The 60,849-nt window shown below is 36.6% G+C and overlaps 5 protein-coding genes and 1 long non-coding RNA gene across 6 annotated transcripts; all 6 read right to left on the bottom strand.

Moving 5' to 3' along the window:
• Positions 1 to 1,051: 1,051 nt before the first annotated feature.
• On the bottom strand, positions 1,052 to 18,325 carry LOC121419878. The gene is made up of 8 exons (XM_041614342.1): positions 18,255 to 18,325; positions 15,180 to 15,315; positions 12,942 to 13,102; positions 8,497 to 8,730; positions 5,919 to 6,111; positions 3,012 to 3,202; positions 2,488 to 2,569; positions 1,052 to 1,129 (listed from the first exon to the last, which is right to left on the bottom strand). Exons 2-7 carry the CDS (start codon positions 15,272 to 15,274, stop codon positions 2,535 to 2,537), a joined length of 909 nt encoding a protein of 302 aa, XP_041470276.1. The 5' UTR covers positions 15,275 to 15,315; positions 18,255 to 18,325; the 3' UTR covers positions 1,052 to 1,129; positions 2,488 to 2,534.
• Positions 18,326 to 18,398: 73 nt separating this feature from the next.
• On the bottom strand, positions 18,399 to 24,914 carry LOC121420596. The gene is made up of 6 exons (XM_041615259.1): positions 24,776 to 24,914; positions 23,948 to 24,108; positions 23,293 to 23,342; positions 22,290 to 22,635; positions 18,905 to 18,933; positions 18,399 to 18,428 (listed from the first exon to the last, which is right to left on the bottom strand). The coding sequence occupies exons 1-6, from the start codon at positions 24,865 to 24,867 to the stop codon at positions 18,399 to 18,401; spliced, it is 708 nt and encodes a 235-aa protein (XP_041471193.1). The 5' UTR covers positions 24,868 to 24,914.
• A 1,280-nt stretch (positions 24,915 to 26,194) lies between these two features.
• LOC121419877 lies at positions 26,195 to 27,553 on the bottom strand. Its single transcript, XR_005970647.1, has 2 exons — positions 27,307 to 27,553; positions 26,195 to 26,361 (listed from the first exon to the last, which is right to left on the bottom strand). It is a non-coding gene; the product is annotated as an uncharacterized LOC121419877 (long non-coding RNA).
• Positions 27,554 to 27,987: 434 nt separating this feature from the next.
• On the bottom strand, positions 27,988 to 31,038 carry LOC121420595. Its single transcript, XM_041615258.1, has one exon. It carries the CDS (start codon positions 31,036 to 31,038, stop codon positions 27,988 to 27,990), a length of 3,051 nt encoding a protein of 1,016 aa, XP_041471192.1.
• Positions 31,039 to 31,106: 68 nt separating this feature from the next.
• Positions 31,107 to 34,959, bottom strand: LOC121420594. The gene is made up of 2 exons (XM_041615256.1): positions 34,552 to 34,959; positions 31,107 to 33,607 (listed from the first exon to the last, which is right to left on the bottom strand). Exon 2 carries the CDS (start codon positions 33,339 to 33,341, stop codon positions 31,107 to 31,109), a length of 2,235 nt encoding a protein of 744 aa, XP_041471190.1. The 5' UTR covers positions 33,342 to 33,607; positions 34,552 to 34,959.
• A 52-nt stretch (positions 34,960 to 35,011) lies between these two features.
• Positions 35,012 to 49,564, bottom strand: LOC121420593. The gene is made up of 9 exons (XM_041615255.1): positions 49,138 to 49,564; positions 46,323 to 46,351; positions 44,576 to 44,639; positions 43,062 to 43,197; positions 42,219 to 42,379; positions 40,958 to 41,007; positions 39,963 to 40,308; positions 36,616 to 36,644; positions 35,012 to 35,095 (listed from the first exon to the last, which is right to left on the bottom strand). The coding sequence occupies exons 1-9, from the start codon at positions 49,196 to 49,198 to the stop codon at positions 35,012 to 35,014; spliced, it is 960 nt and encodes a 319-aa protein (XP_041471189.1). The 5' UTR covers positions 49,199 to 49,564.
• Between the last annotated feature and the right edge of the window lie 11,285 nt (positions 49,565 to 60,849).

Below are 60,849 nucleotides of genomic sequence, written 5' to 3'. Positions count from 1 at the left end.
AACTGAACTTTGTGAAATCTTGAAATATACACTGAAAAATATTCACACTGAAGATCACCAACACAGATAAAAGCACGTGGGACAGTGTATTATTATTACTTTGAATGTCGTGCCCGACGCTTGACCCGAATCCTGTGCTTATTTGCTAATTTCTCAGCAATTACACAATTTCTTCCAGAATCCTTTGGCACATATTCTTTACTCATACAAACAGACACTTTGGTGGTTATTTCATTGGATTCTGTATGAACTCATTTTGATATCATTACCAAAACTGGCATTTACCTTTAAGCACTTTCTCCATAGACAGACTATCAGTCTAGATCAATATCTTAGACTCTCATCTACATGCATATAGGTGGACTAATAACATTGTTTTGGTATGCAATATTTGCATGTTCAATATCAGAAGAGTGCATTGCATAGTGCGCTGAAATTTTTTCAATTTCCAAATTAAGATTTTTTTTCAATTGTAGAGGAAAATGGCACCAACAATTATTCACTACTCAAGGCAACAGACGGAAACGTTCAAGTCTTCACTAGATTTTTTTGTGATTTCTCTATTTGGATCTTATTGGACCTAAATTGCTATGTTTGGGAAACTGTTATAATAATACATGATCTGAATGAAGATAAATCTGGAAAACTGCATCTAATAATAGGGAAATAAAATGGACTTCATCAATTCAAACTTGCAGAAAAAGACATACATGATATCTCTTTGTGATAGAAGAGAAGAAAACCAAATGAGTCATTGTAACGGCAGAAAAATCATCAAATTTTTCTGCGCATACACGTAAACCTCTGGAATCAAAATGCTTTTAACACAACATGACATCATATTGTTATATTGGATGACTTTTCTTCATTTGATACCAAAAATATTACTCTTGTTAAATCTAATATTAAAGCAAATCACTATTCAATCAATATTTGCTAACTCATGGAATACTTCTAGTATCGTGTTCTGAGCCATCCAACATTAATAATTTGCTTTTACCTCTTTCTCTGCAGACATTCATCTTGATTACATTAGTGCTTGTATCAGTTGATTTTCATAGTAGTGCCATCATAATCCATTCAGAACATAATCCCAGACCTTTGCCAAGCCTTCTCCACTCTGGGTAACCTGTCGTTCAAATAAAAAAAAATATATATTCAATACAACTGGCTTGACCCGTCTACATAAGAATGTCATAAGCATAACTACCGCAGCAACACCCATAATCAAAATGAAATATCAAACAGTAGTTTGATCTAGACAGAAAATTTACAAACTTGCAATAAGCTCTATGCAACAAGTATCTTTCAGATACATTGAAGGTTGACATTTGATCTTGATGTGGTAGAATGTTATGTGATTTGTACAATAAAAGCAATTTGAGTTTCACTGGATTTGATCTGAATTTGAAATTCTAATAAGCAAAATTGTCATAAAAGTTCATTCACCCGAACTTTATCAGACCTTGGCCAAGAGATTATTAATTGTACTAACACAGTATTGCTGATACTCCATGAACTTTATATCCTAGTTTCCTAGAAATTTAATGTCAAAATTATTTTTACAATTTAAAATCTTAATCTATGTGTCATTTTTTAATGCTGATATTAAAGCATACCCTGTGTTGACCCAACTGCTCTTTGACCTTTTCATGTCAAATGTCAAATACTCAGTGAGATAATATATTGTGTATCAAATGAATATCTTGTGAGATTTGATTCCAGTTATACATGTATCTCAAATACAAGAAATATGACCTTATCATGATCACATCACCATCATCATGGGGAAAATCAGTATAAATCTTGTTTCGACTAGGCAAGTAAGACAGAATGGAAGAATGAACTTCAAATATATGTCCTTAAATTCTAAATACGCACATGTATGCATGGGTATCGATCCGCTTGTGCTATCTATTCATTAGGGGGTTGGCGCTTTGTATTATTATACAAATAACAAATAGGCACGAGTGCGATGGTGCGAGATTTCGCATGAGGTGAAAGAAAGATGCTCTATGAGCGTCTCTTTCTTTCACCGAATGCGAAATCTCGCACCATTGCAAGAATAAGAATATTCGCTATTTGTGTGCCTCGGAATTTAGCAAAAATATAACAAAAAAAAAAGAGTTTTTCCTTGCAGTAATCTCCGAAAAGGGAAAAAATATTGAAAGCAAAAAAAACAAAATCCCACAAGCGCACATGACCTTGGGCAGCACTGCGCATTTAGCCAGTAGGCTTACACGCATATTGCACCTTCATTTTTACTGAGCGCAATAAATTAAATTGTATTGTGACGTCACCTCCTAAAGCCGTGCGACGGTACATTTTGGAAGGTACGTCTTGTGTGCGAGGATACAAATGTTTAACATTCAGCCTCCCATTTGCTCGAGTAAAACAAGCTAAGTAGGCGTTGTACAATTCCCCCCCCTCGATGAATACAAACTTTCTGCAGATCGACACCATTGACTGTATGTAAAGTGTCCGTACCTCACTTTCCTACGTGATGTGTGTGTGTGAAGTTTCTACCTAACTCCTCATTCTGATGTTGGCTTTGATGTTGCTGCTGAACCTGACAGGATAGTAAATATAATAAAGAGCGATCATTCTTATAGGTGTTAATAGCATGCAGGTCCATGTACATGTCCTAACCTACTTTAACAAGCTGAAGTAACCACTTGGTTATTGCCCGTACAAGAGCAAAATGTGATTAATAGCACAATGTTTATATAGCAGATGAGCATAATTTCTTTTGGTATGAAATCTTGCTTGAAAGGAGAAATCAATATGTAAAATGTTAGCATGTTAAAAATGAAATTTAATACATGTTCATTACTTCCTTTTCAAAGTACAGGTATTGAGAGCTAAAGAGTAGAATGTAAGTCATAGGTACTGTGAGCTTTTAAAAAAAATTGCATCTTATATCACTGTTCTTCCATAAACGAAATGACCAAACAAAAACAAAGAATAATTTTTTCACTCATGAACAGAGCTGAAAGATGACAAGTACTTACTACTGTTCATGATGCGTTCAGACAGACTTTCCATAAAATCTTCGCACCGATAAAGGCAACGTGTGATTTTCTCGAAAGTCAGTACTTCACTCGCCTCCTCTTCTGTTATGAGGAAACGGATGAACCGTTTCAATGAAGCAAGATACCTGAAGCCTGTTTCTGGAGCCATGTTCCAAAGCTTTGAGACTATCCTGTATGCACAAAAATACGAAATCAATATTTGCATGAACGTAACTAAGTCCATGTAGTAGCACATCATTTAGATAATCTGCTCTGAAGTATCAAATGAATATTTGTATGAACGTAACTAAGTCAATGTAGTAGCACATCATTTAGATAATCTGCTCTGAAGTATCAAAAGAATATTTGTATGAACGTAACTAAGTCCATGTAGTAGCACATCATTTAGATAATCTGCTCTGAAGTATCATATGAATATTTGTATGAACGTAACTAAGTCAATGTAGTAGCACATCATTTAGATAATCTGCTCTGAAGTATCAAAAGAATATTTGTATGAACGTAACTAAGTCCATGTAGTAGCACATCATTTAGATAATCTGCTCTGAAGTATCAAATGAATATTTGTATGAACGTAACTAAGTCAATGTAGTAGCACATCATTTAGATAATCTGCTCTGAAGTATCAAAAGAATATTTGTATGAACGTAACTAAGTCCATGTAGTAGCACATCATTTAGATAATCTGCTCTGAAGTATCATATGAATATTTGTATGAACGTAACTAAGTCAATGTAGTAGCACATCATTTAGATAATCTGCTCTGAAGTATCAAAAGAATATTTGTATGAATGTAACTAAGTCCATGTAGTAGCACATCATTTAGATAATCTGCTCTGAAGTAACTTATTAAGACATGATCACACACCGCCCGAGCATTGTTGGAGCGGTTGTGGAGCGGAGAGAAAAAATCATCATCGCTCGCTACCGTTCACCATTTTGATTGTTTTCGATATTTCCCCCAATTTTGAAAGCGAAATTCGACCCTCTTTCCCTACCGCTCCATGACCTCTCCACGACCGCTCCAATGACGCTCGGGCTGTGTGACCAGGCCTTAATTACTTGTATGAACATAACTAAGTCAACGTAGTGGGACACAATTGAGATAAATTTGTTTTGAAAAAGTTTTACTTCTACATGTATGTCTACCTAGGATTATTCCATCCAACTTTTAAACCTATCTAGGCCAGGGGGGGGGGGCCTTGGTGGCCCCCCCTCAACGAATCGCGCGATATTTTTGCCATGCAAAATTTTTTGACTGCGCCGCTCGCTGACTTTTTACTTTCAAGTCTCGCGCAACTTTTGGGTCCAAAATTGAGACCCCCGGGTACGCGGTTCCAAAAATTACGCAGCATTATGTAAGTGCATGTCAGACCAAGAATTGCTAAAAACATGGTTTTGTGTAAAAAGTGAATGCAAATTTTGTTTTCAACCAAAATTCATAAATGTATGATAATCTTTAGTTTGCTGGTCTAAATATAATTTATTTTATGCTTTTTATGATCACAGAAGAGTCCCCAACAAATTTCATTGAAAAAACAATGAAAAACAAAAGGTAAAAAAAACAAAGAAATAAAAAAAATGCAAAAAACAATACATAGGAAAATGATTTGATATTGCAATTTTTTTCATATACACTGGCTAAGAACACCAAAAATAGTTTCTGTACCATAAATTAGTACATTTGGAGCTTTGTTTGAGGAGTTAGAGGAAAAAGAATGATTTCGCATACAGTGATTCGCATGAAATAACTTACTATAGAAATGTGTAGATTAACCCTAAATAGACTGGGCTATTTCAACGCCTAAGAAGACTGGTGGGGGCTGATTCAGCCCCCCCTTATGATCTCGGCCGTCGATGGCGCGATCGCGACGAAAATTGGCACATGCGTTACCCATGGCATTATCTACATAACTATAACATCAAATTCTGCAAAAAATCTCATGTCTCATTAATTATGCTAATTTATGCGTAAAATCATAGTTTGCTCTAATTAATAAAATAATGCCCCTGAAATGCTTATTTTTGGTTCACATACTCTAGATAGGCATCTGATCCAATTTATTTTTAAAAAATTTCAACATCACATTTATTTTCTTATGTATTCTATTGTTTTCTAAGTTTCTTGTGTATTTCTTTGTTTTTCGACTTTTTTTGTTTTTTCAATGGAAATTGTCGGGGACTTTATTTTGACCATAAAAAAGATAAAAATAATTTTAAAAATAATGATTTATGAATTTTGGCTAAGAACACTATTTGCATTGGATTTGTACACAAATTAACGTAATTTTGGGTCTGCATGCACTTACGAAATGTTGCGTAATTTTGGAACCGCTTACCTGGGGGTCACAATTTTGGTCTCAAAAGTTGCGCGAGACTTGAAAGTAAAAAGTCAGAGAGCGACGAGGTCAGAAAATTTCGCGCAGCGGATTTATCGCGAAAACTGTCTTTTCAGGGTTAAGTCCCAGGCAACCCGCATGTCAATTTCCGGTGCGATCACGCAATCAACAGCCGAGATCTCAAGGGGGGCCTTCCAGGCCCCCCCGGCCATAATGAATTCCCAAAATACCCCGGCCTAGATAGGGTTAAAGCAATTAATCACTTATCTTGGGTGATGAGCCAAACTATCTCTTCCTCTGCAAGCTATTGGATGAATATCTAAAGCTTTGCTTTAGAGAGATAGTGTCATTCAATTAAACTGAAAAGTGATTTTTAGCCCATCACATTTACCAAGGTAAGGTTTCACAAAGCTGTAAAGTTATGCATGAATTTACCCATGACTTGAACATGTTCACAGGTGCCAAATCAGGTCAATCTAGTTATTGGTAAAAGTCATTCGTAACTCTCAAACAGCTTTAAGAAACACCCACCAGCAACGATACTTACTGATGAAGAACCTCCTTCTTGGTAACCAAATCTAATCCACCGGCCCACTTTAGCATCCTTTTTACTTTTTTTCCATTTTCTCTCGGGGCAGAGTCTGCTTTCTCTTCACTGCAGCCCGCTCTCTTTCTAATCATTCTAAGATGTTTCACAAATGCCCTGACGAGCTCTTCACCGTAGCTTTTATTTGATATCCCTGTGTATGGAAGATAAATGCAAAGTGAGTTGTTCTAGTTATTAAAGATAAATTCCAGTATTGGTAATGATCTCAAAATGAATTTTTACAGAATCTAATATAATGACCACCCAAGTGTCTGTTTGTATGAATAAAAAATATGTGCCAAAGGATTCTGGAAGAAATTGTGTAATTGCTGAGAAATAAGCAAAATGAGCGCGGATTCGGTCATTTCCGTCAGGTCTTTATTCCAGCAATAATAATACACTGTCCCACGTGTGCCTATCTGTGTTGGTGATCTTCAGTGTGAACATTTTTCCGCGTAGATTTCAAGATTTCACTAAGTTCAGTTTATGTAACGGTACCAGATCTAGATCCTCGATGATATACTGACAATTAAGCCTGGTTTTACAGACTTTCTCATGAAATCAGTGTTTACTGCAACTACTAGAATTTCTCTTTAATGAGCCAGCAGTTTTTAATAGGTCGAGATGCCGGTCAGATCTATTCACTGGGCCTGAAACGAAGCCTGGTGGGTGTTCACAGACCTGCCAACCTCTGGGAATGAAAACCTGTATTCTGTGATAAAAAAACTAGTTTTCCCCAAAAAAGTGTACACTCACTCATTGCAGCGCTCAAGCTGAATGCAAGCTAAAATGCGCACTGCTCTTGCAGATAAAAAACCCCATTGAAACATGTGTATATCTCACCCGGGTTTTAACAAAATGATTGAAAAAAAAGTTACCTGAAATTACATTGATCTAACAACCATATTTGTGCATGTTTTATGAAATAGAGACATATAGAGATGATTTTTCATAAATACGATTTTGTGAAAAAAGAGAAGAATTTACTAAAAAAATATTTAAAAAAAATGTACTGACGTATTTTGGTTGAAAAAAAACGTACTAAATATGCCTAAAACGTACTAAATATGCCTAAAACGTACTAAATATGCCTAAAACGTACTAAATATGCCTAAAACGTACTAAATATGCCTAAAACGTACTAAATATGCCTAAAACGTACTAAATATGCCTAAAACGTACTAAATATGCCTAAAACGTACTAAATATGCCTAAAACGTACTAAATATGCCTAAAACGTACTAAATATGCCTAAAACGTACTAAGTATGCCTAAAACGTACTGGTTGACAGGTCTGCATAAAGCTGTTCATAAGTTAAGAACAAGTATAAGAACTGGTGAACCTTTCTTACATGCTAGATAATCACCAATGAACATTGTCTGTTGAATATCGTTTACCACAAGATACATATAGAATCCTACGGGACACTAACTGCACGTGCTTTCCGCGTGTGTCTACCACTCTATGGAAATAACATTGGAAATTTCATGTTTTGTTAACAATTTTGTCATTCCTGAAAAAAGTTCCCACTTTTATCACTAGTTCCAATGATATAATGCTGATGATATATCATTTCCATTAAATAATTGAAATTTTTGCAAAGATGTTAATTACATTCGCGTTTTGGGGTCAAAAACATCCCTTTCATATCAAAAATAGGATGAAACTCAATGTAACATCCTACTTTATGTCACCACAAACGATTTCCCACTCTTCCAATTTCGCTTGATGGTATCGTACAGCTTAGTTCCCATGAGTCATTGTGCAGTTTTTTCTAAGCTTTACGATGATGTAAGAATGATGTTAATTTGTCAAACTTTGCATTCGCGTTTTAGCTTTAAATAAATCTGTGTCAGACCACAAGCCAATGGCAAAAGTTGTCATATTCGGGCTGGGCGCGTACTGTACCTAATATGCAGTGCAGCAGGCAGGAGCCACGGCAGCCGTGCCCTAGCCGGCTGGGCTGCGCTTGTGCGACTGTGCGTGCGCCGCTGAGCATTGGCGCGCGCAAGGGGTCCAAAAGGCGTAAAAGGACTTGATATGTGATCACCAGTCGGTCTTAAAGTCAATCTTCACTTACTAACAGCTGTATGAAACAGTCCCCAGAACAATGAAAGCCCCATATGTGATGAAGCCTGAAAGGCCTGAAATGGGACGTTATAAAAGCCTACAATCAGCCTGAAGGCTGGAATCCTTGTCATTCTCCAATCTGCATTTTTCATGAGTCCCTACATGCCGTATGCACTCATAAAAAAAATTGAGGAACTTTCATTATTACAAACTGACCCTATCCCCCCACCCCATCTGTTACAGCAACCAAACATTAGGGGGGTGTGGAGGGGGTGGAGGCTTAATAATAATGAATAATAGCATATTCACCCAGGTTAGTCACTTTAGTTCTGAAAACTGTTCTCAGAGTGGGTCCTGTTGTTATTACTAGATTTGGGCCCAAGGATGGCATGCAGAGATCTTGGATTCCCCTCCCCATCCCTGCTGTCCTCTCCATAACTCTCTTCCCCAAGCAACTAGGGTAAATACCTTTTTCCTCTTCCATCCAGTCTTCTTCAGATTCTTCCAATCCATCACTTCTGGTGCTGTATTGTTTTGTCATGTCCGCTTGCGTCCTGCGCTCTTCTGTCTCGTCTATTGTCCTGTCTGTATCTGTCTCATCTAATGTCTTGTCCTCTTCCGTCTCATCTAATGTCTTGTCCTCTTCCGACTCGTCTATTGTCTTGTCCTGTTCAATAGTGGCAGCTCTCTGGGCCTCTAATTCTGGTGAAAAAACAGGTAGAACTACATCAACATACTGTCACACTTTAAAATGAATGGTTTCATTAAGGAGAATAGTTGTTACAGAGGTGTTCTTTCTTTCTATTAAGTACCCAAAGATGTGTGCTTCATATAAAAATTATGGTTCTAGGACAATTACCCCCCGGACAACTACCCCTGGAAAATTACCCCCCGAGGACAATAACCCCACGGACAATTACCCCCCCCCTGAGGAAATTTCCCCCCAGACAATTACCCCCCGGACAACTACCCCCGGACAATTACCCCCCAGACAATTACCCCCAAGACAACTACCCCCAGACAATTAACCCCGGACAACCACCCCCCCACACACAAATACCCCCCGGAAAATTACCCCCCCGGACAACTACCCCTGGACAATTACCCCAAGAAAATCCCCCCCCCCCTTCTCTCCAGCATCAATGTTAGAATTAAGAGGGACTCATTGTAACTTTTGGACGGTGGCACATGGTTTCGAAATATTTCATATTTCATCTTACGTTAATAACTTTTTCTTTCCCTTTTATATTGCTCTTTCTCCTGTTCTCTCACTTTCTTCTTTCCTTTTTTTTTGTTGAGCGGCGCCTTTTGCATCATGAAAAATGGGGGGGGGGGGGCTTTTACCCGAAATTAAGTACCAAAATTACTAAATTGTAAACATTACGACATAATCAAATACAGTGTTTTTTCTATACAAATTGGCAATCATGATAGTATACAATTTGCAGGCCTACCAACCTGTAAACATACAAAATAGGAGTGATTCATTTACAAAATAGGAGTCACAGCATATTTCCCATAGATGACTGTACATAATATATGGACAAAAAAAAGGAGAATTTTCTTTCCCTATGATATAATGGATATTAAAAATTTCCAAAAAAGGAGTAACTCCTTTTAAAAAGGAGTAGTTGGCAGGCCTGAATTTGTTTAAGGTGCATTTTAAGGACAGTTTGTAAGAATTTATAAAGAAGTAGGCCTATGCAAACCAAATAATACGACCGAGCAGCGTGAACTGAAAATATTAATAGTTAGACCATAAAACGGACTTTTTACACAGCTCTTGAAAAATCAATTTGTAAATTTGAAAATAATAAAAGCTTGATATCCGAGATGAAATAATATCATAATATCAGCTTATATTGAGCAAGATATGAATCTCATCAAAAAGGCAATACAAGCGGGAAGCGTGAGCGAAAATTTTATTCTCTTTCTTCTATCTTCCCCCTTCTTTTTTTTTCTTTCTTTCTTTCTCCCCTTTTTTTTTGCTCCCTCAATTTTTTCAGAGGGGCAAACCAAATCTCAGGGAGGGGCACATGCCCCCCTGCCCCCCAGTATACTACGCCACTGCGAAGATTGCCAAAATGAATGATCTTATGCTATGGTGACATACAAATTATTACTGAATTCTGGGTTTCGTAAAGATTTGCACATGGCAGGGGCGAATCCAACTCTTGCCAATAGGGGGGGGGCCTGAAAATTTTTCACCCATATTTACCCAGATCGGCCGCTCAAAGTTGATTTCAATTTGTTTTTTGAAGGGGTTGTCCCAGTGGAGTAATGGTCTAAAAATTTTAAGGGGGCTCAATACAGCGTATCATGTAAAAATTAATAAGAAGTTGCGAGCGAAGCGAGCAAGCAAAATTTCAACATTTTTATCACAAAAATCAAAGTTTTTGTTAGATTTTGACATAACATTTTTCGAAAATGATAGGCCTACATTTCACCCTCATCCCTCTGCTTTTCTCTTTTTTTTCTTGATCGTGAAAAATAAGGCGGTGGGGGGGGCAAAACGCCGATGTCCTTACAGTCATTTCTACGCTTTATTCTTATAAAACAACATAAAAAGTGTAATTATCTTATAAGTTCTATTTAAATCATGCGAGCGCGAATAACTCATCACTTTCATACTTTGTAGTTGTTAAAATATTACATTTAATTGATTCATTGTAAGCGGTTTTGGCCTAATGGCGAAAACGCAGTACAAATAATAAGTAATAATAATATATATTTTAACAATTCTGGGCAATGTTTGTGAAGCTGAACAAGATACGTATGTAACTATATAGATAATTACTGCAAGCGCTAAGCGCGAGCAGAATTGTTTTCTGGCTTGATCGAAAAGGGACCTGTAAAGGAGTTTTTGCAGTTAGCCATTAAACCATACATATTTCAACTATTAAATGTGGGCGCGAAGTGCGAGCTGGATTTCTTGTGAAATTCTGACCTAAAAAATGACATTCTTAGCACTTTTTGTAATCATTAACAGTATAGGTATAAAACCAAACAATTGATGCGTACGCGAAGCACAAGCACAAAAAAATTGAGATTTCAGACCTAAAATTGGGACACTTTAATCATGTTTTATAAATCATGAAAAAGGATGGGTAATTTTTTTTTTCCTACAATAATTATGCGAGCGCAAAGCGCGACCAGAAACTATACAATTTTAGTACGTTTTGAATAAAGATAAAGCTGCGTATCTCAATACTGTGCGCATGTTTTGAAGTTAGACAAAATCTGGGCATTCTGATATTTTTATCATGAAAATCAATAATACGAGCGCAAAGGGCGAGCGGAAAATACTTGATATTCTGGTATGAAAATGGTTGATGTGGAAAGCACTAAATAAATGATGCGAGTGTGAAACGCGAGCTGATATTTTCATTATTATTTTGACCAAGGACCTGGATATTCTAGGTCTAAGGACATTTTGTCATCATATGAAACTAGTGACAACTTTCTTATTCCTCTTCCTAAGCGGGATATGAAACATATGAAACGGTGATACGGTTGATTTTCTTTCTGAAAAGGGACAATTTAGTCATTAAGAATTCATGAAATGTTTATTATATTTATTAATGTACCGGTAATAAGCCTAATGAGTCAGTGAAATGTGTTGACACTGAGGCCTGAAAACTGGATATTTTAAGCACTTTTGTAATCATGAATAGGATTTGTGAGTTGATATATTTTTAACACAAATGCAAGTGCAAATCGTGAGACAAAATTTTTGGTAAACTGTCATAAAAGGGGGTTTTAAGTAGTTTGTTATATAATTTGGCAAATCAAATTATGCGAGCGCATAGCGTAAGCTGCAAGTTATATTCACACCATAAAACGGACATTAAACAGAGCACTTAAAAAATCAGTTTGTAAATTAAACAAAATAATGAATAATGTCCTAGCTGAAATATACTTTGTAAATCGACTTCAAAACTTATTTTTTTAAGCTACATATCAGCCTACATGTATTTAGCAAGATATGTTCCTCATCAAACAGGCTATGTAAGAGCGAAGCGCGTGCGACAAATTTAATGAAGTGACATGAAATATGTTTTTTAATCATTTTCCAAGTCTTCCCCTGACCTTTTTTTTCACTCGTCTCCCTCATTTTATTTTACCTCTTCTTTTCCCTCCTTTCTTTCCCTTTCTTTTTTTCTTCCTTTCCCTTTTTTCTTCATTTTTTGCTCCGCCAATAGGGGTGAGGGGGGCCGATAGTATCTGCCTATGGATGGAGCTCACTTTTAAAGCTTTCATACGGTGTTCGTTTGATTCCTAGATATTTGAGAATGCCTTGAGTACTTCTTACGTCAAGCATACGGCCGACGTATGACTCTGTGCATTCCCTTTGTCTAGGGGGTGATTGTCCTGGTGGGGGGGGGGGGTAATTGTTCCAGTGGTAATTGTCTGGGGGGTAATTGTCCGAGGGGTAGTTGTCTGGGGGTAATTGTCCAGGGGGGGGGGTTAGTTGTCCGGGTGGGGGGGGGAGGTAGTTGTGCGGGGGTAATTGTCCTCGAGGGGTTATTGTCCTCAGGGGGTCATTGTCCGGGGGGTAATTGTCCGAGGGTAGTTGTCCGGGGGTAATTGTCCGGGGGGGGTAGTTGTGCGGGGGGTAATTGTCCTCGAGGGGTTATTGTCCTCAGGGGGTCATTGTCCGGGGTAGATGTCCCGGGGGTAATTGTCCGGGGGTAATTGTCCTCGGGGGGTAATTGTCCAGGGTAATTGTCCAGGGATAAATGTCCGGGATAAATGTCCAAGGGGTAGTTGTCCTAATTCCCAAATTTATATGAACATGAATTTCATAAATTTCTAACAAATTGAACTTATTGTGCTACATGATACCCCCTGGCTCTCCCCTGTAAAATAAGCATGAATCACTAAGTTCTTATATAACAAAACTGGGAACATACCTCTTGCTTTTGCAATCAGAGCCTTCATTATTTTTGAGCCACGCTTCTTGCCATGGATGTTCATGATATGATTATCAAGCCTCTGTACATTTGAAGGACAGAGAGGGCATTTTAAAAGTTTCCTTCTTCTTTTGCTGCCCTTTGATCTCAAAACTGGTGTCCTTGAGGAAGAAAAAGATGGACAAATTATATTAATCATAATACATATCATGGAAGGCAGTAGAAAGAATTACACGTATGAGATGCACTGGGAACAGTTTCAAAGGTAATAAAATGAAAACAAGGCAAAAGCGATTTTGTGTCTCACCCACATATGAAAATAACCAGAAATATCATGATTTGCGAGGGCATGCAACAGAATTGTATCGAAGTTTCAAAGTGAAATAACTGGGATGGAATAACACTTGTAATAAAAGCCTTGCATGTAAACTTTAATGTTGATCTGAAAATGACCTTTGACCTTATTATGTGACCTCCGACTACAGCATAAGATGCACGTCCCCTAAGTCCATCTACTATCGAAGTGTGGTTGAAACGTGAGTTATGGTTGCAGATTTAGGTGTCATAACAGAGTGTTGAGTGTAAACTTTAATGTTGACTTAAAAACAACCTTCGACCTTACCATGTGACCTCCGACTGCAGCATAAGATGCACGTCCCCTAAGTCCATCTACTATCCAAGTTTGGTTGAAAAGTGAGTTATGGTTGCAGATTTAGGTGTCATAACAGAGTGTTGAGTGTAAACTTTAATGTTGACCTAAAAACAACCTTTGACCTTACCATGTGACCTCCGACTGCAGCATAAGATGCACGTCCCCTAAGTCCATCTACTATCCAAGTTTGGTTGAAAAGTGACTTATGGTTGCGGATTTGGTTCAGTAAGAGAGTCTTGCATGTAAACTTTAACGTTGACCTGAAAATGACCTTTGACCTTACCGTGTGAACTCCGACTGCAGCATAACATGCCGGTCCCCCAAGCGAATCACGCTCTGTGTGGCAAAATCATTATTCATGAGCTAAGGGATAATTTGGGATTATGGCGTTGACAACAGCTGAGCAAATAGTATGGGGTTAAGAAAGACACTATGAAACAAAAAAAAGATGGTATGGGGTTAAGGAAATGCAGCAAAAAAACCATGAGCACACAACTGTACATGTATATCCGACCACATGTTTGAGCAGGGGCCAACTGCACGAGAGGGTCTTTCCAACGATCGGCCTCCATGTCACTCATCGTTTAAGATGATACGCTGTACGTGGGATATTTCTGAAATCAATGATATACAAATCAAAATGAGCTTTTAAATCAATTTTATGAGATTTTACATCATTGTATAAACAATGATTTCGTTGACTTTTAACGGATGAATAAAATATGTTTGCAGGTAATTTGTTTAAAATGCGTTTCACATGGCGAATCAAATTGGCGACACGATAGACGGTTCTTGCAAAGACCATTTCGTGGAATCAGCCCCAGGGCTCTAAATCACATCCTTTTTTTTAAACTCTCCCTCCCCCCAATAACAACTTACTCTCTGAGCATAATTTCTCGGTATTCATGTCTCTCTTGTACTGAAAGATCTGTATGCTTTCTTGTCATGTGACCTGAAAATGACCTTTGACCTTATTGTGTGACCTCCGACTGCAGCATAACATGCAGGTCCCCCAAGTCCATCCACCAACCAAGTTTGGTTGAAAAGTGACTTACGGTTGCAGAGTTAGGTGTCATTAGATTTGTGACGGACGACATTTGGATCCCTAAGTCTCGCCTTCACCTCTGGTGGGCGAGACAAAAAAATGGGGTTAAGGAAATATAGTGCGTAAAAGCATAAAAAAGCATGAGAAGCACACAACTGCATATCCGACCACATGTTTGAGCAGGGGCGGACTGCACGAAAGGGTCTTTCCAACGATCGGCCTCCATGTCACTCATCGTTTAAGATGATATGCTGTACATGGGATATTTCTTAATCAATAATTAACAAATGAGCAAAATGTAAGCTTTTAAATCAGATTTTTCACAACTTTACATCAATGTATAAACAATGATTTTGTTGACTTTAACGGACGAATATAATATGCTCGCAAGTAATTTGTTGAAAATGAGTTTCACATGGCAAATCAAATGGTCAACACAAAAGACGGTTCTTGGAAAGACTATTTCGTGGAATCAGCCCCAGGGCTCTAAATCACACCCTTTTTTTTAACTCTCCCTCCCTCACCCCCAATAACAACTTACTCTCTGAGCATAATTTCACGGTATTCATGTCTCTCTTGTAGGGTCAAATTGGTATGCTTTCTTGTCAGGTGAAGAGTCATGTGTGGGATTTTCATCCCACACAAAACACATTTGCGTATCCTCCTTCTCTTCTTGCCTTGAAACAAAATAAAAAGAAGAAGAAAAGATCAAACAGACACTCAAACATACACAATAAATCGTGAATTAAGAATAGCAATCACGACATTGTCCAGAAAGGAGGAATATAACTAGGCGGTGGAAAGGATATCACCACATTGCACTTGCATCAAAAATTCACCCCTTCAAACTTCAAAATTTAACATTCCGAGTTCCCCAAGTTTTCAAGGCAGATTTTCTGAGCCAATTTACAATATCTGACCTGGGTACATGGTCTCTAAGTACTGCTATGTATCAAAGTGCGTTTTGTTCCTAATTGCTGAAAAAAAGCGAGTATGAGTACAAGTCTGATGCAAATTCTGCTTCAAACAAAAATTCACACCGGTACATGAAAATGATCATTATTCTTCTAAATAATAGAGCAAATTTAAATTTTTATATCGTTACTCTTTGTGATACCAAATTTGCTAGGATGGACATAAAAAAAGTGTTTAGACCAAAACATTCAATAGTGTATGCTCCTTTATTTCTTGATTAAAAACTACCTCGAATTTCAAGAATGAATAAAGCAATTATCAATAAATATACCAAATATTTTTAAAAATTAACTAGTATCAGAAATTTCAATCACTGAAATTCTGAGGGGGGGAGTGGGTCTTGCCCTTCTCTCACCCATGTAAATTTTACTACAATAGACCGGCCTTGTATTAGCATTCAATACACACCAGAAAAGCCAATTACATTGAAGTATTTGACCTTGATCATGCGACCCAAAACTTGTCAGTGATACTTGATTACCCCTATATCCACAGATTATAAGCTATATCAATAAACTGTGAAAGTTATGAAAGCAATTTAATAATTACGTCCAAAGTTCAATGACCTTTGACTTGGGTTATGTGACCTGAAATGTTCAAAAGATGTTCAGCGATACTTGATACTCTTATGTCCGAGTTTTATGAACTACATGTAGATCAATACACTTTTAGACATGATGGTTATTCAACAAATACTCCCAACATGGTCAAAGTCCATTGACCTTGGTTATTTGACCTGACACTCGCACAGGATGTTTGGTGATAATTATTACTCTTATTCCAAGTTTTATGAACGAGACCAATAAACTTAGAGAGTTATGATGGTAATTCAACAAATACCCCAAACATTCCCAAAGTTCATTGACCCTAAATAACCTGAAACTCACACAAGATGTTCAGTGATACTTGAATACTCTTATGTCCAAGTCTCATGAATCAGATCCATAAACTTAAAGGGGAAGTTCACCCTGACAAAAAGTTTATTGTAAAAATAGCAGAAAAAATAATAAAAAATATTGCCGAAGATTTGAGAAAAATTCATCAAATAATTAGAAAGTTATTTGAATTTCAATTATTTGATTTGTGACGTCACATGCGAGCAGCATCCCTTCATAGCGAATGGTAAAAAATCAATGAAATGTCATTTTCTCAGAAAATTGAAAATGGTTTTCACTGTAACTTTTGTATATCAAAAGACAAATCGTTTCACACCCGATCATGAAAAGAAAACAAAATTAAGTCATCAGGAACCATACCAAATTTGAAATTCATACATTTTATATTACAAAACACATGGGGCAGCTGCTCTTTTATGACGTCACAAATTCAAAATTTTGAACTCTAATAACTTTCTTACTCTTTAACGGATTTTCCTCAAACCTTCACCAATATTTTTTACTATTTTTTCTGCTATTTTTACAACAAAGTTTTCTTCAGGGTGAACTTCCCCTTTAAGTTATGATGGTAATCCGACAGATACCCCCAACATGGACAAAGTTCATTGTGACCTAAAATTCGAACAGAATGTTCAGTAATACTTCATTACTCCAAGTTTATGAACTAGACCGATAAACTTTTAACCCTATCTAGGCCGGGGGGGGGGGGCTCCGAGGCCCCCCTCAACGAATCGTGCGATATTTTTTTTACCGTGCCGCTCACTGACATTTTACTTTCAAGTCTTGCGCAACTTTTGAAACCAATTTTGCGTCACCCGAGTACGTGGTTCCGAAATTATGCAATATTATGTACCGTAAGTGCATGTCAGACCAAAAATTGCTCAAAAACGTGATTTCGTGTACAAAGTCAATGCAAATTGTGTTTTCAACCAAAATTCATAAATGCATGATTATTTTTAGTTTTACTGGTCTAAATGTATTCATTTTATGCTTTTTATTTATCACAGAAGAGTCCCCAATAAATTTCATTGAAAAAACAATGAAAAACAAAAGGTCAGAAAACAAAGAAATACATAAGAAATTGCAAAAAACAATACATAAGAAAATGATTTGATATCGCAATTTTTTTATATACACTTGCTAAAAACACCACAAAGAGTTTCTATACCAAAAATTAGTACATTTGGAGCTTTATTTAGGGAGTTATAGGAAAAAGTATGATTTCGCATACTAATTACGCATAAATTAGCATAATCATTTAATAGCAATTCGCATGACAAAAGTTACTATACCATCTTGTAGATTATGTCCCAGGCAACCCGCGTGCCAATTTTTGGCGCGATCGCTCGGTCGACAGCCGAGATCTTAAGGGGGGGCCTGGGAGGCCCCACCCCCCGGCCATATGAACTCCCAAAATACCCCGGCCTAGATAGGGTTAAAGTTATGATGGTAATTCAACAGATACCCCCAACTTGGCCAAAGTTCATTGACCCTAAATAACCTTTAACCTTGGACATGTGACCTGAAACTCAGACAGGATGTTAAGTAATACTTGAATAACCTTATGGCTAAGTTTCACGAACTATGTCCATATACTTTCTAAGTTAGGCTGTCATTTCAAAAACTTAACCTTCAGTTAAGATTTGGTGTTAACGCCGCTGCCGTTGGAAAAGTGGTGCCTATAGTCTCACTCTGATGCAGGTGAGACAAAAATAACTAATCAACCATACATGTAGCAGACTTACCCTCAGTATACTCAGCTGACGTATTATTACATGTAGTTCCCTGTCGATCTTGATCGTCAATATCTGACTGTAAATGAAGAAAAAGGCATTACTTCATATACTGCATTTTTCATTGAATTTCATTTACATTTCAAGGAATTTTTTTCAAGGGGAAAACAAGAAACTGTAATAATCCTGGGAGTGTTTCACAAAGATTTAAGTATGACTTAAGTCCCACTTAAATGCTGATGCATACATGATATGTAACATGCGATCTTATTGATAGATACACATTCAGTACCCGTCCTCAAGAGACAATCTGACCAATGTGGTCAAGCCTTTCTCACTGTACGCAACTCGCATTTAAGTGCGACTAGAAAGTCACACATAAATTTTGTGAAACACGCCCCAGTTTAAATAACTAGGTTGATGGAGGTTTAAATGAGCATATTGACCAAAATAGGTATGCACCGGATTACCAGATTTCGGTAGTTTTAAAAGGTTTCGACCAGTCAAAACCTATATAATCGTACTTTGTTTTTTTATAAGTGGTGTGTCTGTTTGTGTGTAAAATCATACATTGTAGATCAATGAGACATATGAAGTGAGACAAAACAACAACATAAAATTATCTCAAGTCTAAGACAGATAGATATTATTTGAAAAGTTACCTGGACTTGAGTGTTTGCACTTTCATAACCTGTAGAAAATAAAATTTGAAGCAAATTAGAAATAATAAATAAATTGTAAAACAATTGATCATTTATTTATTCCATATTTACACAATTATTAAAAGGAATGCATACATGCATGTATACACACAAATATTAAAATCGAAACAATAATCTATTATGAATGTTCATCATGTACAAATATTGATAACGGAAAAGAGAACCTTTGGAAAAGCCTAATATGGCTTTGCAAAATAAGAGTTTTCAAAAAAATATATATAATTCACATTAATATTTTAGAACATAGATTATACATCAGAAAGTTAAAAAAAAATGAACGAGACCCCAAAAGTGAACAAGATGATATGGGTGGGTGAATTATCATTGATACTTTGAATACAAAATTAATTAAATTTTAGCCATTTTCAAAAAGTTTAATTGGATTTTATTAAATGCATAGTTAATGGTATCTTGTTCCAAATTATTGGTAGGGTATTTCTTACAGAATTTTTTGATAGAAACGTTTTTATTTTCCATAAATGAAATAAATTACGGAGCCCTACTTTCATGGGAATGAAAATTGATTGTTAATTGAGAATATGGATGATATATTATTAGGTAATAAATCTTGAAAATAATGAGGAAAACAAACACTGAAAGTTTCATCAAAATCGGATGTAAAATAAGAAAATTATGGTATGTTAAAGTTTTGCTTATTTTTCACAAAGCAGTGATATGCATAACTCAGTGACATTCAAATGAGTTGATGATGTTCTTCTCGAATGAGGTCATATCTTGACGATAATAGCCTATTTCCTGCAATGCAGTCCGCTTACCGCCCATGCCACTCCACTGAAACAGCCCTCCTAAAAGTCACTAATGATCTGCTGCCAGCTATAGATAAAGGACATGAGGCTATTCTGATTCTTCTCTGCAGCATTCGACACGATCGACCACACCAAAATGCTACAGCGCTTCCATTGCAGATACGGTTTTGACGAAATGGTCCTGCAGTGGCTCAGTTCTTACCTAGAAGATCGAACGCAGGTTGTAGCTATCAACAATGTGCAGTCGAACCAATTTCCCCTTCCATGTGGAGTACCGCAAGGGTCCGTCATGGGACCACTCAACTTCATATTGTACACCGGACCTCTGACTGATGTCATCAATGCTCACCAAGACATTCAGCACATCAGTACGCTGATGATACACAGTTATATGTCATCTTAAAGTCTAGTGAGGTTGCAAGTGGGATGTTAAAACTAGATGAGTGTATATCTTCTGTGAAATCCTGGGCTACTAGAAATCATCTGAAGTTCAATTGTGCCAAGACTGAACTTATCCACATCACATCTTCATTCCGCAGGTCATCAGAGCTCCCAAAGTTTGAAGTTGATGGGGCTGTAGTCAAGCCATCCGAGTGCTCTTTGGGTTGTAGTGGACGGTAAACTCTGCATGAAACAACACATCCAGATGATCTGCAGAGCTGCTTCATTCGGCATCCATAGAATAGGGAAACTCCGAAAGTACCTTGACAAGAATTCCACTGAGAGACTGGTCAATGCATTTGTTACTTCGCAGATTGACTATTGTAATAGTCTATTGATCAACTTGCCTGCATCTCACTTGTCTAAACTCCAGCACATCCAGAACACAGCCGCACGTCTAATCACACGCACAAGAAAGCACGAGCACATTACTCCTATTCTTCATTCACTTCACTGGCTTCCTATTCCACAACGTATTTAGTTCAAGGTTCTTCTTCTAACATACAAGGCTTTCAATGGACTCGCACCATCATACATCAAAGAACTCATCCAGCCCAAGACTCAGACCACTTCCATCCGGCTCCGTTCATCATCATCAATTCACCTACAGCTAGCACCAGGCCCACGTACTAAGACACGCTACGGTTACCATGCTTTATCTGTGTGTGCCCCCAAGCTCTGGAACGATCTCCCAGTGATAATCCGTGATTCTCCTTCTGTAGACACCTTCAAGATCAGACTCAAAACATATCTATTCAATGGACTGTAGTTCGATTCACTAATTCCATGTCACCCCATCTGTTTCCTTTGTTTATTATAATGTCTTCCAATGTAATTTAACATAATGTAATTTAATGTAATATTATGCAATGTAATGCGATATGATTTATTATGCTCTTAATAATTCTTATACATGTATCACATTAAGGAAATAAATGTTAAGCGCTTAGAAACTATTGTATTAAGCGCTATATAAATGTACATTATTATTATTATTAAAAACACAAAAATAATGAAAAAAGGGGATCTATTTCGCTAGGAAAGTTATGTGTTTATGGTCAAATTTGCGGAATAAAATAAAATTAAAATGTTTTATAAAGGGTCTACTTTTTGCCCCAACAATACGTGTTTAGAGTCCGATTTGCGCGAGGTGTGAAAGGTGGGGCCGTACCAAACCAAATGATGTGTAAAGGTAAAACCAACAACCAAAAGACCCGTGATATATTCCTGTACTTGTTTAGGGGTTCATTTCAGGGAATATTTGCCATGAGCATCGTTTTATTTCTAATGTTTGTTAGGGGTAGGGTTTCACTCGCCGACACTTGTTAAGGGGTGTATTTTGGAAAATAAATCGAGACCACATGGTCGTGCATGGTATCCACTCGTCAATGGAAGTGGCCCAACCCCCACCCCCCCCCCCCCCCCCTCCCGGGCCCCAGCTTTAAGCTCAAACTGACGCTCCCAGTGCCATGTTCATTCTGCTGGATACCCATTCACCTAATGCCTTGGTGCAGCTTAATGTGGGTAAATATCCTGCTGGATATCAATTCACATAACGCCTTGGTGCAGCTTAATGTGGGTAAATTCTGCTGGATACCCATTCACCTAACGCCTTGGTGCAGCTTAATGTGGGTAAATATCCTGCTGGATATCAATTCACATAACGCCTTGGTGCAGCTCAATGTGGGTAAATTTCTTGCTTTAGAAAGATACTACATACACCATGTCTAGGATTCGAACCAATGACATCCTGTTTCAAAGTTCAGAGACAAATCCACTTGGCCATAACACACCACAAAGCTTCATTTCACATTGTTTTATCTTAAATGCAGAGGAATGGTCATGAAAGGCTGCTTGCAGAACTTCCAAACGAAGGACAGGGCTTTGACTTATGATAGAGGAAAGACAGTCTTGTTCGTGATTTTTAATAGCAATAACATAACAGCATATTCACCCAGGGTAGCCACTTCAGTTTCGAAAACTGTTCTTCCAGTGGGCCCTGCTATTATTATCATTTTAGGGCCCAGGATGGCATACAGAGATCTTGGATTCCCCTCCCATCCCTGCTGTCCTCTCCCTAACTCTCTCCTCCAAGTAAGTAGGGTTAATATACATACCTTCTGCCTCTTCAATCCTGTCTTCTTGAGAAAGATCTTTGTCCAGTCCCTCTCCTCCTGTTTGATCTTTTAAAGTTATGTCAGCTTGATCTTCTCTGTCGCTGTATTGTTTGGTTTTGTCTTCCGTCCCAACTATTGTCCTGTCCGCCTTTGTCCCGTCTTCTTCTGTCCTGGCTCTTTCCTTCCCGTCTTCTTCTGTTCTTTTCGTTTCTGTTCCGTCTTCTCTACATCCATTTGCTCCCGTTCTTATATCCCCCAGTTCCTCTACTCCCAACTCATTTGAGGTCTGTTCCACTAAGACTACCTGTGCTTGAGATACTTGTGTGATATTCTTCTGACGATGCTTCTGAGTAAATAAACAAATTTTTAAAATGTAAGGGTAAAATGTTTTAAATGACAATTTATTGTTATGAGCTAAAATCATAAAACCCAAATCATCCTTATCATACCAAAGATATTAATAGAGATCATGTGATAATACCTAACTCTGCATGTATATGTTTAGTTTAGTGAACGTCTCACTTCTCTTGATTCTGCTATTCAGGAGAGGAAATAACCATGATTAACATTCCAGGGTAGTCTGTGTTTATCTCTTTTTACGAGGAAACCAGATTAACATCTTTAGCTATCGTTTTATGTATGCTGAAATCAGAGTATCAAGACACATTATTAGTGAGAATAATATACAGGAGTTACCTTTGGATCAGTGCTGACATGCTTGAGATATCCATGTAGCCAGACTGTTTCTTAGGTAATGACTGTGTCAGCAAACTAATGTGTATTAAATGTTAGTAAGTGCTGCGGATCCTTGTCATTTGATTAATCATCCTTATCTTAAAAACAGCAATGGCAGTATATTTTATCAGGAGCTACACCACACTTTACCACCAGAAAACGGGATATTTTGACTAGCATGAGGTTTACTCACAAATCTGTACAATAAAATTCTTTGAATAATCTCATTTTGCTAATTTATGCTTTTAGTTGATGAAATTAATTTTACCTGAAGAGATGAAGTACTTTCACCAGTGGCAGCTCTCTCGCCCTCAAATTCTGGTGAAAAAACATATAGAGTTATATCAACATACTGTCATACTTTAAAATGAATTTTCCTATTAATTAAAGCAGATACGAACCGATAGCACCATCTCAAGTCCTAAGCTACTCATACCTGGCCAGTTTCCTGACTGATAATGCTAGTGTAATCTAGTATAAAAATAGACCCACTTGAATGACAATATGGTAATTAACTACTCAATACATTTTATACCGCAATAATTATGTTACCAACCAGCAAAACAATTATTTTTCCTCTCAAAACATTTTAGTTTCTCTATACAAATACAATTATATGCCAATTTATTATCTGTAGTATTAGTAGATATCTGAAAACATATATTCTAAGACTATGTATTTATAACAAACAGTCAATGAGAGACCACAAATAGTTCACTTATCATCTAAAGAGAATAGTTGTTACAGTGATGTTCTTTTTTCCTATCAAGTACCCAAAGATGTGCGCTTCATATAAAAATTACATAAACATTAAGAAAAATAAGAGTTGAAAAGTTTAATAAATTTCAAACAAACCCCCTGGCCCTCCCCTGTAAAATAGGCATGAATCACTAAGCTGTTACATAACAAAACTGGGAACATACCTCTTGCTTTTGCAATCAGAGCCTTCATTATTTTTGAGCCACGCTTCTTGCCATGGATGTTCATGATATGATCATCAAGCCTCTGTACATTTGAAGGACAGAGAGGGCATTTTAAAAGTTTCCTTCTTCTTTTGCTGCCCTTTGATCTCAAAACTGGTGTCCTTGAGGAAGAAAAAGGACAAATTATATTAATTCTAATACAAGTAATGGAAGGCAGTGGTATGAGATGCACTGGGAACAGTTTCTAAGGTAACAAAATAAAAAAAAATGAAAATCCATATTTCATTGTTCAAAATGAAATTTGCAATATTATAAATACTCTAAAGAATTATTTTTTCCGAAAAAGAAAGTATGGGGATAAAGAAATGCAGAGCGAAAAAGCATAAAAAAGCATGAGAAGCTGAAAAAAATGCATATCCGACCACATGTTAAAACCTGCGTAGTTCCTGTTCGAGCAGGGGCTGATTGCAAGAAAGGGTATTTCCAACAATCGGCCTTCAAGTCGCTCATCTTTTAAGATACGCTGTATTTTGGATATTTCTGAAATCAACGATAAACAAATCGAAATGAGCTTTTAAATCGATTTTTAAAGAATTCTATGAGACTTTACATCATTGTATAAACAATGATTTTGTTGACTTTAACGGACGAATATGATATGCTTGCAGGTTCATGTAATTTGTTGAAAATGCGTTTCACATGGCGCATCATATTAAATGTGCAACACAAAAGACGGTTCTTGCAAAGATCATTTCATGGAATCAGCCCCAGGACTCATAATCACACATTTTTTTTTACCCTCCCCTCCCCCACCGATTTATAACTTACTCTCTGAGCATAATTTCACGATATTCATGTCTCTCTTGAAGTGTAAGATTGGAGTGTTTTCTTTGGATGTGAAGGGTCATGTGTGGGATCATCGTCCCACACAAAACACATTTGCGTATCCTCCTTCTCTTCTTGCCTTGAAACAAAGTAAATAGAAGCAGAAAAGATCAAACAGACACTCAAACATGATTGTGAATTAACAGCAACAATCATAGCATTATCAAGAATGAAGGAATATAACTAGGCAATGAAGAGGATATTGGCACATTGCACTTTTAACATTCTGAGTTCTCCAAGTTTTTCCCAGCAGAGTCATGGCCTGGGTGCATGGTTTCAAGTTTTCTTGGAAGAGAAAAAAACAAAATCCATTTACAACTCTAATCCTTCAAAAAAAAAAGGAAACTTAAATTTTGTTATTGTATATTTTTTGTAATACCAAATTTGCTAGGATGGCTATAAAAAGTGTTAAGACCAAAACTTCTAACAGTGTATGCTCCTTTATTTCTTGATTAAAAACTAGCTCTAATTTCAAGATTGAATTATCAATGAAAATACCAAATATTTTGAAAAATTAACTATCAAAAATTTCAATCACTGAAATTCTGAGGGGCAGGGGGTGTTGCCCCTAAAATACCAAGCAATTAAGGTTGTGAAGGTAAATGCCAGATTTGGTAAAGATTTTAGAATGAGTTCATCCAGAATCAAATAAAATGGCCACTTATTTGTCTGTTTATATTCTTGAATAAAAAATTTGCACCAAAGGACGCTTGAAAAAAACTATAATTGCTGAGAAATAAGTAACATATAAGAACAACATTTCACCAAATTGTTGGGTCTTTTACCCCAGCAATAAATAATACTATCCCACATTTGCTTATCTGTGTTAGCACTCTTCAGTTTTATTGTTCAGCTTAGATTTCATGATTTCACACGATTCAGTTATATATGTATCTGTATCAGATATCTAGCTGGATATGATAATATGGTGACAATTGATCTTGGTTTTATATACTTTCTCATGAAATCAGTGTTTACTGCAACTACATTCATTTCTTTAAATCAAGAAAATTTATTTTAGATTGGGATTTTACAGTTCCAATAATTAAGCCATGCTTAGAGAGAATGAGGGACAAGGGGGGGGGCTATAAAAATGACAAATTAACCATAGTGGCCCGTATTCTTAAGTCAGATTTAAATTAAACCCTGGTTTAAAGTTGTGGTTTAACTATGGAGAGCCAATTAGGGCACAAATCCCTAACCGTAAACATTCAACATATAGACTCAGATGACTTCCAAACTGTTCATAATTGTCTGGGAATGATAACTGAATTATTTTTCTTCGTTATGAAAGCAAAAGAAATAAAGAATATAAACAGAATCTTTGAACTTTTGGCTCCCCATAATTTTAGCACAGTTAGACTGTTATGGACTCAGTCACTCAATCACCATACTTCCACATCTCAAATTCTCGTTGTTGCAATGAAGAGACCTTATATAGAACAGGCGTATAATGAGATTCATGTTGCCTTCTTTAATCTCTTGTAGTTTCACTTTCAAGCACCATTCAACAACTGAGTTGATTAACCCTGTAACAAGTAAACAAAACAAGAAAGCATTCATAAGAAAAATGCTCCTGTGAAGTGTTACACTGAGTTACTCTTGTGGAGTATTAACTGTGTAAGCATGTATGCTCAATAAATCCATTTACTTTGTTGTAAATAACAATAAGTTCCATTTTCATTCTTATTGTTGAACATTTCATATTTATCTCTTTAAGCTTCTCCAAAAAGAGTGAATACAATGAATCCAAATAGAGTGAATACAATGAAATTATGTTAATACTCAATTTCTCTTATACCACTTTTAAATGTATTTTTAACAATACTCCACCTACTTCCAAACTGCAAATTTAGTATATTTAAAACTTGCATTTGTTTACATGCTAAAGATGCATCTTCAAAACAATATGGTTTGGCTGATAAACTGATAAGATAAAGAAATGATCAATTTGCTTCTTTTCTATTTCTTTTAGCCAAATGTAAATCTATGTGTTTAAATAATGCATAATTGCATCTATAACAAATTTGTATAAAGCGCCTAGAATTGAAGTCTATACGGAGGCGTATCACACTAAATTTCAAGGAAGAATATCACTCCGCGGTGGACATTGTGCGTAAAGCTTTCACTATGGAAGCTCAACCAAAAATATAGTTCCCTTTTTCCAGTAAAGAATGCATAAAAACTCATTTCTAAATGTTTGAACCTTCAAATGTTTAGCTCAAGTTAATAATAATCTTTGGCTTTCATCACTACTCTTTTCAGCCCAAAAGTTTGAAACAAATCACTTTCACTTTCAATGTCCACTGCGTGAACCTCTACGGCTCTAACTTTACAATATCAACGTACGATACATTTTACATTGAAATAAACGGATTGTTGTAACCTGATACGTGTCATAAAAAACCTAATAAAATAACCATTTATCACATATTTTGTCCTAGAACTTTAAGTAAATACTCAAAAAAACATACCTTCAGGTGTGGGATGAATCCCGTTGAAATTAATAAAGTTTTGGAGTCATAATAAGCAATCTGCTAACTGGACTTTCTTGGCAAAACTGCCGCTGTGGTACCAAAAAATGTGATCTCGGCAATTGCACAATTGTATGCTCGTAGTTTCTTTTACCAGTCGCCTAAAAACAAATATAACTGTGAAAGCTACGATAACGTTAAGTTTTACTTGAGTAGAGCGAAGCTTCTAAATATTTGCAATGATACGAATTTTCGAGAGATTTCTTATTATTTTTTATGTGCCAAGATTTTAAAAAATATTAGCTAAACATATTATTCAAAGGATTAATTACATATATATTAAACAAGTAAATGCATGCTGCAATTTAACATATTCATTTAGCAAATTATTCCAAAAAAATATGTTGCCATGACATTCCGACCCCCCAAAAGCGACGGGACGTCAAAAAATAATGTTTCTCAATACAATACTTGTCCGTAAAGTTCAAAACGAAGTCTAACACAATCTCCTGATCGATTAAACAGTCTTTCAATGTTGTAATCTTCTATTTGAAATGTCCGTTGAAGATGATGAAAATGTCACCGCATAATACTGTTGTTGAAAATACAAAAGTGAGCGATTGTCCAGACCTTTATCGAAAACAAGATTTATAATCAGAAATGTTTGGAATGTCACTAGTTTTAGTCACCTAAATCATCTCGCTCTGACCTTTTCATTAGAGACACAAGTTTTGTCACCGGCTTTTTCGCGATTGTACGATCAGTGGACTTAACATCTACGATTCTTACGAGATCATCTTGCCCCGGATAGCATTTCACGACCTCTGCCATCTTCCACGATCCACGAGCCTTACTATCCCCAATGACGAGAACTATATCTCCTTCTTCAAGATTCTCTGTTGACCTTTGCCACTTGTTGCGTGGCGACAGTTTGTGAATGCAGTCCATCCATCTGCGCCAGAACCCATCCACCATCGTCTTGCATAGTTCGCGACGCTTCCGCAGGTCTCCCCTGTACTCCTCACAAGGGATGTCAGGGCAGCTCAGATCTCCCCGACCAATGAGGAAATGGTTAGGTGTTAGAGGTGGCTGATCAAGTGGTGACGCCGACATCGCAGTAAGTGGGCGACTATTGATAAGTCCCGAAATCTGGCAGAACACTGTCTCCCACTCAACGAAGGTTAGCTTATCAGCTTTCACAAGGTGCCTCATCGCTTTTTTCACCTCTTGCACCATGCATTCAACGGCTCCCTGATGATGAGGTCCCCCTGGTGGTCCGAATTTCCATTCCACCTGGTAGCGCAGACCAAGCTCTCTGATTTGTTTCTTATCAAGCTTCAAGTTCAGCTCGTTGATTTTGTTGTCTGCTCCACGGAAGCAAGTTGCATTGTCACTGATCATTGTAGCTGGAGCCCCTCTAATGCTCACAAACCTTTCTAACGCCTGGAGAAATGACTGTGTAGAAAGGTCCTGCACCACAGTTAGGTGGACGGCCCTGGTGACTGCACAAGTAAACAGTGCACAGTACCCCTTCGTTGTGGTATTCCTGTTTAGTTTCACGTTGATTGGGCCCAGATAATCCACTAGTGTAGTTTTGAATGGCGGTGCACAAGGAGTTACTCGAAACGATGGCAAATCAGCCATTCTTTGTTGGACTGGTTTTCCCTTGTACCTCTTGCATGTCACACAGTTACGGACAACATGTCGTGCTAGAGATATGTCACCGATAATCCAGAACTTCTTACGGACTTCAGTAGCTGTTCTCAGGTAACCTCCATGGACGGCGTGTACGTGACTATCTCGCACAAGAAGGTAACTGATATGGCACTTCTTCGGGAGAAGGTATGGATGACGCAGGTCATACGACAACGGTGCTCTGTCCAAACGTCCACCAACACGATAGACACCGTCTTCATCAAGGAATGGGTCGAGTTTCAGAATGTTAGGGTCATGAAAGTTGATATCTTTCTGAGCCTGACGAATCCAGTACCGCTCTGCTTCTCGTATGAATTTGTGAGATGGCCACTGTGCAATCTGGATCATGAGTTGCTTCAACCACTGGCTTTTTGGCAGTTCTCTCACAGACAATACTCTTGCGGTGACCATCTTGAGCTTTGTCCAGTTGGAGTACTTTGTAGCATCCAAGATTGGTTTCGTTTTGTCCTCCATCTTGACACCTAGTGCATATGTCTTCGCATTCCGTACATGGAACTTTTTCTTTTCTTTGTCTTTTGGATCTGTAGGGATATTCTCGGGTGTCTTTGGCCACATTGATGGAGAAAGTTTTAAGAACTCTGGACCATCTATAACTCGCTTCATCTCACTTGCAGTACCTCCTCTAGACACCAGGTCAATTGCATTCTGGGCAGATGGTACATAGGCGACATCAGAGATAGGATCAAATCTAGTGGTGATTTCGCCTACCCTGTAGGCGACATAGGCACGGAAGGATTTGGACTGACCCCTCAACCAGCTGATGGCAGTCATACTGTCAGTCCATATTTTCCAGTATGCTATGTTGATACGGAGGGCATCTCTGATCGTGCACATCAGTCTCGACAGCAAAAGAATTGCTTGCAGCTCTTTCCTGGGCATGCTCGATTGCTTCAGCGGTGTAAGCCTTGCTCTCGCACACACAAAGGACAACTCTGCCCCTGTTCCTTCCAGATGGGACCACCTGAGCCACACTCCCATGCCCATCGCGTCTTCAGATGCATCACTTAGTCCATGTAGTGACACCTCAGGCAAGGGTCTCGTTCCTTTAAACTCCTCTGGAATTAGGCATCTCGGTATCTCAACATCCACTACTTCCTCCAGGTCCTTGTTTATGGCATCCAGTGTTGCACAGAGTTCTTTTTGGGAGTCAATAGGCGTATCCCAATCCAAATTGAGTTGCCATAGTTTTTGCAGGAGGATCTTTGGCCTCACCAATATTCCAGTCAAAACTCCGAAGACATCGTAGTAAGATGCCGTCTGTTTCAGAATGCTGCGCTTCGTAGGTATACCCTTGATTGGTTTCACCTCTTTGACGCTCAGCGTGTCTTTCTCCAAATTCCATTTGGTCCCAAGCACTGTTGCAGACTTCATATCCTCGGTCTCATCACAAACCTCTCGTTTGTTTGACTGCCACTTACGTAGATTGAACTTTCCCTTCTCTAGGGTCTTTGTGAGCTTCGATTTGAGTTCAAGAGCTTGCTGCACATCAGAAACAGATTCGTTCAGATCGTCCATGTAGAACTGGTGGACAACTACATCTTTCAGTCCTTCATCTCTTGGAGCATGTTCCTCGACGACATGTCGCAGTGTGAGGATGGCAGCTGTTGGTGAGGGTTTGTCCCCAAAAGTCACAGTGCTGAGCTCGAAAACCTGTAACGGGTGACTTGGGCTCTCTCTGAAGACGTAACGATGAAATCTGGCATCATCTGGTTTGATTTTGATGGCTTGGTACATCTTGCTTATATCAGCAATAACTCCAACCTCATTCTCTCTGAAGCGCAAGGCGACTTCAAACAGGTTTGAATTAACATTCTCTCCTTTCATCAAATAGTCATTTAGTGCATGACCTTGGAATCGTGACTTTCCATCATACACTACTCGCACAGGAGTGGTAGTTGAGTCCTTGGTGACTGCGAAATGTGGAAGAAACCACATTTTCTTTCCTGTAGCCCGGTCTTGTCTCATCTCTTCGTCTGTCACGTGTCTGGAAACGCCCCTCTTAACCTGATCTCTCATCTGCTTGCAATACACCTCCCATTCAGCAGGCCTGTCAGCAAACTGCTTCTCGAGGTGTTTTTGTCTTTTCACGGCATACTCATAATTGTCTGGTAAACTCTCAGGGGTTTCTTCCATGGAAGTGCGATCTCATAGGAACCATTTGGGAGTTGAGACACACTTTGCTGCATGACCTCTGTGGCATTTCTGTCCAGAAGGTCTGTTGAACATTTACATCTTTTTGGTTCCAGACCCATAGTCTCTAACCCAATAAACTCTTCAATTGGACCGATGGCAGATACATTGAGGTAGTTGAGGAGTGGGGTAGTACCGCACGAACGTCCTCCTTGGATATACCATCCCAATGGACATCTGACTGCAACTGGATCATCACATCTCGGGCCCCTGATGAACTCTTCCCAGATCATGAGGTACGTATTGTCAACACCGAGAAGAACATCGATAGTTGTCGAAGGAGCAGTGTTGACCTCAATTTCACTCAAGTGGGCATACTGCTGTATAATATCTGCTTGAATGACTTGAGCGTTTCCACATGGCTTATCAATCTCTGTTAATGTCAGTGGGTAAGAGTGCTTCCCTTCCATGTCCTCTATTTGACAATCAATGAGTTTCAGTCTCCGTGAGATGGTGTTTCCCCCAACTAGTGTTAATTCATGCTCTTGATATCTGTCATGTTCCGTCCTTGGGAAGATCCCTTCTCTAACAAGTGAAGCTTGGCTTCCACCATCAAGTAATATGCGTACCAATTGGCGAAGGTTCCCTATTCGAAGATAGCCCATAACTGTTGGGAGAATACCATGGAGTTCCTTTCCCGTTACGGTAGTTACAGATGCTGGACGAAATGACCTTGCATTGGCATTCATCTGGTCTGGTGGATGAACCCGGGGTGGATTCACCGAAGCAGTATTACTCCCATATACTACAGGACAAATGGCAGAGAAATGGGCATCACTGCCACACGTCTGGATAGTGCATGGTGAAGGAAACTGGCAGGACTTCAGATCGAAAGGAGGCTTCCCAGCTTGACAATTGTTATGACCACAACGATTACAAATGTTGTGTTTTTTCATAATGTCATATTTTTCCTGGAGGCTCAGATTCCTGAATTTCATACACGTTTTCAGAAAATGTGTATTTGAGTTTGTATGAAGAGCGCACTTGGGTACCTTGGGGCCTTTCTGTTCTTTGAAACGATTCTGCTGTTTAGGTTGGTTCCAAGTTGCAGCGTTTGATGATTTGGTACTTTTATTCTGCATCGTCTCAGAAGAACTAAGTTTCTCCGGAAAAGGTGACTTGGCCTTCTCTTGTAGTAGAAGCTGACTATGTAGCCATTTAACCAGACCTCCAAGCGTGTCACTGTTGTGTTCATCTCTGACACTCTTGTAGTAGGCAATGCGATGTTCCTCAGGCATCTTTTGCTTGATTTGACTAAGCAAGATTTTACTATTCAGCTCTCCAGAAAGGCCAATTGTTTCTGCTTGCATTTCAAACACCTGCAATGTCTGGACAAATACAGTCATGGCGCTCAGACTAACTTTACCTTTGGTTTGATAAGGCTTCAAGTTCTCCAATTCCTGAAGCAGATTGTCCACAACTCTATCCTGGTCGCCGTACTTCTCATCTAGAACTTGCCAGGCTCTCTGTACGTTGATGCAACCCTTTATCATGTTGCGCTCACGTGCATTGATCATGGATTGAGTAAGCTGGTAAAAACACTCTATTTCTGTTAGATCTGTGGCACAATGTTTGAACAAAGTACAGAAACGTTGATACTCTTTAATGTCCCCATTAAATGTAGGAAATTTCATCTTTTGCATTTTTGGAGTACCAGCTGACAGACCAGATGTTGGACTAGGAGAAACCGAATTGGTCGTTGCTGCTGGGTTGGTAGGTTGGGATGTAGGAATAGATGCAGCTTCCACTGCTGGTGGGGATGCACCTTGTGTGACAGATGAAGGCGTGGGTGTTGGCTGCGTTTCAGACTTGAGAGTAATTGGCTCACTTTGGTTCAGAGACCCGATGAACTTCCGTGCATGAACGATGGTCTCCACAAACCTCTGTTCACACTCTCCCATCCATTCTTCTTCTTCTTCGTATATTGCTTCATCTGTTATGTTCTCTACCAACTTGGTGTGTTTACATTCCACTTCTTTGAACTGTTCCCCTGCTTTGGCTATGTATTCTTTTATGGTTTCAGCGTCATTTGCAGGGTCTACTAGCAACCTCTCAATGGAGTTTAAGGTGCGAGTTAAAGCTCCTTTAGTATTCCGTCTCAATAACTTCAGTTGGCTTATGTCGGCCATGGTAGATTCAGGAAACTTCCAAGTCCTTATGCTGACTAAATCTAGTGTAAGATGGAGGTAGGTTGCTCTCAGAGTCCAATTTGAATCAGTTGTTGAAGATTGTTATGGACTCAGTCACTCAATCACCATACTTCCACATCTCAAATTCTCGTTGTTGCAATGAAGAGACCTTATATAGAACAGGCGTATAATGAGATTCATGTTGCCTTCTTTAATCTCTTGTAGTTTCACTTTCAAGCACCATTCAACAACTGAGTTGATTAACCCTGTAACAAGTAAACAAAACAAGAAAGCATTCATAAGAAAAATGCTCCTGTGAAGTGTTACACTGAGTTACTCTTGTGGAGTATTAACTGTGTAAGCATGTATGCTCAATAAATCCATTTACTTTGTTGTAAATAACAATAAGTTCCATTTTCATTCTTATTGTTGAACATTTCATATTTATCTCTTTAAGCTTCTCCAAAAAGAGTGAATACAATGAATCCAAATAGAGTGAATACAATGAAATTATGTTAATACTCAATTTCTCTTATACCACTTTTAAATGTATTTTTAACAATACTCCACCTACTTCCAAACTGCAAATTTAGTATATTTAAAACTTGCATTTGTTTACATGCTAAAGATGCATCTTCAAAACAATATGGTTTGGCTGATAAACTGATAAGATAAAGAAATGATCAATTTGCTTCTTTTCTATTTCTTTAAGCCAAATGTAAATCTATGTGTTTAAATAATGCATAATTGCATCTATAACAAATTTGTATAAAGCGCCTAGAATTGAAGTCTATACGGAGGCGTATCACACTAAATTTCAAGGAAGAATATCACTCCGCGGTGGACATTGTGCGTAAAGCTTTCACTATGGAAGCTCAACCAAAAATATAGTTCCCTTTTTCCAGTAAAGAATGCATAAAAACTCATTTCTAAATGTTTGAACCTTCAAATGTTTAGCTCAAGTTAATAATAATCTTTGGCTTTCATCACTACTCTTTTCAGCCCAAAAGTTTGAAACAAATCACTTTCACTTTCAATGTCCACTGCGTGAACCTCTACGGCTCTAACTTTACAATATCAACGTACGATACATTTTACATTGAAATAAACGGATTGTTGTAACCTGATACGTGTCATAAAAAACCTAATAAAATAACCATTTATCACATATTTTGTCCTAGAACTTTAAGTAAATACTCAAAAAACATACCTTCAGGTGTGGGATGAATCCCGTTGAAATTAATAAAGTTTTGGAGTCATAATAAGCAATCTGCTAACTGGACTTTCTTGGCAAAACTGCCGCTGTGGTACCAAAAAATGTGATCTCGGCAATTGCACAATTGTATGCTCGTAGTTTCTTTTACCAGTCGCCTAAAAACAAATATAACTGTGAAAGCTACGATAACGTTAAGTTTTACTTGAGTAGAGCGAAGCTTCTAAATATTTGCAATGATACGAATTTCGAGAGATTTCTTATTATTTTTTATGTGCCAAGATTTTAAAAAATATTAGCTAAACATATTATTCAAAGGATTAATTACATATATATTAAACAAGTAAATGCATGCTGCAATTTAACATATTCATTTAGCAAATTATTCCAAAAAAATATGTTGCCATGACATAGACCATGGTCTAAGTTAAACCTGACTTCAGAATACGGGCCAGTGTCACCATATAGCAGACTTACCCTCAGTATACCCAGCTGTATTATTACATGTAGTTCCCTGTCGATCTTGATCATTGACATCTGACTGTAAATGAAGAAAAAGGCATGATTTCATATACTGCATTTTTCATTTACATTTCAAGGACTTTTTAAGGGGGAAACAAATAACTGTAATAATGCTTGGGGTTTTCACAAAGATTTAATTATGACTTAACCCTATCTAGGTCGAGGTATTTTGGGATTTCATAGAGCCGGGGGGGGGGGGGCGGCCCTTGAGATCTCGGCCGTCAACCGCGCGATTGCGCCGAAAATTGGCGCGTAGGTTGTCTGGGATATAATCTACAAAATTGTATAGTAATTTATTTCATGCAAATCGATATTAAGTAATTATGCTAATTTACGCGTAAGTAGTATGCAAAATCAGATTTTTTAATCTTACTCCATAAATAAAGCTCCAAAGATTCTAATTTTTGGCAAAGTAACTCTTTGTGGTGTTCTTAGCAAGTTAACATGAAAAAAGTGTGATATCAGATCAATTTCTTATGTATTATATAGTTTTTTGCAATTTCTTATGTATTTCTTTGTTTTTGGACCCTTTGTTTTTCATTGTTTTTTCAATGAAATTCGTTGGGGACTCTCCTAAGATCACAAACAGCATAAAATACATACATTTATGATTCTTGGTTGAAAACACAATTTACATTGACTTTGTACACAAAATCACGTTTTTGGGCAATTTTTGGTCTGACATGCACTTACATAACATTGCATAATTTCGGAACCACGTACCCAGGTGATGCAAAATTAGTCTCAAAAGTTGTGCAAGACTTGACAGTAAAAAGTCAGCGAGCGCGCGGTCAAAAGATTTTGCGCGGGGAAAATATCGCGCGACTCGTTGAGGGGGGGCCTCCCCGCCCTAGATAGGGTTAAGTCGAACTTAAATGCTGATGCATACATGATATGCAACGTGCGATCTTATTGATAGACATTAGTACCCGTCCTAAAGACACAATCTCACCTGACCAATGCGGTCAAACCTTTCTCACCGTACGCAACTCGGCATTTAAGGTCGACTCTAAATTCATACATAAATCTTTTATGAAACAACCCCCAGTTCAAATAATAACTGGCTTGAAGGAGGTATAAAGGAGCATATTGACAAAAATAGCTATACACTGGAATACATGAAGGTTTATAGACAATTCAGAACAATTGTTTATATAATGTAGCCCTATATAATCAACTTTATTCTTCATATTGGGATCACATTTTTTGATCTTTTTTTTTTACATATCATAAACCATTATAAATCAATACTGGAATGACAAACTGGAAATGTGGTAAAAAAGCAGTATAAGCAGGAATTTTTTTTCTTCAATACTAGACAGGATATATTTTAAACTCTTACACCTTTGATTACCAGTTTTCGGTAGTTTTCAAAGGTTTCAACCAGTCAAAACCTAAAACGTACTTTGTTTTTTGTAAGTGGTGTGTCTGTTTGTGTGAAAAATCATACATTGTAGATCACTGAGACATAAGAAGTGAGACAAAACAATAAGCAATTATCTCAAGTCTAAGACAGATAGATATTCTTTGAAAAGTTACCTGCACTTGAGGGTTTGCACTTTCAAAACCTGTATAAAATAAAATTTGAAGCAAATTAGAAATAATAAAAAAATTGTAAAATAAATTGATCATTTATTTATTCCATATTTACACAATTATCACAAAGAATGCATACATGCATGTATACACACAAATGTTAAAATCGAAACAATAATGAATAAAGAATATCCATCATGTACAAAGATTAATGAAGGAAAAAAGAACCTTTGGAAAAGCCTAATATGGCTTTGCAAAATAAGAGTTTTCGCAAAAATATATAATTCGTGAACATTAATATTTTAGAACATAGATTATACATCAGAAAGTAAAAAAAAAAAAAGAAAGAGACTCCAAAAGTGAACAAGATGATACGGATGGGTGAATTATCATTGATACTTTGAATACAAAATTAATTAAATTTTAAGCCATTTTCATAAAGTTTAATTGGATTTTATTAAATGCATAGTTAATGGTATCTTGTTCCAAATTATTGGTAGGGTATTTCTTACAGAATTTTTTTATAGAAACGTTTTTATTTTCCATAAATGAAATAAATTATGGAGCCGTACTTTCATGGGAATGAAATTGATTCTTAATTAAGAATATGGATGATATATTATTAGGTAATAAATCTTGAAAATAATGAGGAAAACAAACACTGAAAGTTTCATCAAAATCCGATGTAAAATAAGAAAATTATGGTATGTTAAAGTTTTGCTTATTTTTCACAAAGCAGTGATATGCACAACTCAGTGACATTCAAATGAGTTGATGATGTTCTTCTTGTTTTTTATTGTTTGAATAATACCATATTTCCACTTTTACATATTTGACAATAAGGTATCAAACAATGCTAATTTCACATGTTCAGAGAGGTTCAGAGAGGAATCAATTGTTGTTTCACAGTGAGGATGAAATCAGAATATTTCATTTAATAAAATACAAAAAAATTGCAAGTGGATGACGTCATAAGTTTCCTCATTTGCATACGGATCAATTAAGCGAAACTTAAGAATGTCATAAGTTTCTTATTTTACATCCAATGTAGATGGAACTTTCAGTGTTATACTTGTTGGATTTTTTTCTCTTTTTATTCAAATGAACTTTTTGTGGGGGTGGACTTGTCCTTTAAAAACCAAAATTATTCTGTGTACAACTGCAATAGATGCTCCAATGTAAGCAATTTGTTGACCCATGTAAACTACATGCAATTGTCATCAAATATTGAGAAAATATGAATTTCTTATAATAGTCTCATCTATCTAGAAATAGCCTATTCTGAGAAACACTATAAATATTACCCCAGCTCCCTGGGGGGGGGCACTTTCTTTGACGAGTAGATACCATGCGCGACCCCAAAAACACATAAAAAGGATGTCTTTTCCAAGATAGGGCATGTTACGTACGTAACGTGATAAGGGTGTAAAAAACACAAAAATAATGAAAAAAAAGGTATCTACTTCGCTAGGAAAGTTATGTGTTTATGGTCAAATTTGCGGGATGATAAAATAAAATTAAAATGTTTTATAAAGGGTCTCCTTTTTGCCCCAACAATACGTGTTTAGAGTCAGATTTGCGCGAGGTGTGGAAGGTGGGGTCGTACCAAACCAAATGATGTGTAAAGGTAAAGCCAACAACCGAAAGACCCGTGATATAACATTAAAATATTCCTGTACTTGTTTAGGGGTTCATTTCAGGGAATATTTACCATGAGCATCGTTTTATTTGTAATATTTGTTAGGGGTAGGGTTTCACTCGCCGACACTTGTTAAGGGGTGTATTTTGGAAAATAAATCGAGACCACATGGTCGTGCATGGTATCCACTCGTCAATGGAAGTGGCCCAACCCCCAACCCCCCCCCCCCCCCCCCCGGGCCCCAGTTTTAAGCTCAAGCTGACGCTCCCAGTGCCATGTTCATTCTGCTGGATACCCATTCACCTAACGCTTTTGTTACGATACTGCAACAAATAACAATCAGAAATTGATGTATAAAGTTTAATTTCCTCTTTTTTTTATTACAGGAAATAATTATACATAAATAAAACAAATAATGATCTTACATAAATCTCTTGAAGTGTCCGATGTAAAATCCCGAAGTGATGATACTATATCCAAGTAATAATCCAAATGATAAAATCCTAGTTGACTGGCGAAAATTCACAATGATGGCGATGATGAAACTGATGTTGAAGTCCGATGAATAATAAAAGTCACTGCAACGAGTTGAAGTGTCCGTGAAGACGATGTTGATGATGATTAACAGTTAATTTCAGCAATCCATGGGTTGAAGCGTGTTCATTGAACAGGTTGATGTTGTTGATGAGAACTGATAATTTCTCTCTCAAAATAACTGCAAACAGTTCATTGATGGTGGGCATAAACTGCTCTGATCTGATCTGGTGAAGTGATCTCATATGATGTGATGTGATCTCCTGCTCTCATATGATGTGATGGTGTGATGATGTGATGATCATCTTGAAGAATCCGCCAGCTTTATATAGTTTGCAGCTATTCTTCTAGAACTCACTATTAAGGAAGGTTCTAGCATTTTCTTTAAAAAAACTTTCTCCTTTCAGGAGCAGTCAAATTCCAGAACACTCTTGAATGACCTCATTGAAATCAAGAGTGTCAATAGCATAGCTAAGCCTATTGTTCCTAATCTCTATTCAGAAATAACAATACAACTCCTTGGCCTTTTAAATAGGCAAGGCCTGCATAATAAAAAGACATTCTTGAATGTTCTTTACAATTCTTGGCTAACCTTAAAGGGAAATAACTAATAGATGAATGTAATTGCTTTTACAATTCTTCTAAAATTATTCTTATATGTAACACTTTGGTGCAGCTTAATGTGGGTAAATATCCTGCTGGATATCAATTCACATAACGCCTTGGTGCAGCTTAATGTGGGTAAATTTCTTGCTTTAGAAAGATACTACATACACCATGTCTAGGATTCGAACCAATGACATCCTGTTTCAAAGTTCAGTGACAAATCCACTTGGCCATAACACACCACAAAGCTTCATTTCACATTGTTTTATCTTAAATGCAGAGGAATGGTCATGAAAGGCTGCTTGCAGAACTTCCAAACGAAGGACAGGGCTTTGACTTATGATAGAGGTAAGACAGTCTTGTTCGTGATTTTTAATAGCAATAATAACATAACAGCATATTCACCCAGGGTAGCCACTTCAGTTTCGAAAACTGTTCTTCCAGTGGGGCCTGGCCCTGCTATTATCATTTTAGGGCCCAGGATGGCATACAGAGATCTTGGATTCCCCTCCCATCCCTGCTGTCCTCTCCCTAACTCTCTCCTCCAAGTAAGTAGGGTTAATATACATACCTTCTGCCTCTTCAATCCTGTCTTCTTGAGAAAGATCTTTGTCCAGTCCCTCTCCTCCTGTTTGATCTTTTAAAGTTATGTCAGCTTGATCTTCTCTGTTGCTGTATTGTTTGGTTCTGTCTTCCGTCCCAACTATTGTCCTGTCCGCCTTTGTCCCGTCTTCTTCTGTCCTGGCTCTTTCCTTCCCGTCTTCTTCTGTTCTTTTCGTTTCTGTTCCGTCTTCTCTACATCCATTGCCTCCTGGTCTTATATCCCCCAGTTCCTCTACTCCCAACTCATTTGAGGTCTGTTCCACTAAGACTACCTGTGCTTGAGATACTTGTGTGATATTCTTCTGACGATGCTTCTGAGTAAATAAACAAATTTTTAAAATGTAAGGGTAAAATGTTTTAAATGACAATTTATTGTTATGAGCAAAAATTATAAAACCAAATCATCCTTATCATACCAATAATATTAATAGAGATCATGTGATAATACCCAACTCTGCATGTATATGTTTAGTTTAGTGAACGTCTCACTTCTCTTGCTTCTGCTATTCAGGAGAGGCAATAACCATGATTAAAATTCCATGGTAGCCTGTGTTTATCTCTTTTTATGAGGAAACTAGATTAGCATCTTTAGCCATCGTTTTATGTATGCTGAAATCAGAGTATCAAGACAAATTATTAGTGAGAATAATATACAGGAGTTACCTTTGGATCAGTGCTAACATGCTTGAGATATCCATGTAGCCAGACTGTTTCTTAGGTAATGACTGTGTCAGCAAAATAATGTTAGTAAATACTGCGGATCCTTGTCATTTGATTAATCATCCTTATCTTAAAAACAGTAATGGCAGTATATTTTATCAGGAGCCATACCACTTTTGAACCACCAGAAATACTGGGCTATTTTTGACTGGCATGAGGGTTACTCACAAATCTGTACAATAAAATTCTTTGAATAATCTCATTTTGCTAATTTATGCTTTTAGTTGATGAAATTAATTTTACCTGAAGAGATGAAGTACTTTCACCAGTGGCAGCTCTCTCGCCCTCTAATTCTGGTGAAAAAACATATAGAGTTATATCAACATACTGTCATACTTTAAAATGAATTTTCCTATTAATTAAAGCAGATACGAACCGATAGCGCCATCTCAAGTCCTAAGCTACTCATACCTGGCCAGTTTCCTGACTGATAATGCTAGTGTAATCTAGTATAAAAATAGACCCACTTGAATGACAATATGGTAAATTAACTACTCAATACATTTTATACCGCAATAATTATGTTAACAACCAGCAAAACAATTATTTTTCCTCTCAAAACATTTTAGTTTCTCTATACAAATACAATTATACGCCAATTTATTCTCTGTAGTATTAGTAGATATCTGAAAACGTATATTTTAAGACTATGTATTTATAACAAACAGTCAATGAGAGACCACAAACAGATCACTTCCCCTTAAAAGAGAATAGTTGTTGCAGTGGTGTTCTTTCTTTCTACTGAGTACCCAAAGATGTGCGCTTCATATAAAAATTACATGAACATTAAGAAAAATAAGAGTTGAAATGTTTAATAAATTTCAAACAAATTGAACTTATTAAAGGAGAATGAAACCATTGGAACAAGATAGCTTGTGTGAAAACAGAAAAATCAAAGAAACAGATCAACAAAATTTTGAGAAAAATCGGACAAATAATGAGAAAGTTATGAGCATTTGAATATTGCGATCACTAATGCTATGGAGATAGCAAATTGGCAATGCGACAAAGATGTGTGATGTCACTTGTGTACAACTCTCCCCATTACTTTAGTATATATTTCACTTGAATTGCCTCTTTTATCACATCGATCCATAAATCATACTGTTCTTTCTACATGAGGGCATGTAATACACATTTTTTAAGAATACATCATGGATAAAGAGTTTGTATCATCATAAGAAAAAGCAAAAAGAGACATTTTGAGGGTATTTTATAGTCCATCAAAGGGAAAGTTGTTCATCAGTGACATCACACATCCTTGTCTCTTTGCCAATGTGAGGATCTCCATAGCATTAGTGATTGCAATATTCAAATGCTCATAACTTTCTCACTATTTGTCCGATTTTTCTCAAACTTTCTTTATTCTTATTCTTTGATTTTTCTGTTTCTACACAAGCCTATTTGTTCCAAAGGTTTCATTCCCCTTTAAGCTACATGACACCCCCCCTGTAAAATAAGCATGTGTCACTAAGTTGTTCTTATAACAAAACTGGGAACATACCTCTTGCTTTTGCAATCAGAGCCTTCATTATTTTTGAGCCACGCTTCTTGCCATGGATGTTCATGATATGATCATCAAGCCTCTGTACATTTGAAGGACAGAGAGGGCATTTTAAAAGTTTCCTTCTTCTTTTGCTGCCCTTTGATCTCAAAACTGGTGTCCTTGAGGAAGAAAAAGAAGGACAAATTATATTAATTCTAATACAAGTAATGGAAGGCAGTGGTATGAGATGCACTGGGAACAGTTTCTAAGGTAACAAAATTTAAAAAAAAATGAAAAATGAAAATCCATATTTCATTGTTCAAAATGAAATTTGCAATATAATTATAAATACTCTAAAGAATTATTTTTTCCGAAAAAGAAAGTATGGGGATAAAGAAATGCAGAGCGAAAAAGCATAAAAAAGCATGAGAAGCTGAAAAAACTGCATATCCGACCACATGTTAAAACCTGCGTAGTTCCTGTTCGAGCAGGGGCTGATTGCAAGAAAGGGTATTTCCAACAATCGGCGTTCATGTCGCTCATCTTTTAAGATACGCTGTATGTGGGATATTTCTGAAATCAACGATAAACAAATCAAAATGAGCTTTTAAATCAATTTTTAAAGAATTCTAGGAGACTTTACATCATTGTATAAACAATGATTTTGTTGACTTTAACGGACTAATATGATATGCTTGCAGGTTCATGTAATTTGTTGAAAATGCATTTCACATGGCGCATCATATTAAATGTGCAACATGACAGACGGTTCTTGCAAAGATCATTTCATGGAATCAGTCCCAGGACTCATAATCACACCTTTTTTTTCACCCTCCCCTCCCCCACCGATTTATAACTTACTCTCTGAGCATAATTTCACGGTATTCATGTCTCTCTTCAAGTGTAAGATTGGAGTGTTTTCTTTGGATGTGAAGGGTCATGTGTGGGATCATCATCCCACACAAAACACATTTGCGTATCCTCCTTCTCTTCTTGCCTTGTAACAAAGTAAATAGAAGCAGAACAGATCAAACAGATACATGATTGTGAATTAATAGCAACAATCATAGCATTTTCAAGAATGAAGGAGGAATATAACTAGGCAGTGAAGAGGTTATCAACACAATGCACTTTTATCAAAAAATTCACCCCTTCAAACTTCAAAATTCCTAGTACCCCAAGTTTTTTCCCAGCAGAGTCATGGCCTGAGTGCATGGTTTCAAGCTTTCAAGTTTTGCTGGGAAAGAAAAAAACAAAATCCCTTTACAACTCTAATTCTTCAAAAAAAAAGGAAACTTAAATTTTGTTATTGTAATTTTTTGTAATACCAAATTTGCTAGGATGGCTATAAAAAGTGTTAAGACCAAAACTTCTAACAGTGTATGCTCCTTTATTTCTTGATTAAAAACTAGCTCTAATTTCAAGATTGAATTATCAATGAAAATACCAAATATTTTGAAAAATTAACTATCAAAAATTTCAATCACTGAAATTCTGAGGGGCAGGGGGTGTTGCCCCTAAAATACCAAGCAATTAAGGTTGTGAAGGTAAATGCCAGATTTGGTAAAGATTTTAGAATGAGTTCATCCAGAATCAAATAAAATGGCCACTTATTTGTCTGTTTATATTCTTGAATAAAAAATTTGCACCAAAGGACGCTTGAAAAAAACTATAATTGCTGAGAAATAAGTAACATATAAGAACAACATTTCACCAAATTGTTGGGTCTTTTACCCCAGCAATAAATAATACTATCCCACATTTGCTTATCTGTGTTAGCACTCTTCAGTTTTATTGTTCAGCTTAGATTTCATGATTTCACACGATTCAGTTATATATGTATCTGTATCAGATATCTAGCTGGATATGATAATATGGTGACAATTGATCTTGGTTTTATATACTTTCTCATGAAATCAGTGTTTACTGCAACTACATTCATTTCTTTAAATCAAGAAAATTTATTTTAGATTGGGATTTTACAGTTCCAATAATTAAGCCATGCTTAGAGAGAATGAGGGACAAGGGGGGGGGGGCTATAAAAATGACAAATTAACCATAGTGGCCCGTATTCTTAAGTCAGGTTTAAATTAAACCCTGGTTTAAAGTTGTGGTTTAACTATGGAGAGCCAATGGGAGCACAAATCCCTAACAGTAAACATTCAACATATAAACTCAGATGACTTCCAAACTGTTCATAATTGTCTGGGAATGATAACTGAATTATTTTTCTTCGTTATGAAAGCAAAAGAAATAAAGAATATAAACAGAATCTTTGAACTTTTGGCTCCCCATAATTTTAGCACAGTTAGACCATGGTCTAAGTTAAACCTGACTTCAGAATACGGGCCAGTGTCACCATATAGCAGACTTACCCTCAGTATACCCAGCTGTATTATTACATGTAGTTCCCTGTCGATCTTGATCAATGACATCTGACTGTAAATGAAGAAAAAGGCATGATTTCATATACTGCATTTTTCATTGAATTTCATTTACATTTCAAGGACTTTTATCAAGGGGAAAACAAGAAACTGTAATAATCCTTGGGGTGTTTCACAAAGATTTAATTATGACTTAACCCTATCTAGGCCGGGGTATTTTGGGATTTCATAGAGCCGGGGGGGGGGCGGCCCTTGAGATCTCGGCCGTCAACCGCGCGATTGCGCCGAAAATTGGCGCGTAGGTTGTCTGGGATATAATCTACAAAATTGTATAGTAATTTATTTCATGCAAATCGATATTAAGTAATTATGCTAATTTATGCGTAAGTAGTATGCAAAATCAGATTTTTTAATCTTACTCCATAAATAAAGCTCCAAAGGTTCTAATTTTTTGCAAAGTAACTCTTTGTGGTGTTTTTAGCAAGTTAACAAGTTGATTTGTAATCATTGTTATCACATTTCATTTGTCTTTGTTTATATTTATAATGTATGTTTGATTTGTATTTGCTTGTAATATTGATAATGGAAATGGAAAATAAAACTTGAACTTGAAAAAAACATGAAAAAAGTGTGATATCAGATCAATTTCTTATGTATTATATAGTTTTTTGCAATTTCTTATGTATTTCTTTGTTTTTGGACCCTTTGTTTTTCATTGTTTTTTCAATGAAATTCGTTGGGGACTCTCCTAAGATCACAAACAGCATAAAATACATACATTTAGACCAGCAAATCTAAAAATAATCATACATTTATGATTTTTGGTTGAAAACACAATTTACAATGTTGACTTTGTACACAAAATCACGTTTTTTGGTCTGACATAATGTTGCATAATTTCGGAACCACGTACCCAGGTGATGCAAAATTAGTCTCAAAAGTTGTGCAAGACTTGACAGTAAAAAGTCAGCGAGCGCGCGGTCAAAAGATTTTGCGCGGGGAAAATATCGCGCGACTCGTTGAGGGGGGGCCTCCCCGCCCTATATAGGGTTAAGTCGAACTTAAATGCTGATGCATACATGATATGCAACGTGCGATCTTATTGATAGATAGACATTAGTACCCGTCCTAAAGACACAATCTCACCTGACCAATGCGGTCAAACCTTTCTCACCGTACGCAACTCGGCATTTAAGGTCGACTCTAAATTCATACATAAATCTTTTATGAAACAACCCCCAGTTCAAATAATAACTGGCTTGAAGGAGGTATAAAGGAGCATATTGACCAAAATAGCTATACACTGGTTTACATGAAGGTTTATAGACAATTGTTTATATAATGTAGCCCTATATAATCGACTTTATTCTTAATATTGGACTCATTTATACATTTTTTGTTCTTTTCCTTTTACATATCATAAATCATTAAATTGATATATCAATAATGGAATGACAAACTGGAAATGTGGTACAAAAGCAGTATAAGCAAGGATTTTTTTTCTTCAATACTAGACAGGATATATTTTAAACTCTTACACCTTTGATTACCAGTTTTCGGTAGTTTTCAAAGGTTTTGACCAGTCAAAACCTGTATAAACGCAATTTTTTTTTGTAAGTGGTGTGTCTGTTTGTGTGTAAAATCTCATTGTAGATCACTGAGACATAAGAAGTGAGACAAAACAACAACATAAAATTATCTCAAGTCTAAGACAGAAAGATATTATTTGAAAAGTTACCTGAACTTGAGTGTTTGCACTTTCATAACCTGTATAAAATAAAATTTGAAGCAAATTAGAAATAAATAAATTGTAAATTAAATTGATCATTTATTTATTCCATTCTCATATTTTGGGCCTGTCACATATTACTGCTATACTACTACTCTATACTCTCCTTGGATTTACCTGATTTTTGGACTAGATACAGTATATTGAGAACTTCTGACGATGAGAGACGATTAAATGTAAGTTTATTGAACATATTGTTCATAGCCTGGACTTCACTGGTGACAGAAATGACAGTTTAATAACAATTTCATATTGCTCCTCCTCTGTGGGAAATTTCATCCTAGTCCCACTCTTTTTTGAGCTGTCTCTGCCTCACTCCAGTTATTATCTCTTGGGTGTTGTGACTCTACTTCAACCATGGCTCTACAACAGGATTATTGGTGGAATTAATCCCCTGGATTAATCATCTTGATTAATCCACCAACAATACGAGGATATCAAAGAACCTTGTCAAGGATGCACTCAAGGACGATGATGTACTGGCCTACATAAAAGGGGCTATAATGGAAGCTCTAGACTCCAAGTTCGACGAACTCATTAAACGCCTTGACACCCAAGATGGATCAATATTGGAACTCCACAACAGGATTAACAACATTGAAAGTAGCCTAGCTGATCTACAAAAGAGACACCAGAAATGTGAGGAGAGAAATTGTGTCCGCCTCTTAGGAGTACCTGAAAAGGAAAATACCAATCAGTGATAGCACAGCAACAACTTGGTGTGGATCTCCATCTTCAGGATATCGATAGGAGCCATCGTGTACCACGTCACACTGATCCTGCACCTAATGAAAGAAGAGACGTCAAACCGAGAGTAATTATCATCAAGCTTACATCATATCAACATAGACAAAAGTTACTGCTGAATAGAAGGGAACTGAAGAGCACCAAAATGAGTCTGCATGAGGATTTGACAAAGACTAATCGTTCACTTCTTTGGGAAGCCAGTGAACGCCAGCAAAGTACAAGGATCGAACATCCTCGCAGCATGGTCTACCAATGGAAGAATAATTGTATCGGTGAAGACGAACAATGGTTCAATGAAGAGACAAGTAAATAGCAAAGAAGACCTCCTTGCCGTCGGTTGATGTGTCCCCCCCCCCTGTCTTCTGATTGGACCTGTGTATTTATCTTCTTAACCAGTTACATGTACACAACAGACAGTATTGGATAGTCATTTTTTTCTTTATATATAATATCATACCTTAAATAGAATTGTTTGAAGACATTTCTGTGTTATATATGATTTCTTTGCATCAACTTTTGATGGTACTGCAATTTGTTTTGTATTTATATTGAATTTATTGAAACACTGTTATATTGAAAATGAATTCACTAAAAATATTTGTATTGTATTCATTGGAATTATTTTCATTATATGTTACTGATAGAGACATTTTGTCTCAGTGAAGATTTCCTTTATTTGTATCAAATTAATTCAAGATTTTTTGTGTTTACTTAATGAATTGTATTGAAACATTCCAAAAGCAGTGAAGGTTGTGATAGTTTGATAGTTGTGATAGATGCATTGTCTATAAGGCCCCCCCCCCCAAAAAAAAAAAAGAATGAAAACATTGTCGTATTTGTGTAACCTGCCCTACCTTAAAAAACAAGTGTCGCTAAGGCGAGCACATAATACACTTGTCTGTATTACTGTAACACGGAAAATGGAGATATTGGTCAAGCAAGAAAAGTGGAAGGTGGCGACTTCACCTTTGACTGTCTGACCTCAAAATCAATAGAATTCCTGAGATCTATGCTAGTATCATACAAACCAAATTATGAGCCTAGGTTACGTTAAACTAAAGTTATTGGTTTACAAGGACTTCAGAAGGGTCAGATGAAAAACATGTCAGTGTGACCTTGAACTTTAACCGTTTGACCTTGAAATCAATAGGCTTCCTGTGATCCATGCTAGTATCATATATATGCTTAAGTTAAACTAAAGTTTACAAGGACTGTAGAAGGGTAAGATGAAAATATTCCTTGTGACCTTGATGTTTGATTTTTTGACCTCAAAATTTAATAATAGGCTTCCTGGGATCTATGCTAGTATCATACACACCAAATTATATGAGTCTAGGTTAAGTCAAACTGAAGTTATCACGTTTACAAGGAAAAATTAATGGACGGACAGACGGACACAGAGCGTGACACCATAATACGTCCCGTAAAGGACAGGCGTATAAAAATGAAATATTGTATAATTCAAACAATAAAAGACAAAAGAAATAGTGAGTGCGGGACATCATCGATTATCTCATTTGCATGTCACTGAGTTTTGCATATCACTGTTTTGGGAAAAATAAGCAAAAATTTAAATGTCATAACTTTCTTGTTTTGAATCCAATTTTGATGAAATTTTCAGCATTATGCTAGTTTCATTTTTCTCTTTTTATTAAATCCAACACTTTTAGGGGATGGACTTGACCTTTAATCCTGCTAGATACCCATTCACCTACATGTTACACCTGGGTTGACTGCAGGTCAATGTGGGTAAATTCTTGCTCAAAAAGGATACACAATGGCTAGGATGTGAACTAATGACCCCAAGTTTTAAATTCAGAGACAAATACACTTGGCCATATAACACACCACAATGCTTCATTAACATTTCTCTCATAGATTTTTTTATACCTTTGTGACAAAATCAACATTTAAAATCTTTGAATTCCTACATATTTAACTCCAGAGCATGCATTCAACGTGCAGAAAAACCTGTTGTTGATATACATAACATAAATGCAGAAAATAGATTACATACCTTCTATTTCTCCCTCTCTTCTGTCCAGAAACTTGATGAACTCTCTTTGCATACCGCTCATTTTTAGAAAGAAATTGACCAATTCTGGCTTTAGATAAATGAAAAAAAAATTATAAACATGAGGATAAACATGAGTTGAAAAGAAAATCCCTATTCAAAATAACATTGCAATGATTTGAAGTGCTGCTTATCAGGAGCAGAAGCATTCAAAGACTGTATTCCGACCCATGTACCCATTCACTAAACCTGGATGGAAAGTAGAAAATGTAGATACACGCGGCTTAAAGGATGCAATTGCAACGGTGGGATTTGAACCCTTGACCTTGTGGTTCAAAATTAGGGTACTTCTTGATTGAACCACACCACCTGTATGATTTGTATATTTTATTTCATTTTTCATCTTCAATCTAAGTCAATGCTAGAAATAACAAATTGAGGGTCACATATCATGAAATACATGTAGCACCCAGATTACGGCATGGTTTTACTTTAGATAGAAATAACAATAATAATATAGGTATGTTTACCCAGGGAAGCTGCTTCAGTTCTGAAAACTGTTCTCCCAGCGGGCCCTGCTATTATTATTACCCCGGCTTTAGCTGGGCTGCCTAGGCGCTCAAAGCATTCAAGGAATTTCTTCCTACCGGGTACCCATTCATCTCACCTGGGTTGAGTGCAGCACAGTGTGGATAAATTTCTTGCTGAAAAAAATTACACCATAGCTGGGATTCGAACCCATGACCCTATGTTTCAAAGTCCGAAGACTAATCCACTGGGCCATAACGCTCCACAATCATGAACATCCAGTTATATGTAAGACATTAATCAGCTTGCATTTCATTATTCTTTTATAGAAATTTTGCTAAACATTGAGCAAGATTTTTCTGTTCTAAATTTGTATGTTTTCTAAGTTGATATTTGTTTGCTGTGCTACATGTGGGGGTGATTAGCAACAGATATTTATTATGCTTTTATCACCCCTGACCAGCATGTAGCACTGCTCCATTCTGTATTGTTTGTTTCTACCGTGTATAATATCATCTATGGTTGTATCATGATTTGGTCAAATTAATAATAATTGTAGCAGTTTTTTGATCTACAAAATAATTTTTTTGAGGAAGAACTGAACTTGGGGCTGACAACTATCTGCAATCATTCAATATCAAACTGCATAGGGTTATTTTCTTAGTTCTGATTGTAGTAGATTAGGAATAATGACAATAATAAAAATGATGATGAAAAGAATAAAAAAATTCACAATAATGACCAATGATTAATAATAATTCATATGTACATGTAATTGTGTAATAATATTGGTGGGTTTTTTTTCTGGAGGGGGGAAACAAAACCACATTATCATCTGTATTTGTTAGAGCAGTATAGCCTCTTGCACACCATTTCATCAAACCAGATAAGAACAGCTTTTAGTGTTAATGGTTGTGCTTCGTATTGAGCACCAGTAATTAACTAGTGGGATTCCTCAAGGGAGTGTTTTGGGTCCTATTCTCTTTGTTTTGCTATGTGAACAATTTACCTTAAATTACAAGTTATGTGTACTTTTTGCAGATGACAAAGATTAGTGAGATTATTTGCTATCGTGACTCTTCTCCCTATTATAATAATAGTTTGATAAGTGGCTTTTGCACTTCCATCCTGAGAAGTAATTTTTTTTACTTTTTGTCCTGTAAACAAGGTGTCACGTTACCCTCCCATGTCATAATCATTTCAAGAAAGGTAACATTGAATATAATCTAGAGCATGTTGATTTGATGAGGGACTTGAGCAGAGAAAGATATGGCATACTTTCACTTGATGCTCACATACAGAAAATTGTTTCAAAAGCCACTAGGCTAGCAAGTTTGGTAGAAGGCACATCATTTGCTCCGGTCTTAATATCTCAGAGGGCATAGGGTTACAGATTGTAATAGTTTTTTTTGTTTAGAATGATGTAAATATAAGAATTAGGGTTTATTTTCATGAGAGTAAAGATGTTATGGAACCATTCTGGTAAGGTCTCTTGTTTTTTCTTGATGAAGATATAAAAGAATTTTTTGAGGCTTTTGTTCGGCCTCACCTAGACTATGACCGTGCTGTATAGAATATAATCTAGAGCATGACCGTGCTGTGTAGAATCCATACAAAGTAAAACATATTGATGCACTTGAAAATGTGCAGAGATCCTGACATCGAGGCACAGACTGGAACCTCAAAGAAAAAGAAAAGTTCTGGCTTGATAACTCTCCTAATTCTTTCAAAATTCATAACAAAACGGCAGTCTGTGCCTCGATGTCGAAATACTGCCACACGATAGACCTTCATCCATTAGTGCATGATTTCTGTTTTCACAATTTTATTTCCAAGTTATTGTGACCATAATCTACCCTTGACCAAAAGCTTCGGTCTCTGTTATGTTAGTTGTTAAGCTGAACTCCGTTGGCTTCACTCACCAAATACAGAGACCGAAGTTCTAGTGTGATTTGTACAGGGGACTCAATGGCCATATGTTTATGTATTATAAGTTTGGATAAAACTGGAAGTGAAGTTGCACAATAGCTGAGGTAAGTCACTGTTTTGTTCCTTTTTAACTAGATTTTTCCCCATTTTTTGGCAATTAATGCCAAGAGGGAATATTAATTTGCATTTGGGTCGCGTTAATCTTCAAAAGTTTGATTCATTAAAGACAAAAATTGAGGAGCCCCGACAGGGGGATTTTGCATTATAAGTAGGGAGACCATAAGATTTTTCTATCTCATCAACCACTTTATTAAACTGTTTTTTCAGATCTTGATGAAAATAGTGAAAAATATAAATCTACCAAATTTCATAGTAATCCATGAATTGGTTTTTGAGCAATAACCCAATGAATTTTGAATGAAATTCCACCAAATGCTCCCAATAGGCTCTGTAGTATAATTTGTCACAACACACACACAGCTGAAACACATGACCACACACAGAGTGCAGATATTTTGTGTGCAGTTTTGCATTGGGCTTTCTGGAGAAGTGGGGGAAGGGTATTTTGAAATCAATTCTGACACTTGATCCTAAACAAGGCAAAAGCAATTTTGTGTCTCGCCCACTTATGAAAATAACCAGAAATATCGCAATTTGCGAGGGCATGCAAGAGAATTATATCGAAACTTCATTGTGAAATGACTGGGTTGGAATAACACTTGTCATAAGAGCCTTCCACATAAACTTTAATGTTGACCTGAAAATGACCTTTGACTAGGGTGTCTGGAGAAAAAAATTATTTTTCTTATTTCAAGAAAATATCACATTTTCTTTGTGAATTTGAAAAGAAATGACCTTCAGACTTACAGAAATGTAACATTTTTTATAAAAAATCCAATTATTGGCTGCAAAAAAGAAGAATGAAATTAGGTAATCTTTCAGCATTTCTCTGCCATAGACTGTGTAGTTAAGAAATGGACACACACAAATCCAAATTTTTAGCTTCCAAGGGCTGTCGTAAATTTATTATTAATGCCAAAAACTTGTCCATAAAGAGTCAAATAGGATTTTTTATGCTCTTTCTGATGGTATGATTTTTATAAAGATTTGGAAACCAGATCACAATGAAAAATTGCGACAAAGTGAAAAAATTGTGCAAAATAGAAATTTCATTTTCCCATAGAAAACGCATGGGGAAATGGCAATCTCAACACACACAAAAATAAGGGTTTGCAATTTATCTCTAAATCCTTATTTAGAATGATCATATAAACTTGTCCTTACTGTCAAAAGAAGCCCCTGAGTTTTCTCTTTCCATACATGCCAAACACAAGTTAATAATCAATTCAGATCACATTTTTCTAATAGCCTGAACTTCCCGAAAAATATGTGCCACATTTTCCCCTAAATCAGCCTGTTTTATGCTGACACTTTTCAGTGTGGCTTCAGACACCCTACTTTGACCTTACCATGTGACCTCCGACTGCAGCATAACATGCAGGTCGCCTAAGTAAATATACCATCCAAGTTTTGTTGAAAAGTTACTTACGATTGCGGAGTAAGGTGTCATAAGAGAGTCTTGCATGTAAACTATAACGTTGACCTTAAAATGACCTTTGACCTTACCATGTGACCTCAGACTGCAGCAATAACATGCAGGTCCCCCAAGTCCATCTACCATCCAATTTTGGTTGAAAAGCGACTTACGGTTGCGGAGTTAGGTGTCTTTACAGGTTTGTGACGGCCGGATGACGGACGGACGCTGGACGAATTTTGGATCCCTAAGTCTGGCCTTCACCTCTGGTGAGCGAGACAAAAAATTAGTATTTCCATTGGATTTGCCATTATCAGTACTACGAAAACCCACTAGTTTAAATACAAAAATATGGTATCTTTATTCATGAGATACGAGACTTTGAACTTCCTTTTTAATGCCACATCAAAATTATTGTAGTAGCCAAATGTAAACTGAGTAGGCCTATGCTATTTGGAGCTTTTTCTTCTCTTTAATTTGATACCAAAATCATTAAATTTGGATAACAGGATCATGTGTCATGTATGGCAGAAATGCGTTGAACTTTGATTTTTGCCTCAAAACCATGACCATTTTTGGCTGTGTAAATGCAGTGAAAAGGGCGAAATTTTTTGCTCTGTGTCAGTGTGTGCAGTCACCCTAGACATGCTAGATTCTATAAAGTCCCCTAATCATGCTAGTGGTGGCTGCAGGATAGCGAGCCGTCTGTGTACGAGAAATTAAAAAAATGTTAAATAACTCCTCGAAACAGACGGCGCGGCTACCAGCTGTCTAAATTTACCCTAGTCCCGTGAATTAGTTATATCATAATCATAACCTCGTACATTGAAATATCATATGACCAACACTTGTTCACTGCTACCATCTGGCCTGTGGAGAATCTACAGGTAGGACTATGGTATGCCAATGCTGTATAGAGCACACACTTTAAAAAATCATTAAAATATCACTTTTGTGACCAAAATTACTAATTTCTATAAAGTTTTAATTTAGTTATCATTAGTAATGTGGGAATAATTTTTGTATTTACCAGAGCGCTCAAAAACTTGAATTTTGGGCATATTTTTGTGTACGCCCTCTATTGGTGGAAAGTAATATGGCAAGAAAATTTTCATTTTTTGATCTCTATTTTTAACTAAGAAAAAATGATATAAAGAATCAAATTTAAATAAGTGCCAAGCAGAGAAGAATTAACAGGTCTAATGGAAACTGTCAGTGTAAAAAAATCAAGCATTTGCCCCAAAGAAAAGGAGAAAATAAGCCAAACATTGCCACCTTTATTTTGTCACACATGGAGATATAACTGAGAACAAGGTTATATTATAACCTTGTTCATTGAATGAGTGATGACCAAGTGCAAAGCCAAAATCAAAAACTTAAGTTAAAGGCTGCAAAACTAAATGTTCTTCCAGAGTGAGTTCCACTTTCTTTGAAAGTTTGAGTTGAGTCAAGTTAGTCTTACATTAATTAAATTAACAGATCAAACTATAGCATTTTATATTATTAAGAGATAAATCATTAATAAAATGAAAGATCGGTGTGCAAAAACAAAGTGATTTCAAAGACAAACTTCTCATTTCCAACACGAAAATAGGTACATGGGAGTGTGTGTTAATGGCAATGCTCCTCATCAATCGGCCTCGATCTTTCAGGCCTGAGGGCCATGAATTAAGAAAGAACTGATATTTTATATTTGGGACACTTGCGAGGATATTTCCTCTTACTACTAAAAACTGAAATTGCAAAAAAATGACTAGGTATATATACCTGCGGACAAGGTTTATCTCCTTACTTCAGGTTCAACTGTGTGTGTGTGTTTTCGTAATTCGTGTCCTTATCTTTCCGTCGCGAAATTTTGTAGAGGGCGTACGGCCGCGTACCGGTGTACCGGTCATGCCCACTGATCTCTCCCCTAACTGGATATGCGGGGAGGGTCCTTTCTTTGAAGCCAGCGAGTTCTATTGTCCGCCATACCAGTTCCCCCAAAAAGAACGCGATCGCTCCATTAGCATTATGCATTGTGAGCGATACGCTAGCTGTCTGCACACTGAAGCGCTTGCTTTTTAAACAAAGCTTCATATATTTAAGGTGCCAGAATTCGCAATTTTCTTGAAACCATGGTACTTTCCCAGTACATTTCGGAAACATAATTTTGAAGGGATTGGTGTTTTTCTCACCTAAGGAAGAATGGATGAAATCTTTGACTTGTCTAGGGGTATTTTGGAGGTTTGCCAAATAACCTCTTAGGATCGATAGGGCGACGATTTTCTAGGTTATGCAGGCTTATAACACTGGGCTTGAAACCCCCTTTAATTTAAGTCCACCCCCCAAAAAAAGTGTAACACCGAAAATCTCATCGCTTAAGTAAAACTTTAAAAATATAACTTTCATATTTTACTTCTGATTTTGATTAATTTTGAGCATTATTGTGTGGTTTTTCTCTCTATTCAAATAATCGTTTCCGTGAGGTGGACTCGCCCTTTAAAGGACAAGTCCACCCCAACAAAAACTTGATTTGAATAAAAAGAGAAAAATTCAACAAGCATAACACTGAAAATTTCATCAAAATCGGATGTAATATGAAAGTTATGGCATTTTAAAGTTTCGCTTCATTTCACTTAACAGTTATATGCACATCTCGGTTGGTATTCCATTATTCTAACATTTTGTGCTTCAGGCAAGGAGGTCCTATAATCGTCAAATTCGTAAAATTGAAAAATTGTATAGTTCAAACTATAAAAAACAAAAGAAATAGGGTGAGTGAGTGATATCATCGACTCTCTCAATTTGAATGTAACTGGCTTGTTCATATCACAATTTTTTTTAAATAAGCGAAACTTTGAAATGTCATAACTTTCTTATTTTACATCCGATTTTAATGAAATTTTCAGCATTGTGCTTGTCTGATTTTTCTCTATTGATTCAAATCAATATTTTTCTGAGTTGGACTTGACCTTCTCTCTCTCTCTCCTTCTATCACATCGATCGACCCTCTTCAATTATCCTCTACCCAGGGAGTTTGTTCATATAGGCAGCGGAAGCGGGGGGGGGGGGGGGGTCCTGTCCCCCTATATTTTAGGTAGGGGATAGACCCCCAAAATTTATGTTGACAACTTTTTTTTGTTCTTTTTGCTTGTCAATTTTTTTCCTGCATCCCCCCTAAATTCAGGTGGACCCCCCTAAAATCATTGTGGTCCGCCCTAAAATTCTGGTTGATATCCTTTTTTCGATGCTTGTCAGATTATTTCTTTTGTTTTGCATCCCCCCTAAATTTTGGGTTGATAACCTTTTTTTTGCTTGTCAGGTTATTTTTCTTGCGTCACCCCCTAAATTTCTGGTTGATAACCCCCCCTTTTTTTGCTCCACCGAGACATATTTTTCTTTGAAGACATTCGGCATCTCAAAATAAGTTCTGTGAAATTTCTGAAGTCTGTAAATCCGTCTCTGTAGCTTAATGTCTTTTTTACATACTTTTGTTTAAAAAATGAGTTCTTGGAAAAAATTATTCGATCTATTGTTGACAGAGAAATATCACAAATTCACATGCTACAAGTTACATAACCCCCTAAAGTCCTAGTCCTACCGTACATGTACCTCTAGCTTGTAAATTTTATTGTCCTTTCACAAATAAAAGATAAAATAATTTTCAGAATACCTTGTAGATCCAGTCCTTGTCCAAAAAATCAGTCTATTTCGGTCAGGATCTATGCTTCGCAAATTTTTTTTTAACTCCTCCGACTGAAACGGCAGATTTCAGAATACAGGCTACACGGTCAGTATTTTCGTGTCTCGTGATATTCTTCTGTCCAAACATGACTGATAAACTCATAAAACTTGGTGACATTTGTGAATATTAATAAACTGAATATTTATTAGAATCATGGTGTAAATTCATCACGCTTCCAGATAAATCACAACAATCGATTACCCCCCCCCCCCCCCTGGAGTTTTAAAGTTTTGGAAACTTGCTCTGGTAATTTAGAATTACCACACATGTATTTGAGCACATGGGACTACATTAAGTCTACAACTATGCAGTTCACCAGCTTGTCTTATCTGTGAAAAGTAATCCCCTTTTCTCTGTTTCCACGGTCGTCACGATAAGTGCAATTATACATGGCACAGGACGACATCTTAAACTTTGTATTAGGTATAAATTCACATTGAAAAGTGCTGTTATAAGAGTTGATCTGGTAAGTATAATTAAGATTGATACTATATTGTCGTGAACCAGACTCTACTTCGATCTTGGCTCTTTTGGGGAACTCGGCGTGCGGAGGTACCAACTTCCGGTGCTTCAACACGGAATAGGCCAATCAGCGTTATTGTTCCCATCCAGATAAGGGAGAGATCAGTGGTCATGCCGGTACGGTACTTCTTCGATCTTCTTCTTTCCTTGATTGGCAACCAGTCAGGATCATAGAGATGTATACTACTAATTAGGCGTTATTAAGTATGTATCTCTATGGTCAGGATTGACTATTTTGGCCACAGCTTTTGTTCATTTTCAGTAGCTTATTTTTTTCCATTCCCTTTTTCCTTCTCTCTCTTTTCTTTTTTTTCTTTTTCCCTTCCTTTTCTTTTCTGTTATTTTCTTTGTCTTTGTCTTTTTTTTTTCCTTTTTCATGCTATTTTTTTTTTCTTTTTTCTTCTGATTCTTTTGCTTTTTTTTCTTATTTTTTTTATTCGTTTTCTTTTTTGTTTTCTTTACTCTTTTAGTACCTTTTTATTTCTTTTTCTTTCCCTTCCTTTTTTTTTAATTAATTTATTTTTCTTTCGTATGCGTTCTGATTCTTGCAGCACGTTTGATTTTCTTCTGCTACAGTAAGCTGCAACAGAAAAAGCAAAAGTAAACTGGATTTGTGGCCTGATAAAACTCCAGGTTCAGTTGGGAAACCGAAACTAAAGTATGGGATGAAAGTGCAAAAAACAAAAACAAACAAAAACAAAACAAAAACAAAACTTGAAAATAGAACTAAACAAACCAACAAATAAACAACGAAAATTCTCTCTTCATCCTTATCTCCTTTCTGTCCCCCTGACAAATCGCCAAATTAAAGAAACTCGGATAATCAGCCAAGGGTAAGAAAGGAGGAGAAAAGTCTCCTTTCTTCCTCCTTATTCAGATTTTATATAGTCGTTTCGTTCTGAGAACGAAACGGACCAGTGCAGATTTGTTTTCTACCTTATAGTACAATTAAGAGATCCATTATTTTTGGGGAGGTTGAAAGATTTGTTTCTGTAAGTAGCATGGCCCTCTCTATTATATATTTGGGACATTCGATTAAGAAATGCTCAACTGTTTCAAATTTGTTAGGCCTACATGTATCACAAAGTCCCGTGGGGTGTATATTAAGTCTTTTTAAATCGTAGTTCAATCCTATTACACCAAAACGGAGTCTGTGGATAATGGTTTCGTGGAATCTAATTAGGGAACAAAAAAGGGAGAATTAACAGTGGGATGGTATAATTTGAGTAGGCGGTGGGATTCATTCCATCTTTTTTGCCATTCTAGATTGTATCTATTGAAAATGAGATGTTTTATTTCTGTTAAAGATAATTTGTTGTTGATTTCAATTTTGTTCTGCAATGCATTTTTTGCTTTCATGTCCGCCATCTCGTTTCCACTAATACCGTAATGGCTGGGGATCCATTCAAAGTTTATATCTGTGCCTAAATATGTTAAATTTGTTAGTAGGGTAAGAATTTCTGAGACAAAAGGTACTTTTTCTGTTCTGATATTGCTACGAGGGAGCTTAATGAGTCACTAAATATTACTACTCCTATACATCAAGATTTTCTAACCAGTTGAGGGCTAAGATAATTGCTGCTAATTCAGCTCTTTATGATGATGTATAATCAGTGAGGCGTTTAGACTGGGAGTAATGTAAAGCTGGAACATAAAAGGAGGCAGCACAGGCTCCAGTGGCGGGTTCTTTGGATCCATCTGTGTAAATATGCAGTTGATTTGACCATTTTGAGTTAATAAGATCGAGGCTCTTTTGTTTTTGGTATAAAGGATGGTGGTTTATTTTTTCCGCTCTGATTCCAAAAGGTTTATTATTTTTTGAGTTTTGGATAAATCGAATTGCCAGCACGGTTTTATATTAAGCAAAATTGGATGGTCTTCATGTGTTTCAATCTTTGTTCTGAACTTCTGTGAGTACTCTTCTTCTCAGGTCGAGGGGCATTTCCTCGAGTTCAGGTACGTCTCATAGCCTTGCATCGTAGAGAAGATGAGTTTGTTGGGAAAAAAGAGATAGATAGATAGATAGGTAGGTAGGTAGATACATGTAGATAGATAGATGGATGGATGGATGGATAGATAGATACATACATACATACATACATACATTAAATTCGCAGTCAAAGTCTGAATTACATATTAAAATTTTGTACAGAGTTAAATTTCAGTATACAAACAGCCGACAGTAAAATAAATAAATAAATAAAAAAAAACGTTGTCAGTGTAAAAAAAAACCTTAAAAAATTGTGCAACTCAGGTTTGGGGGATGATATATTTTGTTACTGAAGTAGTTATGTGGTAACCAGTCATTAAAAAGCTCTATTATTCCTCTCTACAATGATTTGTCATTTGTTGTGATTATGTAATCATGAAATGCGCAATTACCCTGAATAAAGGGCAACGTCAGATGTGAAATGTTGCAAATTGCATCGTTTTCTAACCAATTTCTTTAAAGCTCTGCGCATGATGCAGTGAATTTTGGGTTGTTTTCATTTGTTTCGTGTTGTTGAAGAGATGTGTATTTATTTTTTGGCATGATTTAGTGTTTGCTTGAAGTGAAAGCTAGATTTCACAAATCTAAAATGTTCAACAACAATAAAACCATCATGATCATCTTCGTGTGTACTATATACATCTTAAAACTTCTTTTTTTTTAAATGACAGGGTTTCAACATTATTCCATACAAATTCAATCCGTTACCATGAGAAAACACCACAAGTGGACTTTCACCCCTCATTATCACCAAATGGACTTTCACGATTAAAAACAAATAATGAATTTGCTACATTTAATTTATTTATGCCATCGCTTCTTATTTATCAGGTTTGTGCATTCCATGATGGTAGCATTACAAACGACACATCAAGAGGAATAATCATGCTTTCAAATGATATACTTATGATTGCACACCGAGTTATTTACTATACCCTTCAAACTTGAGTTTGCAGAATTTTTTCAAGGGGTAGGGAAGGGGTGGCGGTATAGAGAGAAATGTAAAAAAACATAAGAGAAAATAATACGATTTACATATTGGTGAAGGTTTGAGGAAAATCCATTGTAGATTAAGAAACTTATCAGAATCTTAAGTTTTGATTTATGACGTTATATACGAGGAGCTGTTCCATATGATAAAAATGCATATATTTCAATTTTTAATGGTTCATGATGGTTGAAAAAATGTATATGGGACGGAAATGAAATAATATACTGTTTACATTCTGAAGATACAATTAAACCAATTTTCATTTTTTTTTTAGGCAAATGACGTATTTTTAAATTCATGACACTTCGGGGAACTGCTCGCAAATGACGTCACAAATTCTTATAACTTTTCAAAGCCTTTTATGGGTTTTCACCAAATCGTCACCCATAATATATATATTTTTTTGTTTTATGTTTTCGCTATTTTTTTTACAATAATAATAGTAATAGGCATTTTGTAAAGCGCCATCTACCTAGGAACAATCTATTCCGATG

Source organism: Lytechinus variegatus, chromosome 8 (genome assembly GCF_018143015.1).
Source record: "Lytechinus variegatus isolate NC3 chromosome 8, Lvar_3.0, whole genome shotgun sequence".
Lineage (NCBI taxonomy): Eukaryota > Metazoa > Echinodermata > Echinoidea > Temnopleuroida > Toxopneustidae > Lytechinus > Lytechinus variegatus.
The sequence above is the reverse complement of the archived record's forward strand: the minus strand, read 5'-3'. Positions and strand labels throughout refer to the sequence as shown.

Excerpts from the sequence above, each read along its gene's own strand:
- LOC121419878 (XM_041614342.1), bottom strand. The coding sequence starts at position 15,274 with ATGAAAATCCCACACATGACTCTTCACCTGACAAGAAAGCATACCAAT. Across the intron at positions 8,731-12,941 it reads TCTGATTGCAAAAGCAAGAG|AATTAGAGGCCCAGAGAGCT; the intron begins GTATGTTCCCAG and ends TTTTTTCACCAG. Across the intron at positions 6,112-8,496 it reads CTGGATGGAAGAGGAAAAAG|GGATATCAAATAAAAGCTAC; the intron begins GTATTTACCCTA and ends TTCCATACACAG.
- LOC121420596 (XM_041615259.1), bottom strand. The coding sequence starts at position 24,867 with ATGATCCCACACATGACCCTTCACATCCAAAGAAAACACTCCAATCTT. Across the intron at positions 24,109-24,775 it reads CGTGAAATTATGCTCAGAGA|GACACCAGTTTTGAGATCAA; the intron begins GTAAGTTATAAA and ends TTCTTCCTCAAG. Across the intron at positions 18,934-22,289 it reads CAGGATTGAAGAGGCAGAAG|GTTATGAAAGTGCAAACACT; the intron begins GTATGTATATTA and ends TATTTTCTACAG.
- LOC121420595 (XM_041615258.1), bottom strand. The coding sequence starts at position 31,038 with ATGAGAGATCAGGTTAAGAGGGGCGTTTCCAGACACGTGACAGACGAA.
- LOC121420594 (XM_041615256.1), bottom strand. The coding sequence starts at position 33,341 with ATGGCCGACATAAGCCAACTGAAGTTATTGAGACGGAATACTAAAGGA.
- LOC121420593 (XM_041615255.1), bottom strand. The coding sequence starts at position 49,198 with ATGAGCGGTATGCAAAGAGAGTTCATCAAGTTTCTGGACAGAAGAGAG. Across the intron at positions 44,640-46,322 it reads GTGCAAACACTCAAGTTCAG|TCAGATGTCATTGATCAAGA; the intron begins GTAACTTTTCAA and ends CTTCATTTACAG. Across the intron at positions 36,645-39,962 it reads CAGGATTGAAGAGGCAGAAG|GTTTTGAAAGTGCAAACCCT; the intron begins GTATGTATATTA and ends TATTTTATACAG.